Raw genomic sequence first — 72,089 nt, forward strand, 5'->3', positions numbered from 1 at the left:
AGTTAAAGCGTGGGCGGAAGCACGTCAAAAAGAATTCCAAGCTGAGTTGGATGAACGCTTACGTTCACTCCAACAGCCTGAGGAATTCGGAGAGTACTTGGACGATGATTCGGAGGAATCCGATAGTGACGCAAACCCTCGTCATAGGGCGAAAGGGAAGCGTAAGGAAACGGACTCCCAACCGAGAAGCCGTTTTGGAGAAACCTTCAAACCAAAAAACGCGGGTGGAAACCCACGTGACTTCTCCAAAACATTTACACCAACTGCTGCAAAGGCGGGAACGTCCAAATTTGCAAGGGACATTGCGGAAGCAATCGTCCCGAAAAGTGCCAAACAGATGTCCAACATCGGCACTTACGATGGTATATCTGATCCAGACGATCATTTGAACAGGTTCATAGCGGGGGCAACCGTCAGTAGTTGGACGGAACCTACGTGGTGTTACATGTTCCAAATGACGCTTGTTGGGGCAGCTAGAGCGTGGTTCGATCGTCTACCGGTCCACCACATCTACGATTGGGAAGACTTCCAGCAGAAGTTTAGCCAACACTTCAGCCAACAAAGAAAGTATACCGAGGAGCAATGGACAATCCTCAATTGCATTCGAGAAAAAGATGAATCTTTGCCAGACTTCATCACTCGCTTCAACTCAAAGAAGCTAAGTCTGGGTAATATCAGCGAAGATCTTGTTCGCGCTGCTTTCATCCAGGGCGCGAACGACCCAGAGCTCATCCGCACCTTAACGGGTAGAGATGGCATGCCATCCACATGGGATGCCATCATGACAGCAGCCAAACGCTTTGCGGAAACGGAAAAGCAACTGGGTAGAGATCTCCCACAGAGCACAAAACTCTACACCCAGAAAACAAGAGAAGACAACATCCTTACCGCCCGACTAAACAAAAAGCGGAAGCTAGGCATTTGGCAGTCAAGGGTAAACTTTGACACCTCATCCGGCTTGCAACATCGGTTAGGTGGAAGGGATAACGTACAGTCGAACCAGAACTCCAGATGGACGCCACTTACCAAAAGCGTCACCGAGATATTCGCCACTGAGGAGCTCCCATGGCCAAAGGCTCCAATAATCCGACATCGTCACAATGCTAATCGGAGCAAATACTGTGACTTTCACAGGACAAAAGACCACAACACTGAAGAATGCACAGACATGAAGGACATCGTCGAGGCATTTGTCAGAGATGGGACGCTCGCGCACCTCGTGGCGTAACGAACGCTGAGCAGGCCGATGCGTGTAGAACCCCAGCTGGGGAAAACACGAATGAAATTGCAGCTTCAATGTTGGAGACTACATACTGAGTAAACAAAGAGATCCCGAACCAGGTGCATATTGGCTCGATGGCACTCCCATCCCAACAACATTGAAGGGAGCTCAATTACACAGTTTGCATGTAGATCAATTCCAAACTTGTAAAGAAAAGGCCCACAGCCACTCTAATGGAAATGATTCTCCTTAGAACATTGATGCTGATAATCTTACATTTATACTTATGAACTTTCCACACTGATATGCCAGTTTTAACCGCATACATAAGTGGGAAAGAAGTCGTTACTTGTGGAAGGCGGCAAAACCCGCATAAACACAAAAAACGACAAACCTTCACGCAGGTCAGTCATAGGTAAAGTTTGGTGATCCCACTAAGTGAAAGTGCCGGTCCTAACCGCACAAATCATGATAAACTGAACCCATTGATAACCGCGCGTCGAACGGTTAATTTATTCAACACTGATGCCGGCTTTCACCGCATAAATAAGTATAAAGAAATTGTTGCTTGTGGAAGGCGGCAAAACCCGCATAAACACAAAAAACGACAAACCTTCACGCAGGTCAGTCATAGGTAAAGTTTGGTGATCCTACTAAATGAAAGTGCCGGTCCTAACCGCACAAATCATGATAGAAGAAACCGAACTAACCTATTGACAACCACGCGTCGAACGGTTAACTTATTCAAAATACTTAGAAAAATTCTAACAGAACGATGAGGAAAACCTACACGCAGGTCAGATGTAGGTAAAGGTTAGCCATCCTACTAAGTGCAAGTGACGGTCTTACCCGCACAATCACGAACGAGGAAGCAAAACTTCAGCCTATTATCTACCACGTTCAAAGGTTAACTTATTCTAAACACTTAGAAAATTTCAAAGGAAAAGATGAGGAAAACTTCCACGCAGGTCAGATGTAGGTAAAGCTTAGCCATCCTACTAAGTGCAAGTGACGGTCTTATCCGCACAATCACGAAAGAGGACGCAAAACTTTAACTTATTATCTGCCACGTTGAAAAGTTAACTTATCTAAGTACTAAAGAAATTGCTAAGTTAAAACAAAATATGCGTGAAATAAACAAGGCAAGGAATTGGCAAATAATCTTTATTCCATCGAAATTCAAATATTACAGATTGCTGGGTACATACCCGCAAACAAAAGAAGCTATACAAAAATAAAAATCTATAATGGTGGAAAGGGATCTTCAGGATCAAGCTTCAGGACCACTTCCACTTGGACCCGCACCATCAGTAGAACATGGCGGTTCAAGGAAAGCTTTAAGGATAACTAGCCCATCATCAGCAACAGCAACTTCGTTCACCTTCTCTACCACCGGATGCGGGAAGGCGGCATACTCATTCACTGCTTGGTCATATACAGCTTCAGTATCAACGTCATATAAAGGGAAGTTGGAAGGCGGGATGCCTTTCTCAACAAACCCTAGACCAAGCAGGAAGCCGGCCTTTTCCCCATCCTCATGAGAAGCGTTGAGGGCTGCGCTCATAGCATCGTCATAAGACGTATCCGTGAAGACCCGATGCACAACCTACAAAAGGAAAAAATACAAGTATCAAAACCTTTTCTATTTACAAAGAAAAGCGTAAAGATATAATGAAATTAAACATACCTGAGACAACGCTTCTTGAAGAAGCCATTCCTTGGCAACCAGAGCCTCCTGGAGGGCGGCTTGAGCTTGGTTACGGGCGCGTTCGGCTTCACTTTTGTTGAGGTTGGCAAGCAACACTTCTTTAGCCGCAGCCTCTTCAACGCCCTTTAGCTTCCGCTCAGTATGGTCAAGCACCCCCCTCTGGTCCAAGATCTCTTGGAGCTTCTTGGCGTCTTCCATCGCCAAGGCATCATGAGCCTGTTGGAGCGCCTCTAGTCTGGCTTTAAGTTCCACATTCTCGAGGCGTAGAGGCTCAGCAACAGCTTCAGCCTTGGTGGCCCTCTCAGTTGCGTTCCGTGCAGTTTCCTTAGCCAGCCGAAGCTGTTCGTTAACAGCTTGGGTAGCCTTGGAACGGGCCTCGAGCCGGGCCTGAACTTCAACCTCGAGGGCCTTGAAGGCCTTCTCCTTTTCCGCAGCCACTGCGGTAAGCCTCTTGTTCTCCTCCCGAACAGCCCGCGCCTGAGCTACTTCTTGAATACGAGCTGCTTTTAACTTGTCGTTTTCACGACAGAGCAGCTCGACGCGCGGCTGCATCCGGGCCAGGAGAATCCGAAGCTCGTTGGTTAGCCTACCCTCCTGGTAGCTAGCCATTGCTTCCCCCAACGCACCACTGGGAGCTGCGTGACGAGCCCACTCCACGCACTCCACAGGCGTGCGAAGGGTTGTTCCTCGGCGGATGTTCCATCGTGGAACATACACTTCATTGGAATCCGACACTGCAAAAAACAAAAAGCAGTTAGGAAAAGATGATATATATAAAAAAAAAGGCCAAAAGAACCCTACGCACCTGTAGGGTCGACAACAGGCCGATAGCCGCCAAACCCATCATCTGAACCCAAGGGAAATCCATCCAAGAGGTCAGGCAGATGGGAAGGAGGCAGAGGTTGGCGAGAAGCCCCAAGCATACCTGAAGGATCGGCCGTAGCTGCCGACGTCGGAGGAGGCATAGAGGCAGCCGCGGTAGAAACCAACGGAAGTGAACTCACCGGAGGTGAACTCACAACCGTGGTCGCCGCTGCGGAAGTACCCGCAGAAATAGTCACCGCCGGCTCAGTGAAAGATTCAGTAAATATGGCACTGACAGCCGGCGGAGATGTCATCACAGTTGGAACAGTTGGCTCAACTGGGTGAGCAACTGAACCAACTGAAGCAGGCGCAGCCGCCTGGGTCATCGCCTCAGGTAGGTTGACCAAGCCTACCGTCATGGGTCCGGAGGTGCTCCTCCCCGCTCCACCCTGGAATGCTGTAGCATCCACGCCTGCACAAAGAAGATATAAGTATAATGGCGGAAAGATATGAAGTTAAAAAGTAAAGGAAGTTTGTACTTACGGGTTTTCTTGAGCCTAAAAGTACGAACAGGCGGGGACGAACCCGATGGAGCCGGCCTCTTCACGCCGCTCACCGTCGTTGTCTTGGGCTGCTCGGAGGTGACGGTTGTCTCAGCCTCCGGAGCAGTGGTCTTAGCACCACCAGGGTTCCCCGCCACCTCCTCGCTTTCGGTCTCTGAATCAGACCGATGCACCGGATCGGCAGTGGAGGCAACCTTCGCCTTCCCCTTCCCGCCGGCAGCCTTCTTCTTCCGCACCAACGGAGGACCATCTGCGGATTCCTCATCAGAAGATGACAAGATTAGAGGAATTCCAGCAGAGGTTTCAGCATTGAGAGGTCGAGGGTTGAATAACGCCTTACCTGGCCGCGTGGCGCTCAGAATAGGGTGGCCTGGCGGTTAGACCTCCACAAACCGATCCCTCGTTTGCTCCAAGATGGGCAACTCGTTCTCATCGAGAGCACGAGTACCCATCCGAGCGGGACCATCACTCTCCCGCGGCTGCAGGAGAGACTGCAAGTCGTTCCCCTCTGAAATAAAAGAAATAGTTAGAAGACAAACCTATATAAACAAAGAAGACAGAGCATACCGTAAGGGACAGAGTTCAAACCGTATTCGAGGACGATGGGAACCTGTGACGCCTCCTTCCACACCCGGCTCATCCCAAGCATCACCATCCCAGACTCCGCAAAGCGGTACACCGGAGTCTGGATCCGAGAGATCTTGGCGAACCATTCCGCCTCCTGGTAGTTTGGGGGGTGAAGGGCGGGGAGTGCTATCCCATTCTTAAACGTCATCGCTATCGGGACGACGCGAGCGGAGATATAAAAAAACTCCCTCTTCCACGACCGAAGACTGCGCTCGGTTGCGCAGATCTTCAGCCCCTTGATCCGGTTGACCAAGGTGTACCACCCCTGGATGCACCTCCAAGAATAGAAGGTCATCAACCGGTCAACATGGGGCTCCACGCCCAGCATGAGGCACACCCAGTCAAAGTGGCGGATCTTGGCGATCGCCATCGGGTGTACCTCCGTCAAATGCACCCCGTGCCTCTCCAAGACACGGTATACAAACTTCGTTAATGGGAACCTGAGATTCCCATAAACGAAGAATGCAGCGTACACCCCCCTCTTGCCATTGGGGGCATCGTACACCGTCTGGTGTGGCTCCGGAAACTCAGGCTCGAACGGCTCGAGCATGAACTTCCGGACGATGTACTGAAAAAGCTCAGTGGGAAGAGCACACTGGCATTCGCCAGCAGTGCTCTTATCGTCTTTATCAGACGTAGACGTCGGGATCTCGACGTGCACGTCAGATTCCTCGGCAGCAGCTTCGAAATCGTGAGTAGAAGACATGGTTTGGAGGTAAAGGAATGATTTCAGGAGAATGCTTGGCAGAAAGTATTCGCCGGAAATCGTTTACAAGAAGAGTGAAAGTGTGAATTACAAAGGACCCTCTCCCCCTTTATATACTCATCGCAATTAATGCGATGAATTTAATGCGAAAGAGAGAGAAATCACAGGTGCAATGAAACTATGACACGTGGCAAAGTGCAAGCTGGCAACAGCTGTTGAAAGGACGCGTGCCATTAATTTCGCGGCCACGCGCCCGAAAAATGGCGCCCACGCGCCTGAAAAAGCGTCTGGAATGACCATGTACTGTCACGTCGCCATAACTTCCTGCACGTCCTGACACAGTCAGAAGAAACCGTCGGACGACGTTTCAACAGTTTGGACTGTTCTTATCCTTTCACCAACTCTTCGAATTTCAAAATTTCAAAAAGATTCAAAAGTAAGCGAGAAAATACCCCTTACCTTGGCAACCAAGAAATTATAAGACAGGTGCGAGTACAGTGTTAAGGCAAAACCCTTCACATACTTAGCAACCGGCAGGAAGTTGAAGCCAAGAATACCTCGGCGACCAAGTAACTATAAGACGGGTGCGGGTACAGTGTTAAGGCAAAACCCTTCACATAGTTAGCACCCGCAGGGAATTGACGCCAGGAATACCTTGGAAGTAAAGTAACCGTAAGACGAGTGCGGGTACAGTGTCAAGGCAAAACCCTTCACATACCTAGCGCTCCGCAGGGAATTGAAACCAAGAAGGATCTTCTGGGCCATGCTTGCGGAAACGAGAATAACATCCCCGCATAGCGGGAACGTCGAGAACTATATTGTTTGAAGCTCCAAGATGGAATTGGTGGTTTTAACATAATTGATCACTATGTTCAAAACTACCAAAACCTCATGGAGAATCCACACAAGTGGGACTTAACGCTCCTGACTTGCGAGGAGGTTACAGACCTACCCGCATCATACCCAAAGATCAAGCAGGAAAGTCGGGAATTTCTGCAAGTGACATTAGGACTTCCGCGGGAAGAATCCCCATGGAAAACCTTAAAACTAAACCCTTTTCAAAAACCCTTTGCTTAAGTCCAAAAGTTCACCTCACTTATTAAACATTCATGAGAAGAACATTGGACTGGGGGGACTTGAAGAGGTAGGTCCCAGCAGAGCCCAGTTGGACCCACATGACTCACCTTGAAGAGAGACGTCTGCGCAGAAAGATCTGACCAGAGATACGACAGCTCATTGACAACAGTATGGCGAGCAGCGTGCTCTTGTACTGTAGGTCACTATTAGCCGCTGCCTACTCACCAACTCCTGTCATACCACGTGCATAGCCTGCAGTTTGTGGAAAATGAATAGTACACAGCAGGCCTGGTCACTGTCGGCCGCTGCCTACCCACCAACTACCAGCATGGCACGTGCGTAGGCCACAGTTGGTAGAACAGGAATACTATTCAGCCGGCTACACCTTCTTGGAAACCTACCTTCGGCTATAAATACTCCAAATGGTATGATCATCTCATCTTATCTGGTATCTTATATCTTATACCTGATATCTGCTCTAGCAATCTCTTAATATACACTTATATTCAAGAGCAATCTAGTCTGATTCTCACGCTGGAGGTTGGTCACAAGGAGGTACCCCCCCCCCCCCTTCTCAGTGACGAGCTCACGGTGTCTGTTTTGCAGGTTATCAGAAGAACCATCTTTGCCGGGTCTAACCCCTCGTGGGAAACATCTATTTAACCCCCAGATTATCCGTAATCTGCCCGGGGTCATTTAGTGTTTCTTCAGATGTATAACTGTATATATAGATAAAGTTAATCCAATTTGACCAAATTGAAGATTTTAGTTTAAAAAAAACATGTTTTAATTGTCACCGATTAATAAGGATGAACATATAATAAGACGTACTATTAGAATATGTCTAAATCAAAATGTATGGTTAAGACGTAAAATATATCATATGACTATAATTTTGTGGATGAAATCAGTGTTTTAATATCAGTCTTGTAATAAAAAGGTCAGATTGTATTTGGTTGTTTTTTAAGGTGTTGAAATCTCAATGGTTTGAGAGTATTCAATTATGAATTTTTGCATGGTTTGCATTAAACGAGTCAAAAGAATATTGAAGTAGCAGGTCAAGAGGTCTCAGCTCATAAATCATAGCCCCTTTAAGAATTAATGAATTCTGATTGTTGTTGAATGCCAATTGAAGTATGATTAGTGATGAATTTGGTTGAAGGAATCAATATGTTGATTTAATATGAACCCGCCATATCTTTATGATAAAATAAACTTCTTTTTTATTAATGGTATCATTGCACAGAATACCGGGCCTCTCATTTCATACTTGGATAATTTTAAGCACATTATAAAAGATTTGGGTTTACTAAAGAATTTGTAGCATAAACTTTCGGTACGTAAGTAGTTGAAGTTTTTTAAAACCCCACACAAATCAGTTAATGCTTCGATATGAATCCAACTCTCAACTCTGCATTAGAAATCATGTAACTGAAATATGCGCAAGGAGGTCACGAAATATTTATAAACGTTCCTTTTTTCGTAAAGCCTTTTCAAACATATTACAAGTGCAAACTCCATCTTGTAAATATGTTCCAATCTGGACATAAGCAAAAGCTGGAACATTTACTTTACCTTTTTTTATTTACTTTTACCAAAACCATCTTGTAACATTAATTGTTTAAAAATTTCTATCATATTATCAATAAGAGTAAACTGTGATTTTCGTTCATTTGGTTTGTTCAGATATGCGGTTTTAGTTCAATAGTTTCAAATTTGCGATTTTCGTTCTTGTGGTTTCATTTCACTTGCAATTAAACCCGGATTTACTAATCCTATTAAGTATGGTCGTTAAACCCATCAACGTGCCCTCACGTGAGGACAACTTTGTCCCTTTTCTCCCCAAATAAACCCCAATCCTAATTCGAAAGTCCCCTCACGTGAGAGGCAGGGGTGTATTTGGGGGGAAAAAAGACAAAACAGCCCTCACGTGAAGAGCACGCTGATGGGTTTAACGACCAGACTTAACGAGATTAGTAAACCCGGGTTTAATTGCAAGTGAAATAAAACCACAAGGACGAAAACCGCAAATTTGAAACTATTAGACTAAAATCACAGATATTGACAAACCACATGGACGAAAACCGCAGTTCACTCTATCAATAACTATAAGTCTATCTTGCACAACCAAGTAAATAATCTACGCAACACATCAATTATGGAAAAATGATGTCACAAATTGTTTTATGTTTTAAGAGTTAAGTTCCATTTTAGCACCTGTGGTTTGTTCAGTTACGCAACTTTAATACCGTTTTTAAATTTATTGCAAATAGCTACTTCATGTTTCTAAAAGGATAAACTGATAATTTCCTTAAATTATTAGAAATTAATAAGTTATAGAAAGTTAAATGACTAACTTAGTAAATAATAGTTTTAGATACAAATAAAGTTGAAGGACCTTTGTGTAAAATTTATTAAAACTTGAATTTATCAAGTCTTATGTTATTGTCTTCCCAACCAATAAGTATGACCACGCTCAAATTTCCGGCGAGCTTTTAATCGCAACAATAGAGATACATTTCAAAAGGTTGTCACCGTCGGTTACTGTCCAACACCCCTGTCTTCATCCGGCAACACGGAAAGCAATCAGCAACTTGATTTCAGAACTTTTGCATCCGATTTAGATGGTGGTGGCCTGATTTCGTGGCGGAACCCTAGAGTTGCAGATTTTCGAGATGAGGGTTCTTTCCAGCGCTGTTGAAAAAGCTTGTGACTCATTTTTTGGAAGTCGTTTTATACAATCCACAATTCAGCCGTACTTGTGAAGATCGATTGTTAGCCAATGATGAAATTGAGAAGAAATTGTTGGAGATTGAGTTGGCGGGTGGGTGGCGGTTAAGAGAACGGAGGGTGAAGCGACGATGTTTTGGAATAGGTTGGCGAATTTTCCGTTGTGGTATTGGGAGAGGACTAGGGTTTTGAGCGGGGTGTGTTGGGCTTTCCGACGGAGAGACAGTGCTGGGTTATGTAACATCAGGTAAATTTCGGGCCAAAAATGTCAAATTTCCAAAGTATAGGGACCAATTCTGCCATTTTCCAAACTCCATGAACTAAAATGTAAAATATGTCATTTTAACCTATCGCGCTACGCGACAGGGTCAAGATAGACACCCATCGCGTACCGCGATGGGGTATCTGACACAGCGTGACACGTGGCACACGGTGGCAGCGTCTGCTGCCACGTGTCACCACATGTTGACACGTGTGGCGGCGCCTGCCACATGTCGACACGTGACAGGTTTACGCGCTGACTCGGCAACCCTATATCGCGATACGCGATAGGGAACCCAGGGAGCCCATCGCGTACCGCGATGGGGTCCGATTTCAGCCTATAAATAGGCAGCTCCGGGTTTGATCCAAGCACACCTCAAAACACACACATTACTCTCTCTCTAGCTTCTCTCACTACCTCGTAAAGCGTGCCATCGATCCACCTTGATAAACGTGCCCCGAAACCTCGTTTTCCGTACCCGTTACCTCGATTTCCGTGCCATCCCGAACAAGAAAGAAGTGCTGCCCAACGACCCGGTGATTTCCTCGAAATACGTGCCAAGAGTGTCGGTGTCTCTAAAAGCGTGCCAAGTGGAGGGAAGGAGTTTTACAAAGAAAAGAGTATCGATTGAGCGGCGTCGAAGTGCTGCCCAAGTGTCTAGGGTGTTGCCAAGCCAAGCAAGGTAGGCATAATGTTCGATCAAAATAATAATAAAATATTATAACGGCTTAATACCCAAGTCGAAGTTATTCTCGATAAACAAAGAAAGATATAACAAAGAAAATAAAGAAAAGAAAGATAATATATATATATATATATATATATATATATATATAAATATTCTTTGTTATGAAATATATTATTTAAGTATAATGAGTATACTTAAATAATAATAAAGAAAGAATATGTTTCTTAATGAAGAAGAAACGTCGGGTTTTATAAACTAAAGGTTTATCAAATATTACTTTTCAACTAATGGTTTTAAAGTAAAATAATGAACTAAAGGTTCATCGAGATAAATAAGACTAGAGGTCTTAAAGCCGGATCGTGTATCCGACTAATGAATGTTATACTCATACTATAGGTGCGAGATAGCGAAGGAAAGACTAACGGACGGTGTTGGAAGCCGATCCCATTGAAAGGTGAATACGCCCCACTTTTTATAAACTTGTTTTCAAACAAACAAACGTGTTATGTGTAAAACTTTACATGATGCTTCGTGTCTCTAAAACCATTGTAAATAAGAGTATAAACCTAGCCCTCAGGATGTGGTATACGTTTGTCTGGATCCTTACATATGGGGTATGCGGTGGGCACATCGCACCACGCCTGGTCACGACCTCCAGCCACGATGGGCCGGACCAAAGTATGTCCGAGTGAGAATGACCTTGTGTATATTTATGGTACCTAAGTATGTCGAAACGTTGCGGTGTTTTGCTGAGGTGACCTAGTGTAGAGACTAGAGTTTATAATGATTGTTTAAACTTGATTATTCCTAAGCCAAGATGGGCCGAGGCTTACGTGGTCTCAAGGGGTAATTAAGTAAAGAAAATATTTTAGCGTTAGCATATTCACCAGCATTTGTTGCAGACGTATTTTATTAACATTTTGCAGGTAATCAGGAATAGAGCTTGCAAGAAGAAGAAGCTCAAGTATCCGATGGCTCGGATAAATTTGTTTAAATATTAAAATATGTTGGTTTTGTAAAACTTATAAACAAGTAAACTTAAAACGAGACTGTCGTCTCGTTCTTTTGTAATGTAAATATTTATAAATCGATCCTTTGTTTTTATAAAGACTTCCGCATTAACCAGCAACTCTGATTTATTTACAAATATGGTACCAACTATGGTTCACACTCCTAGGCCTAGAATGGGGGTGTGACAGGTTAAGTTGAGAGGAATCTCGCCGGTAGGAGTGAAGTTTTATTCCTTTTTTTAGCTTATATAAAGAGGAATAGTTTAAAAGAAAAAAGGAAATAGATAAAACAATGTAAATTACCAGTTTACCCTGACTTAACGGACAAAAATAGACGAGGTTAGAAAACGGTACTAAAATGGCAAGTTTTAGAAACATGAAGTAGCCATTTGGAATAAATTCAAAAACAGTACTAAAGTTGCGTAATTGAACAAACCACATGTACTAAAATGGTACTTAACTCATGTTTTAATTATGCAATACGGCGGTATTATTCAACGCGTTAACAAACAATAAAGATAAAAGTTTGTTTTCTAATTTGAAAGTTATACGTAAACTAACATTTGGAAATCGGGTAAATCGTATGGGCCGATCAAACATTACAAGTTAAATTCACATTGTTTCCTATATATGTTATCAAATCTAAAAGTAAATCATTTTTAGTCTTTCCACATTTTAAGATAATCACGTCTAAAAATAGTGCGACTTACATGTACATAACGTAGTTGGGTAGTTCTTTGGATGATATGCATAAAGCATGGGTTTTCGAATCGGTCGAATGACAAATCCTCTTGAATAACGAATTTTGTCAATGCATCTCTAACCGCGGTTATAAGTCATAATTCCAATCCTGTCATGCGCCCTGGACCATGAAATTGGGATGCGATAGGTTAGATAAACAAATCCTAGAACATGCTCTGATACCACTTGTCTTGATCAATCAAGATGGTTCTCACACACTCAATTAAATTAATGCGACAGAATTAACCTAATTAGTTACCGTTTAACTAAATACTAAGAAAATGAACGATAAACACGATCAAATAATAATGAAGACACATAATCACTTTAAAACTCCCATTGTATTTCAAAGGTATCATCAATCTTTGAGATGAATATAACAAGATTGTTAGTTATAACTTACAAAACAATGAACTACATATAGAGAAGAAACACACCAATATCTCCTTAGCGGTTTTGCGAGTAATCTCTCCAAAATATTCGTCTTTTCTAGTTATAGTCACAAATCTCATATAGTTAGTTACGAATTTATAGGTACAAATTATCATAATTGTGATTGACCAGATGTTTGTCTTAGAATGGATACTTGACTTCGTTGGGAGCTTCTAAATTCAGTGTGAACATGTTGCTAAGTAACAATAATTTTCACTCGGTATTGATAGGCCCGAGTCTTCTATATCTTCTATATGGTAAATTTGTTCTATGTATCAACTTTTTCTTTCAGTAGCAAGCTCGACCATCGGTTTAAATCAACACTTCTCTTCTTCGGTAGCTGCAATACTTATGTGTTTTGTGAGGACCGGTCCTTATGATCTCAACAGATGGAACTTTCTAATCAAAAACTAAAATGGCAAATTGAGGCTACATAGCTATGACCTCAAAAGCATTCATGTAAACTATGTTAGTAGGGAATCTATGGTGATTTGGGTGAATATGAATGTGTGTTACTATGTTATATTATGCATATTGGGACAATGGTTTAAACTTTAATTATGAATGATTGATCCCTGTTGTTAATAATGACGTTTATGCAACTTGCAATGTTACTTGTTTGTTAAAGATGATTACGATTATATATCTCATACATATCCATAAACTTAATGAATCATTTTAAATCACAATACTCACAAAACTCAAGTAGTGTAATTACATGTTCAGCAAAGTCCACAGAGAAGAAAAAATTGTGTCAACAAGCTTGGGTAAAGGGTTAAACACATAACATAAAAATATTGTGAATATCATATTTCACTTCTTCTTGAAATCCTCATATTTCACTTGCTTTTGATGAAGGGAGATTTCCGGCTGGTGGACCTTGACAATGGGAGGAGAAGCTTCAAGCTAAAAGCAAAGACAAAACGGGAAAATCACAAGTTTGGATTTGAGAAAAAGGGGTAAAAGGAAAACATAGAAGAGACACTAACCTCGTACAACCTTTCTTGAGCCACCTTCAAGGTGGAACATGTAACTTCAAGATCGGCTACTTTTTTGCGAGCAATCGAAAGATCCGCCGTCTACTGTGCAACCTGATCTTTAGAAGCTTTCAAATCTGCCTCCAAGCATGACACCTCAAGATTTTTCTCTTCAGTAAGAACAACTCTCTTCCTCAATTCCAAAATTTCCCTCCCATATTTCTTTAAAGATCGCTTCAAACTGGCAATCTCCTCCTGATTTTCATGAAAGAGACGATTACCATCGATCACCGCTTGACTGGTAGCAGCCCCAGGGCTAGGGCATGGTACAGATAGGTCCCAAACTCACTCACAAGAGAATCAGCATTCAACGATTGAATATGGTCATAATCCACGGGAGGAAGAACCTTAGTTAAAAAAATCATGAGCCTATTGAGGGGTGTTGATAGAGGCCCCCACACTCAACTTCCACTTAGGAACAAAGATATCACTTGAGGAAGATCCCCCAGAGATAGGAACAAAAGAGTCACCTGAGGGGTTACTGATAGTTGGTTAATTTGTATATAATTAAGTTCGTTTATTTATTAGTTTTAACTGTTTATTGTGGGAACTTCGATACTTCATACGTGTTTATTGTATTTTAGATCATAGACGTTAAAGTACCTAATTTGGACCTGTACGAGCACGAGATGAAGACCCGATATGATGTGTGATAGTGTATGATCAAAACTGGAGGATCTGGGTAAAAGTTGGTTTAGCATATCATTTGTTGAAATCAGAGTATCTTATGCTATGTAGAGAAGCAACGCACATCAGGAAGTTTTAAAGTATGGTTTGCTGAATTAGAGTATCATACTCTAAAGTTAGAGTACCATTTGTTGAGCCAGAGTACCATTTGATGAAGCTAGAGTATCATATGCTGGACCAAAGTAAAACTACGGGAGTCGCTATTTTAAAACCCTATATAAGTATAATGTTAGGGTTTCATTAGGGACTTCTGGATGGCAGTTACCAGAGCTACAAGAGGGCGATTCCACCATTCCGATTCATACCGAGATCACATACATGTTCCATATCATCATAATTGAAGATTCCATGATGCCGATGCTCGGCTAACTTCTCCGAATCATACCCGGGATGTAAAGTTTGTATTATTTTCAGTTTTCTCATGTAACTAAGAACGTTTATGTATAATTGTTTATGGTTAATCTATGATTATTGATGTTTAGTATTTCCGTGTGTTCAATCGGTTTAGGTTTACGTTGATCTGAACGATTGGTTAACAGTTGCTATAATAATTGATCATAGGACTGCTTGATTAGGTTGAATACGATAAAACATATGATTGCCCTTAACTGAGTCATACTGGCAGGGACTGTTTGATAACCAGTGCCGTGTGTAAAGCGATTATTGATGTCTAAGGTTTTGTCTAGTTGATCAGTCTGTAGTTAACCGTTAATGATTAATCTGTTCGATTTCATGAGATTACTGTAAGTTACTTACTTGAAGTCCCGGGTGTGATTTGCTTTTATTAATTGATTGAAACTTGTTCACTTGTTCGTTGCTTAATTCTAAACTAAAACTAATTGCTTGTGTGATCAGCACTAAAATCTGCTACTTCATAATATTATAAATCTGTTACACGATTACATTGACCACATACTCCTGGTGGATACGATACCTTATTTACCCTATCTACTTAGGTTATCTAGGTTTTTGCATGACTCGAACGACAGTCATCAGTTACTCGGTACCTCGGGTTTCTTGACTTTAGGGTTGGCTTTCGCGTCCTTGGAAGAAGTAAACCCATGAATCCCTCCTGTAGGGGGAAATTACCGGAAAAGTAAACTCGGAATCGAAATCCACAATCTCTTGAGAAAAATTGGGCGAAGGCGAGGAGGCAGTTGTTTTGCCGAGTTACGGACGTTTTGAATTCCTCATCCTATTCTTCAAAGAAGCATCAAAAATGTCATAATGGGGTTCTTACGTTTGGGAGTATCATCGACATCAACCCGAGTAGAAGAACCAGGAGCCACCAAATCCGAAGAGGCATAAGTCACGGGATCACTCACATCATTACCAACTGTAAAAGAAACGGGAAGCTTGACAAATTCGGCAGTTTTCATAGAGCCTTTCTAAAGGATCTCCATCGAACTCAATTCTGCAAAATATAATTTCAAGCATTAATTCTTGAGAACACACAACCAAATTAAGTAAAAAATTGTTCAATAAAGAACGAACTCGGCCACCCTTGAACATAGCTGGACGAGTTGATGGGTCATGCCATATTTGGCTCAACCCTGCCAAATACAATAAAGGATCAGGGTAGGTAATAGCCTCCGTTTTATTCTCAACAAACAGTTTAACCCATCTTGGCTCGTGGATGGACCAGGTGCAGGATCACTAATTTTAGACGACAGAAGACGGCGGCGAGTGAGGCCGGGAGCAAAAGACGGTGATACAAAAAAGAAGTTGTCTTTCCACTCTTGCAGATAGAAACCAATGGGCATTTTTGAACAACAAGACATATGGTTTTCCCCTAAGCGGCGCTCGAAAGTAAACCAATTTCTATCGGATTTTAAACGGTAAAATCATCTGAATAATGGCACCGTGGCGAAACCCCCCAAAGCCATGTAGGCAACTTCAAAGTGGGTCACCCGTAGAAAGCCTAGTGGGTGAACTTGAGAGAAGCACAATCGATGGTACTTCAACAAAGCTATATGAAAATCGGTCAAAAGATATCGAATGTTGGCACACTCGAGGTGTTTAGTGTACAATGCTATAGAACCCGAACGGTTGATGGCCGTATCATCAGGCCAGAAAGTGTTGGTGACAAAGACAAAGGAATTTGGTATTTTGAACATAAAGATAGCATTTCCCTTGAGTAAGAGTGGAGGTTATGGAAGCTAAACCTTCTCGACTCATGGTTAAGAAGACGAGAGATGATTAACACTAACCTGATGTGAAAGACGGCGAAGAAAAGGATCCGGGAAGGAGGTGAACAATCGCTGCATAATAAAGGAAATGAAGAGAGAAATAAGGGAAGGTGAAAAGTAAATTGAGATAAGATGGGTGGCAGGATATATGATGATGGCGTAGGGGAGCGTGTAAATTCAATTTACACCACAAATTCTTACCACCAAGATAATGGTCCAGCACTTGGGCTTGGGGCCAAACCAGAATGTGAAGGAAGGTATATTGGGCTGACCAGTGAAAAGCGTCATCATCAATTGGGCTAAAATGGAAGCTCATGAATGAATTAAGTCTATTATCCTTGTCATAAATAACAAGGATAATAGACTAAGGGACTTGAAGAGCCTACCTAGGAATTGAGCAATTTGAGGTGGTTCACAGCCCATTAAGTGAAGAGCATGTTATCAGCCCAAGAAAGAAAGCCCAATAGTAAAAAAGCAAGAGGATAATAAGATAAGAGACCAAGTCAAAGGGGATCAGAAGTTATTGTGTATCTGACTTGGGGGAGGGCCTAAGACACGCATGCTCCAGGAGACGAGATAGGATCCAGCGTATAAAATGAGACAAGTTGAAGCTCCGACGGGGAATGGAAGAAACCAAGGGAAAAAGATTTAGTCAAATGTCCAAAGGATTAAAAGGACCCTCCTGGACCCTATATATAGAAATGTAATGTATTTGTACTGGATTCATTCACATTCCTGTTACTAAAACTCTAACAGGAATAATAATATCTAGTTCTTTAAGTTCTTATAAGTACTTGCTTGATCATTGTTCTTCCTAAAGGCACTAATGAAACTCTCTTATAATCACGTCCAATTCACTTAGGGTTCCAATAGAGAGAAAAAAAAACCAGCCTCTAAATAAAGAACAAGACTTATATAACTATAGAATCATGATGCTTCCCAAACGTCTTGGCGTAGTTTTTATTATAAAAAAACATGTCTAACAAAATGTGTTATATAATTAGAATAAGATTGGAACTTTGAACTTGATGTAGGTGAAACCTACCTTGTAAGGATGTCTTCCATGTTTATCATTGAAGATAAAAAAACATCAAATATAGATAAATAACTTGACAACAATAGAAATCATCTCACCTTCACAGTTTATAAAAGTTAATCTTACTACTTCGAAAAAATAAAACTTACATGATCTTTAATAAGGGTTAAGAATGCTTTTGGAAAACTAAATAAATGAGCTTGAGAAAGTGGACAATACAGTTAATAGCGTTCAAAACACAAAGATCAAGTTGAAGTGAACTAGACGTCCACGATCGCTGCAAGCGATGGTGGATCGACCACCGGAGTGGAAGAATTCACTTTGTATTTTACTTCGATCAAAAACTATGGAAACAAGTAAAGTTGTGATATGTCCAAAAGGATACCACCTTGTTTAACATCGATCAAAGATCATAAGATGAATACCGGTGCCAATGTCTGTATCGGTTCAGTCAGCCACTTAATTTATACTAGAACACGGAGAAAAAGAATTAAACACCCTGTATATTTATATTTAAAAAAAAACCAGAATTAAGACATACAACTTTGTGGGCTAAACTTCAATGTGCAAAAATTATGTGGTCAATTTATAAAAGAGTGAAAACTATACTAGTTTAGATATTTTGATAAAAAAATCATTATGGTCAACAATTAAAACACAAAACTTTTATGACATTTATAAGAAGGGTTACTCTATAAAATAGTAACCAACTTTGAAAATTGTTCAAATCAAATTGTTAATAAAAATTTTTGTTTCAATCAAATTATTGAACTTTCAATTTTGTTTTAATACTAGATATTTTACCTGGATAGCAGGTAATCTAGGTTTTTTTTTAATTTTTTTTAATGTTTTTACTTTGCATAATAACATTTAAAGGTTGCGAAAATTAGTAAAAATGCGAAATATAATTTTAAATTCCGAAAATTTGCAAAAAAAAGTTCGGAAAATTATGGTTCGGGTTAGAACAGGTCAAGGTCGGAACGGGTCAAAACGGGTTTCGGGTCAGTTTTTATTTTGAACCAACGAATCAGCGCGTTTTCAACACGTTACAGCTCATTTTAACAACGAAAGCTCGTTTAAGCGATTTTTTTCAGTTCGTTTCAGCACCTAACAGCTCGTTTAAGCTATTTTTAAGTTCGTTTCAGCACCTAACAGCTCGTTTAAGCGGTTTTTTCAGTTCATTTAAGCACTTAACAGCTCGTTTAAACGATTTCTCAGTTCGTTTCAGCACCTAACAGCTCGTTTAAGCGATTTTTAAGTTCGTTTCAGCACCTAACAGCTCGTTTAAGCGGTTTTTCAGTTCGTTTCAGCACCTAACAGCTCGTTTAAGTGATTATTAAGTTCGTTTCAGCACCTAACAGCTCGTTTAAGCGGTTTTTCAGTTCGTTTCAGTACTTAACAGCTCGTTTAAACGATTTTTCAGTTCGTTTCAACACCTAACAGCTCGTTTAAGCGATTTTTAAGTTCGTTTCAGCACCTAACAGCTCGTTTAAGCAGTTTTTCAGTTTCGTTTAAGCACTTAACAACTCGTTTAAGCGGTTTTTCAGTTCGTTTCAGCACCTAACAGCTCGTTTATAAGCGATTTTTAAGTTCATTTCAACGAGCTGTTAGATGCTGTAGCGAACTTAAAAATCGCTTAAACGAGCTATTAAGTGCTGAAACAAACTGAAAAATCACTTAAACGAGCTGTTAGGTGCTAAAACGAACTTAAAAAACGCTTAAACGAGTTGTTAGGGTGCTGAAACGAACTGAAAAATCGCTTAAAACGGGCTGTTAGGTGCTGGAACGAACTGAAAAATCGATTAAACGAGCTGTTAAGTGCTAAAGCGAACTGAAAAAATCGCTTAAACGAGCTTTTGTTGTTAAAACGAGTTGTAACGTGTTGAAAACGCGCTGATTCGTTGGTTCAAAAAAAACTGACCCGAAACCCATTTTGATCTGTTCCGACCTTGACCCATTCTAACCCGAACCTCAATTTTCCGAACTTTTTTTTGCAAATTTTTGAAATTTTAAAATTATATTTCGCATTTTTACTAATTTTCGCAACCTTTAAAAGTTATTATGCAAAGTAAAAACATTGAAAAATTAAAAAAAACCTACATTACCTGCTATCCAGGTAAATTATTTAGGATTGGAACAAAAATGAAAGTTCAATGACCTGATTGAAACAAAAGTTTTTATCAGTGACCTGATTGAAACAACTTTCAAAGTTGGTTACTATTTTATGGAGTAATCCCAAAAAGAAAAAAAGTTTAATATTAGTAGAGAGATAAACTTGTTTCCTAATTTTCTCATGTTTTAAATCCCTATATATTTATTAATTTGAGAATACCATTGTATTTTTCAGTTTCGGATTTCTTCTTATAATTATAAATCTTGACACCAAAAACGCAATTATTTTTTAAAGTCTACACTTTAACGGTTTTTAGTTTTTTTACCAAATAAATGGATTCAAGAACCAGAAAATTTAAAGTTAAGTAAATTACTTTCCATTTACTAACTTTCGAATTAATTTTAAAATATAAATAAAAAAATTAAACAAAAAAAGAGATTGGTTATACTTGTAATTTGAAGCCAAAGAATATAAACTAGGGAACGTAGGCAATGCATCTGCCACACATCTTAGACTTCTTTTCACCCTATGAAAAGAAATCCTTTTCTATGGGTCCTTCCACCAATAAACAATATTCCACGTCATCACAGAAATCTGAAACATCCAATCACTACTCGCCATGTCAGCAGATAAGAGTAATTTGCTTATGCCAATTATTGTACTATGGAGTACAACCCAATCTCAAAAACAGATTAATAAATTTCAGTGTATGTTCTTTGTTCAGGAATTAAATCATCATTCATAATTTATCATTAAATAAAAATTGAAGCTATTTTTAACTTTACTAAAATTTATTGATACATTAGTTTTATAAAAATAAATTTTCTTATTTACAAATACATAAGGATAATTACGAATTTACGATATTGTTCAATATAAGCAACTATGACCATTGTTGTGAACAAGACTGAATATTATCACCTAGTTTGTTTTAAATAATGCAAACAATCAACGTTTATTAGAAAATATAAATTTGTTTGTGTTTGGATAGATGGTTTTATGTTTACTAATTTTGAACTTTTAATTAATGTTGATTCAACGATCAAGATTTTTTACAGCTGATTTTAAAACTCCTCTTAAGGGACCTTTTGTCTTCATACAATCATACTATACTCATATCGATCCTTTTGTCCCCATATTACACTTATATCAATCGACCACAACAATTGTTGAGTTCTACCATATTCTTCACACTAACGGAACACTACTTTTGAATTAAACCCTAGCACTGGGGATGTTAAAAGATGGAGACCGGTCGAGCCTAGATTGAAGATAGTCTAATATTATTTAAATATGAAAAGTCTGGTTTAATATAATAAAACTATATTTAATCATTAATATTATACATACAAATGAAAAAAAACTAATATATATCATGTTATAAATATTAAATTACAATTATATATGTATAGAAATATACTAATAAAATAACTAATGTATTTTTTTTAGAACGGCTCCTTATCTACTCCTATTAACGACATATATATTGATGAGAGGCATATAACCACCAGAATGTCCATTAGAAATAAATAACAAATAAAACGTATGAGATGAGATCGGGCATGAAATTTTTTTTGTGATCCGAGTTTAATCTTGAGCTTCATAAGTTTCCTAAACTCGACCTTAACCTGTTCACACTCCTACCTGACGTTGCCTTAGTGGTATGGGTTCTGGTGGTGTTGGCAAATTTCAAGATTAGGAAACTTGGATTTACAAGTAAATCCTAACTAAGTATATGATGGCATGTAACCCTGAAATAGTAAATAATAATAATAATAATAATAATAATAATAATAATAATAATAATAATAATAATAATTTGTATCTTCATTTGTAACTTAATTCAGTTTTTACATGAAATAAATACTATCACTTAGCCATATTATATGATATAAAGCTAAGTTTGTACTGTATCAAAATTATCTTGCACATCATAAACGTGTAATGACATTAAACACACATATACGATACAATATAACACAAATATTATGATATATTAATTAATGATTTGTAGATAGCTTTACTACCATATATTATAAAATGACACTTTTATCATCTTTATATGTTATTAAAATATTAAATTATTGGACTTAAAAGTGTTGTTGGTTGGTATGGATGACATACTTAGAAATCTATCCAAAAGAGATATATATATATTTTTTTATCATTTTTGCAGATGCCCATGATTGGGATTAGATACCACACTTTGTTGATATAATAGCACCCTTGGAATTTACTTGATTTTTATGGAATGATGAAAGAACAATTTCACTTTGATTTTACTTTCCCAACAAAGTGAGACAAAATTTGAAGTTGCAAATCTCATATCACCAAGTGTCATTTTGATATTTTATTGTGTACAAATATCTACAATAACTTCTTCGAATATTGCAATCGATTTTGTAAATATAAAAGTTGACAATTTAATAATAGATATAAAATAAATATCTATAATCTATAATAGTTATATAAGAACATTGGTAATCTCTTATACAAATGGAATTATTTAGACCACTAATACCATATCTAGTTTATTAAGTGTTTCTCATCTAAGAATATTTATAATTACTTGATACACTAGCAACAATTTAAAAGTTTTCTAAAGCAAATTCATTCATCATTATTATTTTCATTCTTAGATAATATCTGGTCTTTTATATTTATTTTTTCTAATCAAATTATTATTTGTAAAATACGTGTCGATATCCTTTCGACCAAGCATATCACGGCATTATTTTTTTGGTTTCTTTCGATTGTACTTTATATAGCAAGTGTCGGTACTGTAACTAACCAAACCAATACAACAAAATTCTCGTTGCATCATGGTAGGGAATCCCTATAGTTTAGTAATAATTTGAATAAAAACTTCCTTACTCTAGTTTTGAGGTAGAATTCCTTTTATTTTCCAAACGGCTTACTAAGACCATGTTTATGTAGAAATGGCTTTATTAAGATATTCATAATTAACACTATATTACTTGACATTATTGTAGAGATAGGGTCCTATACCAATGTACGACCTAGGGTAATATAAACCCACCTAGCATGAAATTAAATTTATTTGGGATCAATGTGTCAAATTTGAGACATATATTAATAAGCTTAGTCTCATACTTAACTGTAAAATCATGTCTTATACGTGTTACGTACATGATATATCCATTTACATGCTAAAAATTACCGGTTATGTTGTCAAATACATATATATTTATCACCCGATGAAATTATATAATAAAAAAACAACAAATTAGTTCTTCTGAAAAGGATAAAGAAAAAAAAACAAAATTGTTTACTAATATTGATCGGGCAAACATGTGTATTGTATATGTTTAGGGTAATCATACCATGCAATACCTAACATTAACCCGTCAAGTATCCATGAAATATTCTAAAACTAATCACATATCTAAACATATCTGAATACCCGTTCTAAATGTTTCGGATTTCAGATTTATCAGTCAGACCCGGTTCTTTTGGTAGCCTCCAAATTCGTGTAAAACATTGTGTGTGAGAATGATTTAGAGAGAGAAGATGTTTAAAACATTATTCAAGTTACAAAGAGAAAAAGAGAGGTGGGTCTGTCTCCTGCCATAATAAACAACAGATCTCTTCTCTTTTTATCTTTCTTCTTCACACCCCGTGACTCTCCCTATAATCTCTAATCTGTCTTTTTGTATGTGCAGTTTTTGGTCTTTTTTCATTGCAATAGGATAGATATTTTCTTCTTGTAAACCCAACTCAAGATAATCTTGGGATTTGAGCATTCAATCTTCTTTTTCAAATATGTGTGTACATAACACATACTATATATAGTTATATACACTACACCACTCTCTTTGTGCTCTACACTTCCACCACTTTCTTATTTGAGCAAACTCTGTCCTTAATAAATTCAAGGCTCATTTTTGCTGAATTTTGTTGGTCCTAGAAAAAACTAAAGTGTTTCTGGGATTTCTTTCTTTTCTTATTCTATTCCATTTCTTATTTTTATAAAGAATCCAACTTTTGTTCATCCAAAAGCAGACACACACACCTTTAGGGTTTAGGGTTTTTCTTTTCCATCAAATTCAACTCATTTCCCACTCATTTCATCAATTTCTGGACCTGTGTTTTCATTATTATTTGAGATGACACAAACTTAAACCATAAAGTTTCAACCTTTTTCTTTTTTTTTTTTTTGTCAAATTTCAAGAATTTGAAGGTTAATTAAGCTTCTCTTTTTCCATCCAATTCTTCTCATTTCCATCAAGTTCTTTGATTTATGAAATACAATCTTGAACCATAAAGTTCCAATCTTTTTATCAAATTCTACTCAATTTCATCAATTTCTTTGAATCTTGAAATTGGGTTTTCCAAATATCCTTAACACAAACCATAAAATCTCAATCTTGAACCATAAAGTTCATGAACTTAAGAGCTATATCAACTTTCTTGAACTCTCAAAAATGTCATCTTCCATATTAACTGGTGCCACAGGCAGAGCTTATGGATTTGATATTGAAAATATTATCAAATCCACATCAATGACTTCAAGTAGAACCTCCCATTCATCTTCTCCATCTTCCACCATCTCAGAATCAAGCAATTCCCCTATAAACATCTCCAACCGAAAACCGCGAACTCCCCGTAAAAGACCCAACCAAACTTACAATGAAGCAGCTGTGCTTCTTTCCATTGCCTGCCCCAAAGTATTCTCCACCAAAAACCTCACAAACAATAATAATAATAATCTTAATCTTTCCAAATACACCGCGCAAAACGGGTTACCATTTGACGGGTTACAACAAAATGGTAACCCGTTTTGTGACCCACCACCGGAACTGGTGTTTCCATTTCCGGTTCCGGTGGTGGAAAACCTCCGGAACCCGGTGTTCAACAAACCCAACGCGAGGGTTCCGGAGGGTGGAACTGTATTCCGGAGGTGTGACTCCGATTCGAATTCGATGGAATTCGATACGGAGTCAATGTTGGATGAGGAGATTGAAGAGGGGATTGATAGTATCATGGGTATTTCAAATAATAATAATAATAATAACCCATCATCAAATGATAATAATGATTCTTGTTTGGACTCGAATAATACGTGCTACGGGTATCCCATGGGATTGGGATTTGGCGGGAACATTGAGTTTAATTTTGGGTTTGGAATGAGGAATGGAATCAAGGCGTTGAAGAATAGTAATACTAATAATAACTGGTGGAATATTCCGGCAGTGAAGGTGGTGGAAGTGTTGCCGGAGAAGAATAATATTCCGGCGGTGGAAAAGAAGAAGAAGAAGAAGAAGAAGAAGAGAATGGAGGAGTTGATGAGAAGGCCGGAAGTGGAATTGGGTAATAATAATAATCAAGAGAAAGGGTATTTTGGTCAGGAAAATAATAATAATAATAATAATAATAATAATAATAATAATAATAATAATAATAATAATAATAATAATAATAATAATAATAATAATAATAATAATAATAATAAGTTGTTGTTGAAGTTGAATTACGACGACGTATTGAGTGCTTGGTCGGATAAAGGGTCGCCGTTGCCGGAGGAGATTTCCGGGTCGGAGTCTGCCGACGGTGATATTCATGTAAGTGTTTGCTTCAAATTTTAAATATTATTGTCATAAAACAAAAACAATAATAATAATTCAGCATTGTTATTTTTTAATTGTGAAATTTAAAATAAATTTTTTCACCTCTCTTTTCTAAAATTTATTAAGAAAAAAAACCAATGGATTAGTTTGATAATTCATCTATATAAGGAACTGATTTTCACACACCAGTTCAATATTTATGTCAGTTTACTGAACACGTGAATGGCTTGTTTATTTGTTTATTTTTTGTAAATGACAACTTACAGTCGAAAAGTGATGTATGAAATCAGTACACATCCCTCTGTATACAACTTATACATTTATAGATAAACGTCATAAAATATGTGACAAATTAGTTTTGAGTATTTTCTATATATTTGCATATCTAATAATATTATCATTAAAAAAATATGATTTAAACTTGATTTTTTTATTATTTTTTGTTTCAGTAGGTTAGTGTTGTAATGATATTCACCTTATTTTTTCCAATTCTATTGAATGACAAATTAAATTCAAAATATTTACATTTCTTAATTATTAATCAGAAATCATGTACTATAGTACTCGCATAAAGTTATTGTTGTTGATAGTATTATGTTTTCTGTGGACAGACAAGATTAGCTCAAATTGACCTATTCTCAGAAAACGGTGGGTTAAGAGAAGCAAGTGTGATGCGTTACAAGGAGAAAAAACGTACACGTTTATTCTCTAAAAAGATAAGATACCAAGTTCGAAAAGTTAATGCTGATAGACGGCCTAGATCCAAGGTACATTTATTTTTAATTTATAACTTTATGGAAAGTAAACAAAAGTTTATAATAAATGTTGTGTTGCAAAGTGTTTAATAATATATCAAGACATCTAAATTGTGTTAACACAAATTTAAAAAATGAAAATATATATATATATATATATATATATATATATATATATATATATATATATATATATATATAAAAGTAACTGCAGCCTTAAAATGATTTTAGATTAACTATAAATATTACAAACAAGAATACCAAAATGTTATTATATTTAAAATGTTAATTTGTATTGGTTTTGTGATATTTGCAGGGGCGTTTTGTTAGAAGGCCAAGCTCTGAGGACACATAAGTTAACATCTTTTTTACACTCGACCCCCTCAATTTTATATAAATGGCTTAATGTGTCCTTTATCTTTTTCATTTTTTACATTTCTAGACTTATATTTCTTTCTTTTTTGTACAACAATAATTGTGTAGTGTTGTTGAGAAGAGGTGAGACTAGTTAAGAAGAGAAATGGATAGGAAGGAGAGAGGGAATTCAATATTTTTTTTTTGGTTATCTATAATCATAAGTTTTGTTATTTTCACAATAGTTATAGTTTACATCATTTGGTCACAAAATTGTACTCTATAGTAATGCATGTATTTTTGGCTATATGATAATATTCAGTTATAAATAAACTTGTAAGCGATTAAACAATCTTGCAATTATCATGGCTGGCCCAGACCCCATCTTGAGCTTGGCGAGCGTTAATGACACGGTATCAGTGGAGGCACAAATTTTTAACTTTTTTTTTGGTATATAAAACAATTTTATCAAAATATTAACAAATGAATTTGGGTCAAACAAATATGAATAATAAGGTCTAAAAAATTTAATAATTAATCTGCTTATGTTTAATTGGGCAAAAAAAATATGAAAAAAACCCTAGTTATTGAGCAATATGTTTGTTTATATTTAAAAATGTTTGGTAATTTATCAAAAGTCTGTTATGTTTAACTCCGGTCAAAAAATCAGGATTTTTGTTATATATAAGTTGGTTTGAAGCTCGGTTATGGTGTTCCAAACTATGTTATTCCAATCTATGTTATAATCAATTGCGGCATAAATTTAAAAAAACAAATCTAGAAACAGAAGTATAAAAGATAGAAATAGAGGTATATAATCTGTAAAAAATACAAGCATACAAGGTTCAGTTATTAGGTGTGTAAACAAACTGAAAAGTTCAGTAAACTGTTTGTGAAAACAAACAAACATGAACAAAAACTTTTGTTCATTTAGTTAAATGATGAGCAAACATCAGAGCATGACCATGTTTCTTGTTTGTTCATTCAAGTTCATGAACGCACATTTATATTCTTGGTTTACATTCGTTAAATTTAACACAAAAACTTTCATGCACATGCCGGACGACAACGCATGGTCGGAAAACCAGTTTTGGTCAGCAATTCTTGCCACTTATCAATAAAATTTGGTGTAGCCGATCGTAACAAGCATCAAACTTGTTCAAATGATGGATTTGAAAGTCAAGGTTACGAAATTCAACTGATTCTACGTAGCCGCACATGCCGAGTTTCCCGGAGTAGAAGCATTACTAGAGGCATGCACATTGTCGGTACCGAAACCAAGTTATAAAAAATGGTTTAAAATACACAAATCTCGAAAACGGTACTGGCAATCATGTATACACAAATGTGGCGTCAATCAAATCATCATATGCTTTCACTAAACAAAAAAGTTAAATCTAGCATATAATTAAATTCTTAAATGTAATAAGAAGATCTCTTTCGTTATGATAGACAAAACATAAACAATATGGGTATATTATATGGTAACTTTTGTGTCATCGCCCCGACCTTTATATCTTGGGAGGGAAGCCGTGAACGTTTCTTAATTCTTGTGACAAGCCATTTATTTAAGATGGAAGCCCGCATGCATCATTCATTGGTCTCTAACAAGTCACCTGAAACATGTTTAAAATATCTTATCAGCAAAAAATACTGGTGAGTACATTCATTTGTAAATGACACTTTTTACATTTATAGCATTAAGATGTTTTTACATATGTCTGCTTACAAATTACCGAAAGGTACTTGTCACTCGACCGTATCTATGACTATGGTCATATTACTTATTGGCTAACACTTGTCCAATAAGTAACGTGTAATAGCCCAGTAGGCAAGCCTTGTATACAAAACCTCACAATACCAGTAGTAACCATCCTGTAAGTCTACAGAGACTTAATCACTGTAATGTATTTAAAATACTTTTAAAATATATTTGAAAACATTTTAGACCATTTGCTATGAGTTTTATTGGTTTTGAAATGATCATGACAATGTCGGAAAAATAGTTACCTCACGCAAATGTGACTTGTATAAAAACTCAAATGTCTCACCTTGCTAGATTAAAAAATCTTAAATTCATTGCGCCCATCGCACTTCGCCCGTGCGCGTTCTATTTAAGTTAAAATTTTTGTTTTTTTTAATCGTAGTTAGGACCACTGGGTATGATTTGTCTTATAAGAATATTAACATATGAATTTTCTTTATTATAAAGAGCTCACTAGTTTTATAATTTAGCGATGTGGGATAAGAAATTTACACTCCTATGATGGAAGACTCTCCTTTTCTTTCCTCCACCAATATAGAATGAAATTTTCTTCTTCTATTTTCTTTTATTTATTTTGTGGTTTGTTATATTTTGTCTCACCTAGTTAAACAAAAAGGTTCTCTTTTGTTCTAAAAGATGATGAGGCATTGACAGTATGATAATACTACATTTGTAGTCTTTGTCTCATTTGATCTTTGACTATTCTAAGTTCAATGGACACGTCAAGGGTACTGTTGTATATGTGATTTGAGTAAGTCTTTTTAAAATAAGTGCAAAACCCGTAATCATTAAAGCAAGTTTGTCATTCAATGGAACAATGTGTTTTAACCATAGTTATCAAATGCGATAAGCGCTCGAAAGCGTTGAGGCTGGGTCTAGCGCCTAGGCGATAAGCGCAAAAAAAGCGCCCGATTTTGAAAAAAAGTGCACATTAAAAAAACAAAAATTTTAACTTAAATAGAACATCTTATGAAGAATACATACATTCACAGTCCTTGACATAAGGTTTTTAAAGAAAGAAATCCGAATTTAGGTTTTCTAAGAACAAAGCTAACCTGTAAATTCTTAGTTTATTGATGATTTTGTGTGCTATAATATTGATTGTGGAACCCCTTAAATAGTGGAGTGTTAGGGACTCCTAGAGAACATGAACAAATTATTAAAGGGAATTTAATATGCATGGGGAGGTTTCGGAAAATAATACTGCGCCTTAAATATCTGCTGCATGCTAATCGCAATTAATGCGCCTGACGCTTTAAATGCGCTTAAGCGCACGCTTTTAATAACTATGGTTTTAACTTTTTGGTGAATCACTTCCTTATCAACAATGTATGGGCGGTGAAAAGCCTGTTGAAGTAACTAAGTTTCATAGATTTTAAAAATCGTGTCCGAATCTTATCATCGTTATTTAGTAATTGGGATGCTAGAGAATAACAAAACTGAACGAGCTACTTGTTACATAGCAACAACCAAACATATGACTAAAAGATTCGTTATGTTCATACATCAATTAATGACGTAACTAAAATGCCGTTCGTTCTGATTTAGTTATCGTATCATCAATGACTACTTTTATGTTGTCACTAACAGAACTTTTTACCGACCATTTGTTCGTTAGTCACAATGATTATTATTGTGTCACGAAAGGGTTTATGTTAGTAGAGAAGGGGCAAGTTCAAGTTTTATTTAAGAATTTTTGCGTCTCAGTTGGTTCTTGTTTGACTCTTATTTATAGGCTTTTATGAATAGTCACAGCCATTGGAATTAACCATACACCGAACCATGACAGTGGTTCCTTGGTAACTACCATAACGATCATATCCCTTCATTGTAACTGTCACAGAATGGCCTTTTATACCAAACAGCTTAATTAACCCGCTTACTTTACCACTTCCGATATAGCAATACACTAATACTAGTACTCATGTTTATTTGTGTATTGTGATGTTAATTTGTTTGTGCAAACACATACCAAAGAAAGAACAAGACTGCAGTTCTGAGTCAAGTCGATTTTGATCAGAGTCGATTTCCACAATAATCAGCAATACTGTTTTAACAACACTTTCTTCTAAGAAAATACTAATACAACTATATTTTAGTTTAATACATCATTTCTCCCCATCCCAACCCGAGCGCTAAACAAATTAAAGAAACTCTGTAAATTATTACAGCCAAGGGAGACAATGATGGTGGTGTATATGCAGAATTAAGGCTTCTCCTTGAGGTGTGCAACAGGAACAAAGATGGTGTGACTGTGATCAATAGACGGTGCTGGCGTTTTAGCACCCTTTCGGTTGGGTGTTCTTAATTGTATTACCTTTTGTAGTTTTTCTAACTTTGTTTTCAAAAGACAAAGTTTCTCCATTTGAGCTTCAGCTGTTCTTGCTTGTTGATCATCATCACCTTTACTCGTACCACCGATCAGAACGCGGTTTTCCTTTTCCGTTGTTTCTTTTATTATTTTCAAGCTCGAGTTATTCTCTCCAAGATCCACGTCACCATTAACCTTAAAAAAGTTATAGAAAAATGAACGATGCTCTATAATATATAGGCATGTGTGTGTGTGTGTATTACAATGCACCAAACAAGGACGTCTTATAATTTAAAATGTGCAACTTATAATGCTTATTGTGCGATAGTTAATGCAATTATAGTTTAAGGGGGTAAAATAGTATTTTATGCACATTCATCCACGTATATTGCATGTGCGTCTGCTCGTGGTGTGTGTGTTAATTATGAAAATGCCATCGTGTAAGATAACCAGAAGTACCTTGTTAGTTGATGCTGAAAGATGCAACTCTCCAGTCTTGTTTTGTGGTTTTGCAATAACGGTTGCTGACATGGCATTATTTCTCCTACGAAACTTTTTTGTGCGTCTGTCCACTGGTGTATGAATGACATTTACGGGCATATTTTGATCATTAATATTTTTTAACGGAAATTCAACAACAGCTTTGTTCTTAACAGGTTCTGATTCAGATTCTTTTGAAGGAATGTCATTTTGATTTGAAGTATCCTCTCCTGCCTGCATATAATTAGTTATTTACAATGAAATTAAACATGATAATATCTTAAAATTCATAACAGAGGTTGAAGATTATGCAAATAAACTCACCTTTTTAGTTTTAAGAGAGAATTGGCGTGCATTTCTGAACCATGTATTCACCTAAAAAATTTCAAATAAAATGCATCATGCATTTGAATGAAACTTAATATATTAATGAAAAAGCTATATTATTTCAGTAGTGATCTTATATGTTGAATAAGTGATTTTATGGTTAAAAACATTTTGGGCAACTTTTAAACCATTTGACAATTTGACCCGTTTACTTTTAAGATGTAGCTTAGCCCGAATCAAACCAATTAAAAGTAAACAGAACGAAACAGTCACCGGGTTCTAAATCTGAAAATTAACTTTCGTATATGCACCAATTGCCCTTGGAAAAGAAATACCTTCTCGGGGTCGAGACCTAGCTGTTTAGAAATGTCTTCTTTAACAGCTCGCGATGGGAGCTCATTCTTAGCAAAAACAGCGCGAAGCTTCTAATATACAAAAAGAAATAGCATTAAAAAAGTAATACATAGTTAAATACCAGTAGCATGCAGGCATGTAAACAAACTGAACGCTCAGTGAATGGTTCGTGAACCGTTCGACGGAAAGTTCCTTAATTTGATAAAAGAACGAACATGAAATTTTTTTTTTGCTCATTTAGTAAGATGAACGAACATGAACACATGTCTTGTTCGTTTATTCATGTTCGAGTACGTTCGTTCAATTAGATACGTTTATGTCAGTTCGTTACGTTTGTTAATATACTCATTTAAAGTTTTTGACCCATTACAATTTAAGTCTAGTTTTAATAACTTTTTAAATAAGTATATTAACATTACTTTTTAATTATTTTTAGCTCTAGTTTCAATAACTTTCTAAATGAGTATATACCAGTAGAATGTGCCCAACACATTGTTTTTCACATAACTTTTTAACTAGTTTTAGCTCAGTTATGCTCATTCGTCTATGTTCATCCGTTAGCGTTTGCTAATCGTTAGATTATACTGTCAAAAAACAAACATAAACGAACAAAAACATGTTCATGCTCTGTATGTCTTTGTTCAGTTCGTTTACAATCCTAGTTTTGACCTATTACCTTATAAACAGGTATGTTCTTTCTCTAACGAGTCATGCAGAAAAAAATCAAATAAGTAAAACACGTTAAAAGGGGGTCGCAGCGCAGCTTGTTGCCTGCTTACCCACCTCTCTATTGTAACTGGATCCTTTTGTTTAGTATATGAATGTTGATAAAACAAAGTCATCCGAATCGTAGTCAAATGAGTAAAATCTCTCTTATTATGGTATCATTTTTATAACCGTATTTAACAAATTAATTACTTAATAACTTCAAAAAACATCCTTTGACCTGTTGTTGACCCTGCCCAACCCATTAATTATGCGGTTATGCCACCTCAGAAGGAAAGAAAGAAAGTGAAGTACCTCCACAGCTTCAGCTGGAATCCTCAAACACGACCGTTTATTATCATTGCATGATAAGTTCGGGTCAGCCCGGTCAACTTCAGCAGTATCTTTTACATTTGTTTCCTCAGTTTCACAAAGAGCCATTAGAGTACTGGCTGCATCAGACTCTTTTTCTCTTCGTTTTCTGTTAGTGGGCCCCCAATCTTCATCTTTGCTTACTTGTTCATTTGCAAGTGCATCTTTCCCGAACATTTCCTACATAATAATATATAACAAAAGCTAAGTACATATTTTTCCAACTTCAAAGAAAAATAACATATATTTTGTACTCACATCATAGAGTTTCCTATAATCAACTGACCGGCGTTGTCTGCGACCGCTCACAAATTCACAATCGGTACCAGAACCCGAACCAGATGTGCTTTCGAGGCCAGTATTTCTAATTATCTTGCAAGATTCATCACCATCAAGAACTTCATCATCTAGTGACAGTAAACTGTAGTTACTGTTGGCATCATCATTATCATCATCAGAAGATTTGTCAGCAGAGCAAACTCTGCTAACATCATCATTATCAATTCTGTCTGGATCATAATCATCATCGCCTGAATCATCCGAAGGCCATTCTGCTTGATTGAGTATAGCATCCACATCATCAGGTAATGCGGCTTCAACACTAAAGACATCCTGTTCCAAACATCATTAAACTTAAGACCTTTTTTTTTCATAATTGATGAGATTGCTTTGAAAAACATAGAATCATATCTATAAAAGAAAACTCCACAAATGGTCCCTGTGGTTTGACCATTTCGCTGTGTTCCCGAGTTCATGTATTGATGGATGAGAAATGAAATGAATGGAAAGAAAAAAATTGTTGTTTTCCAGAGGTTTTTTTTAAAGAAAGAAAATTAGAGAAAATTGTGTTCCTGGGATTCATTAAACGAAAGAAAATAAAATAGATGGAAAGAAAATAAGGAGAAATAAAGAGTAAGTCGGATGGAAATGTATTCTTTCCAATTTGGAAAGAAATGGAAAGAAAGGAAAGAGAAAAGGGGAAAGAAAATTAAAAGAAAAATTTGCCTTTCTTTTATTTTCTCTTATTTAATTGAACTCGGGAACAGTAATCCTCACTGTTAATCCCAGTTAGTTTTAAGCGGAAAAATGATGTCATGTGCCATTCATGTTTGAGTAATTGTGTTTTTTCAAATAATAAAAAATCTCTCAAACTCCAGAGCTACTGGTGTCGACTTCATCACCTTCGATTTTTAAACCGAATGATTTTATTAGGTGTCAAATAAAATGAGATTAACCATTAAACCCCACGTGAAAGACTATTTAATTAAGGTATCACAAATGTTTGGACTAACCTTGCAATTTTCAAAATATGGAGACCAAACTCGCAATTTGGTCAACCACATAGACCATTTGTGCAACTTTCTCTATATGTAATTTGTGAAATTTAAAATAGAAAGTAAAACCTGCCAATTTGTGTCATGAGGATAACTTGTTCCAAGATGTGCATTCATGGAGTCGATGATTTCAGTCTTGCAAATGCAATATTTACAAAACCAACCTTGGTCTCCTGGTGGGACTGATTAAGAATATAAATAGCATTTCAGTTAAGTTTCAACAAAAAGAATCAAAATTTGATTACTTGCATAAACTGGATATATGATAAGATTCAAAAAGAGCTTACTGTTTTCAGTTAAAAGTGGAGGGTCGATGCACATTTGATGAAACGCGCAATTGCAAGTCCCGTCACACAGTATAATGTCATTATCAACATATGCTTCCCTAAGTTTACACTTAGCACAATGTATCTAAATAGAATAAACAAAAAACCAAATTTTTATTATAGTTGTATTATACAGCAATAGGGACTTGTAATTACCTGTAGTGGAACTGGATACATACATTATCATGATGCACAGATCCATCTGGAGCTATTACAGATTCATCTATGCGTCCATCTGAGCTAAGTAAATCAAGCTGGCGTAAGGCGTCACGAAGTCCAAGTTTACATTTCAGTATCTGCTTCTTGGCTCTTTGAAGTTCTCTTTCTGGCTTAATCTTTTCTCGACTGAATATAGTAACAAAAGTTAGTGCAACAATAAGATAATCCCGAGTTAAAGATATAACATAAAACAATGGCCTTATAACTCAATAAGCTACATTTTCACCAAATGTGTGTACTCTGTACTTGGTCAATGCAAATACAGATAAGTGATAGAGAAATCTAGAACACCATCAACAAAAAATTACTTCTTATTGCACGAAAATAGCAAGACACTAGTTTTGAAAAACATATTTGTTTGTCATATTTAAGATCAAAGTGACAATAGAGTATTTAGAATTCTTGTAAAAGTATCATTAGCAGGTAATTTACATCTTAAGGATGTACAACCCTCATGTTCATGCTGTGTGCAACATTTACTTAACTTGGGAGAATGAAGTAAAGTTGTCCTCACACTTATTTTCATAAGTTAATAAGTATACTGTTTCACTTTTACTCTTAAAGCAAGAAATCTTCATATAATAGTGAAAGAAAGATGTAAAAATGGTGAATACCTTTGACCTTTCCAGCCTTCAGTTGAGTAAGCATCTAGAAGGTTCTGTTCAATTTTCATTCTGATGAGAAGGTTCTTCGTTCGCCTTTGCAACTTGGCAGCTTCATCAACCTCGACTTTTTCGTTTGTTCTTTTTCTCTTTCGACCCCTCTTACACTTCTCAGAAGTGAAATCCCCCTTCTGATTTTGGTAATTCACTAAAGACGGATTACCCGAGAAATGGTCAAAGTCTTTGTTTTTGCTGTTGGTTAAAATGTCCATATACTTTTTCTTAGATATTTGAGAAGTTCGTCTGTTCCCATGAGATTTTAGTTTTCTTGATCTCTTTGTACATGATTTCATTGTGATGCTCGTTGACTGCAGCGATTTACCAATATTATTCTGCGTCTCTTCCATCCCTGATTCAGTCATGTTTGCTTATCTATCTATCAAACTAAGAAACAAGAAAACGGTAAGTTGGCCAAATGCAAAGTAATCATTCTGAAATAAATATACAAACTCAACTCAATCAGCATGACATTAAGAGTTCCATTGATAACAACTAATATTAGATTATTTTCCCAAAATTTTAGAAAAATATTGACTTTCATGAGGCTTATTAAAACATAAATATAAAGATAAATCATATACCATACAAACCTATGTGATGTTGTGCAAAATAAGATGCCATTAACATACAATCTGAATCACAAATCCACATGGTATTACCATAGTTCTCAAAGGGCACAAAGGGTGAGCAGCCTTGGGCCTAAGCGCAAGGCGCTAAAAAGCAAGGGCCCGAGATAAGCAAGACGCATAGCATAAACATACAATTTTTTAGGTTTTCAGCCACGTTTTAGGCTTTTTAAGAATATTTAGGATGTTTCCGTGCTATTTTTGGATGTTTTAGACCAATTTGGAGAAATTACCAGAATTTTCAACAGTTGCCAGGATCTCACCAGAATCTGACCAAAATCTAGCTAAAATCTCGCCCGAAGGTCACCGGATCGCCTAGATATGTGCCTGAAGGGCTTATGAAATCATATTGTATTTACAGAAAAACGAAACCCTAGACAACGATCAAAGCCAGTAAACTAAACTAAACCCTAACTTGAACTTAAAAGTCTTATACTAGAGATGAATCGCAATCAATCATAAGTTACATTCACACATTGTTCTTGCCAAGCAAGAGTGAGCCAATTTTCGGTGTGTTCCATAAGGTAGTAGGAAAACACCACAGCATTACAATCATCCATCCATCCATCAGTTCAATTAATAATAATAATAATAATAATGCATTATTAGAGTAACCTAACCAACAGCAAAATTAGGGATCAACAACTAGAAAACAGAAAAAAAGTAGGTAGCTAGGGCAAATAATAAATAAACTTCAATCAACAAAACCTAATAATAATAATAATAATAATAATAACAATCAATTGGTAAGAAGCACGTGATGATCTAATTCAGTAATCAGAAACATGAATCTGTAATTAACAAGCGATAATTAAATAAAAAGTTGGATAAGCAACCTGATTGATTAATTACAACGGTGATATGGAGTAGGCAAATGCACTCGAATACGAGCACATCGCAAATGGAGTGAATTTGAAACTGGAAGTCAGATTTGTGAGTGATTGTGAATTTAGGTCAGTTAACTTCCACGGTTGAGCTAACGGTCGGGTCGGGTCGGGAAGGTGAGTCAATGGGTGGGTGATAGGTTTTAACACGGAGGAGGTTGACTTCTCATCTCATCTCATCTCTCAACTTACCTTGCTTTTTATAGGAAGGACCACCTCCACTCCACCTCTTGTTAAAATATTATATTTACTTTTATTTTTTATATCTTCAAATGTGACACCCCCTTTCTTTCTTCAACGGTAAACAAAAGCAAATTCGTTAGTCTCAAAATTCTGCACTCGATTTGTAGAGTTTCATTACGGTGCTTATGGAATGTGCAGAATGATATGGTGTTTAACAGGCTGGCGGTAACGTGGAAACTGGAAAGTGTGGTGGGGATGTTAAAACACCTGGTTATTTTTTAGATAGAAATAGATTTGGTGAAGCTTCTTGTCGTGAAAGAATTGGTATAGATTTAATGTGTAACTAGTTCTATTTATTGTGAAACTAAATTACAAAATAAGTCCAAAAGGTTATATATATTTGTTATTGGTTTTTCATAAATTAAGCGTAATCGAAATGTCTTCTCTAACGTAATTTTATACAGAAAATCAATTAGTTTGTATGCTTAAGTTGGAAATGTAACAAGTTAAGTTTTACATCAATCGACTCGTATCCTTCTTATGACCAAAAGCCCAAAAAAATCAGTTTGAAATTCTGAAAAAAAAAAACTTAACACCGTTAAGTTTTTTTTAATGAGTTACCACTGAAAGCCGATTATTTAAATTTAAGACATGCAGCGGGAATAAACTCACTTGAGATTATTATTAGCCAATAGTACTTAGATCGGATTATTAAAATCAATTTTGCCTTTTTTTAGTAAAGATAAGGTATATTTTTTGTAGCTAATATAGAAAATCGAACTCCAAAATCGATTGTTTGTAATAGATGTAAAGCGCGCTTATGTTCTCTTAATCGTATGCAAGCATATATCATCATCAACATCGTACTCAGTATATCTCATCAATAACAAAGCTATGGTAGGGTATGAGGTGGGTAAGATGTAGACAGCCTTACCTCTACCCATGGGGTAGGGAAACTGCTTCCGGTGAGACCCTCGGCTCGAGTATGCAAGTATATATGATTAGCATATAAGTACATGTCGTAATTTTTACTTTTACAACTTAATATGAATCAAATACGGTTAGTCGATGACAATTCCTCCATAGATTGATGGTATTGGTACCACCTTTCACACTACTTGTTTTAAGTTGACCAATGTTAGTCTGTTCAAATAATAATAATAATAATAATAATAATAATAATAATAATAATAAAACTTAGCTCCATTAAGTTTTTCCGAATTTCAAATTGATGTTATAGGGTTTTTAATCAGAGTAATGATACGATTCGATTGATGTAAAACTTATCTCGTAGTATTGCTCCAAACGACTTAATTTTTATTAGTTGAAGTTTAAACTAAAAGCAAACATATTTTCGAATCCCTCAATGCATTCAACAACGCTCATAGTGTTCTTTGTTTAAACCTGAAAGTACTCGGACGAAACACAAGTTTGCATTTTGGGTTAAAAAAACCTCGTCTCGCAACACGTCAAATAAACTAGGAGTGTGCACGGTTGATTCGGTTCGGTTTTGAGATAAACCGAATCAAAATCCAAAGTTTTGGCTTTTGAGTTTTTAAAAATCGTTCGATATCTGTTTTTAAGTTTTTGATATTTGGACTTTATATTTTAAGGGGTGGAATTGATAAAAGATAATGAATAGGTTTTGTTATAATATAACAAGAACACAAGATTGGTGTTAACATTTAAAGATCTTTATAAATGTATACATGAGGTGCATTGTTCATAAGTTTGGCAAATGACTTATCCACTTAGTTGGTAGATATAGATGGTAAATCTTGATATTTAAGAATAAATATTCATAACACATGCCTAAGTTTTTTTGGTTAGCTTATAGTTTATTTGATTATTGTAAACTTAGCTTAAAAAAATGAGTTAAACTATATATTAAGTTATTATAAATTACTTAAAATTCAAAATAAATAATGAAAATCTATAATTATGTTGCGATTTTTTGTTTTAATTGCATGCAAAACCAAAACCAAAAAAAAAAGTTTGGTTATTATAAAAAACATAAAAATAAATCATCAGTTTCTTGTTTCGGTTCAATTATATAGGATTGGACTTTCGGTAATTTTGGATACGAGCCGGTTTTTTCGGTTTCATGAGCTGATGTGCATGTGCGTGTGGTTGTAAAAATAGAAAAGAGGGGTTTTAGCCTTTGCACAAGATCGTGTTTTAAATTTATAAAATTAATTTCTAATAATACCAAATACACACAAAATAGGCAAGTGTACCTATCGTATATGTAGAATAGTATTGGTAAGAACCAAGCATCGATCCGTGTACACAAATGTTTCCAATACTGAATCTTCATTTTAGTTTAATCGGAGAGTTTTAATCATTTTGGAGTTGATTTTTAAACTTTTTATAAAATAGAAATACTTATATATATATAATATATAGGTGACAAGAAGAGAAATTCTAAATGAGTAAATCAATTATATGAAGGTTGCCGTCTAAGATTAAGAATCCACTCTATTCTTCCTTGATGATTATTAAGTAAACATGTGATAAACTTGCCTTAATAATATATTATAGAATAGTCCCTCATTTCTAAGTGAACAGATTCTATTACATAAAAGAAAGTAGCATACGTATTTTCAAGTCCATCCTTGCTTAATCTCATACTACCACTAGAATGTCATTTTAAGTAGACAAGTAGTTTGGTAAAGTACAAAGATTAGGATTAACTTCGATTTATCAAATACTAATCTTAACAACTTCGGGTGATTGTAGCAAACTCACACAACCTGCCTTTAGTTGATTTAATTAGGTTATAGTTACACATTCCATTAACATATGATTTGTTTAACTAGCATGATAACCTAAGCAACAGTGTTAACAATGTTATTTTAGAATTTTTAAAACTAGAGAAATAGATCATAACTTATATCTCATCATTTCTAAGTACAATATAAGGATCCATGTTTTATCTTAAATAAGTTATCAAGGTAAACTTTTTACCATTTCTAGTCTCCAAGAACATGAGTGAACATGAATGATTATTAGTCATCAACCTTGATGTATTGAGTTAAAGTGATAAAACATTTCTTCATCAAAGAATAACTGCAAAATAACCATGTACTTTACCAAACTAAATCACATGTTTAACACAATCATCAAGTAAAATAAAGCTTCTTCATAGATTTTAGATGGTAAATGGAGTGTAGCTCATAATGAGCATGGTTATGAACATCAAAAGAGATGAAAATAACAAACACATGATCAAACTAGAACAATACAACCAAATGTTGGATGAATCTTCCCTCTTCAATGGTGATGGATGATGATGAGGATGATGGTAACCTCCAAGCCTTCAAACTCTTCACAAGATCTTCAATATGAGTGTGTGAGTGTTTTTATAAGAGAAACCTATATGGAACTTTTCTTCAAGCACACTTGATAAATGCAACATGATCCTCTATTTATAGGCAGTTTGAAGAGGCAAACACGGCCCCGTGTTACATGAGGCACGCCCCCGTGTCTACGTGTCCAATCACATTAATGCTTTGTCAGATCGTACATAGTGACTCAGCACGGGGGCGTGCTTCTTGAGGCAGGACCCCGTGCATTTGGTGATCTGTTATATTTCTTTTATCTTTTCTAAAGGTGACCACGGCCTCATGCTTCCTGAGGCACGACCCCGTGCCTAAGTGCCCAGTATTTTTGTCTTTTCTTGCAGATTTTTGTCTTTTCTTGCATAGGGAAGCATGGGGACGTGCCCAGGGGGCAAGGGGGGCATGTTCAGGTGTTTTCTTGGGTTTTCTTTCATTTTTCTTTGGCGTTTCGCTTGTTTCTTCGTTTAAGGCTTGGGTTTACCTGAAAATACTTTTTAATAAGATAAGTAACTATTTGAGCTACATTATTTGATAGAAGTTGCAGTTTTTAGAGATTATTTGATGCTAAAAAGATGTATATTTTTATATACATCAAAAATCTCCACACTTGAACATTGCTTGTCCTCAAGCAAACTATTTATAAATATTCTCTAAATATAGAAAGTTAGGACCATAGCTTAACATCCCCAAAAGTGTTCCAAGATAATGGGAACAAACTAACCAACTTTAAATCATAAGAATGTATGTAGTGATATATAAAAAGATGATTTGTTTTTATGAGTTTCCGTTTATGCAAAACGTCACGTTCTCACAATGTTCACTCACACTCGATTTTATATCTGATCATACCTGTGATGTATGTATGTGAAAACTCTTAGCCAAAATGTAATCTGTGATAAATAAGCTTGTAAAAAGTTCAAATCTCCTCCTTTGTGAAGGGTTGCATAGATCAGAAGGTAATCTCAGATGGTTTTGCGAGCAACGATTTGGTATTTTTTTGGTGGTTCAAGGGTTTAGGTTAATAAGGATGGTAAATGCAACTTCTGCTGATTGTCGGGAGTCTTTAAGATGTCTTCAATGGTTAGTTCCTTTCTCTCGACTGTTTTTTTTAAACAAACCTAGTAACTCTTTTAAGGTCAAAACGTCAAAACCAGTTTTATCGAGGATGTGGATCAGTTCTACCTAAATCCTACTCTGAACATAACTCTCAACTCTAATGGATCGTTCGGCTTTGAGCCTAATAGCCCCCACTCTCATTAGTTCGGTATATTCATGTTGAAACTGAGTTTGACTTTTTCTACATCTTCCTTCGTGGGACCAGTTTTCGCATCCTAAGCATCGTTCGTATCTTTTTGCTCTTCTTTTCATTGCACTTTTGGAAACTCTACAAAATGGTGGCCTTTGTTCGTCTTGGCGCCCCTTTTTACTCACCTCATTGCTAAAGAGAAAGATTCTCTCTCTAAGTTCTAGAGTCAACCTAGGTTTTGCGAAATGTATGTAGCAAAGGAAATTGAAATCGAAAGAATGCTACAAGTTATTTAGGGTCTGCCGGTAAAAGACCAGTGTTGTATTTTACCGGTGAGAGGGATAAAGTGGTTAGGTTTTTGGGTTTTGTAATTTGGAGAATGGTTTGAGGGAATTGTGATAATATTACCTTCTTTCTTATACAACGCTTTGTGCGGTCTTGAAATGGACATTTGCCACAAGTTCTATATCACACGAAACATATGACTCACTCAAAGCTTCCGAAAAAAATATTTATATGGCATGAGGTTTATCTCACAGTAACGGAAGAATTGGGTATAAACGCCATATTTTGCATAAATTTCTTCTCAGTATTACAAAACTTATTTTTACTTTTTCACTTTTAGTTTATAGTAGATTTTTTTTAGTTGGTTATTTGCAAAAACTTTTCTTGGATATGCTTTTGATTTTGTCAAAAATTGGTCTTTGTTTGCTACAAAAAATTTGTTATTAGAGAAGTTTATAGTTGGTTGAGCAAGCAATTGGTCAAGTAATTCCTCTCCCTACACTTGAATCTCACATTGTCCTCAATGTAAAAAGATTCATAAAAAAAATTTATATGAAGTATGGTGGGTAAAGTGGAAAGGAACTTTCCTACGGGCTAACGAAATTTCGACAAAACGTCCCCTATTTTTTGTCCGTTTTCCTATAGTGTACCTAAATAATAAAACTGCAAACAACCAAAGCATAATACTACTGAAAATTGGGTATGAAATCATCTATACCCTGCCCACACGGGCTAATTAAGTTCCTACAAAATGTCTTGGCACCACGGCCATAATAAGTATCAAACAAACCAACAACAAAATAGAAATTGTCTTAAACAAGCATAATAATAATGTCAGATGATACTACTGCCCATACCCATACCTGACCTACCATCGCCGCTGCTCGTCAGTTACTCGTGTAATCCGGGTCAAAGGGTCCCCACTGCCTGTCTATGCGGTCACTCAAACGATTAGTCCCCCGCCTCGTCTCTGCGTATTCTGCGGCTCGCCGTGCGTTCGAGTCAGCATTTGTCCTGATAACCTGTCAAAAGAGGCGGTGGTGTGAGTCTGGAACTGGTCAATGAGCCCATATAGGCCCTTAAAAGAGTATTGGCTATGGTATGACGATATGGGCTCGGCCCCTGATGATGAGGGGTCGCCCTGCTGAGAGTAAATGTGGCGACGGGTCTAACGTGGTGGTGATCCTGTTCTCCTCTCAGGTATGTCCTAGATAGTCATATCAGCAGGGTCCTCATGATCCCAAATCTGGTTGAGGGCATCCTGAAACCTCCATTGTGCTGGGTTTCCGCCAATCTGCTGGACCATTTGCATGCTGATACAGAAGTTGAGATCAAGTGCGATCGGGTTCGAGCTTCATGTACCTTCTATGTCTACACCATAAGCTTTGTAAATCTTGTAAATTCACGCACCACCAAAGATCGGGGTATTTGGGCTTCTTGAATGTGCATTGGTTTCGAATAGTTGACAGAACAGGTTTGTGATGTAAAGTACCTCGTTCTTGATGCAATAAAGGGCCCACAAATCCCTCAAGTTCACGACCCCCTCGCTCTGACCACATGCAGTGACTGTGTGGCTCAGCAATCAGTGAATGTATCTCATCAGTGAGTCACGTAAGGTGGTGCTTTTGGTTCTGCTCGCACAGTAGCTTTCTCCCCTAAAACTCAACTGCTCCCATGCTTCCAATTTGGTGTCACCTGGTTCTCCTGACTCATCAGCATCTTCATCTGCAAAAGTGGTCATGGAATCGTACCAAATGGGCCTGTCGGTTTCATCGCTTGTATAAATACCCCACACCTAAACTCAACAGCGTCTCCATCCCACATATACAAGCCTTTTGTCTTTATAGAGAATGAGGCCAAAAATTCTTTAGTTAATTCAGTCACTGCTTTCCCTTTTGATTTAGAACACGCGTCCACGGCCCTTTGACAAGCCCCTTTTATCTTCCCCATTGGTTTACTTTCTTTAAAGTTTCCTTGCAAGCATAGAAGTTTGGTTCCGGAAGCTGATTGTTAAGGTAGCCCATTATTTGTCGGGCGCGTTCATCTCTTTCTGTATCCTCGTGAAAGATTAAGAAAGCATGCTCATCGCCCACATATTCAGTCATCTGCAATTTTAGAACTAGATTAGTTGAATATTCTCAAAATTTTCTGAAAACGTGGAACAGAGGGCCAAGCACGGCCCCGTGCCTCTAGAGGCACGACCCTATGCTGGTGTTGTTTTGCCAGTTTTGACCATTCTCACTGATTTTGACTTTTTGTTGACCTATGGTTAACCACGGGGCGTGTTTTGCCAAACACAGCCTGTGTTTTTAATCCTAATTATGCAAATGTCAAGATTCGAACTTGCGATTAACCTAGTTCTCTAAGAAATATTATCCGGGTTTGATTGTATTGTATGGATCATCCAAGACCCGAACCCGAATGATTTTTCTTACAAACTCCCACAAACCTAAGTGCAAATCTATTTATCAAAACCCGAGATTTCAACAATTTACCCATCTATTTTCTGGGTTTTAGCCCGATTATCATCAATTGGTAACATTTGGGATTTATTTTAACCCGAAAATGATGAATTTGATCAATAGAATTATCAAATTGACATACCTCTTATTGGAAATCTAAGATTTGAAGTGGAGACTTGGATATTAGGTTAGGGGCGCCGATTTTCGAAAGTAGGCGGAGTGTTTTAGGGTTAAGTTATGAGGAATATGATATTTTAATTAAAATCCCGTAACTGCATTGTAGAGTGGGGCACGGTCTCGTGCTGCATGTAGCAGTCAGGTTCCTTTTTATTTGTTTATTTAATGAGTTGGTTTGATTTAACTGATTCTTTGAGGATTATAAGGTTACAGTAAAATAAAAAGTCCTAATAGATTTCATTAACTCTTAAACATTACAAGGAAAATTAAACGGCATGAACCGAGAAACACGAAACTAGCTTAAACAAGAGTAAATCCTAACAAGACAAGATAAGGCTTATTCCACTGACGACCACCATTCCCGAACAAGTCCTGAATGTGTGGTGGGGCTCTCTTAGCTTCCAAGAGCTTGGAAAGCTTTTTGTCGAGCTTTCCAATTTCTCAGTTAAGGAAGTTGAGCTTGAAATCCACATCTTTGTTGTGGCTATCAACAACATGGAAATTCTCGAACCTTAGCAGTTCAACCTTGTTTGTCAACTCGATCAAGAGAGCTTCAGTTTGGATGTTACTTTCGACTTGGTCTCTTATAATCCTTTGAAGCCTAATGATTTCTCCCTCAAGGTGTGAGGAAGAATCACCATTCTTGCATTTATTCACTGGTTTCCACTCCATTCTTTTTTTTTTCCATTTTAGTAATTTTTAGTTTGGTATAAATGGGATGGTGAGATTTGCATGCATTATATAGAGACTGGAATGTCGAACACGGCCCCGTGCTTGGTGAAGCACATCCTCGTGCCTCTAGGAGAATAAATGTCTCTGATTAAGAGAAATGTATGGAGTCAGCGCGTATCATCCTGAAGATTCTAAGGTGACCACGACCCCGTGTAAGATGAAGCATGGCCCGTGTTTTTTGTCACTGAAATATTTTCTTTGATTTTTCAGCAAAACGCGAGAACATGAATTTTCGGAATGGTGTTTAAGATATTATTTGAGCATTTTGATTGTCCTAAAATTATTTATCATTAATTAAAAGATTCATAAACACAAGTTTGGGATAAGCCTGATTTTCCTAAAACATGAAATTAAATCGGGTTAAGCCCGAAAGTCCTAAACTTTGTGCCTATTGCACTTGGTTACACATGAAAACATAAGGAAAATGTCTCTAAATTCCACCGGAAGGTTCTCCTCCATCGAATGACCCGGGTGGAGGAAAGTACGTGAAACGGAGGACTTGAAATTGAACTTGTTCGTTGATGTCCCGAAGTTCAGTTTCATGCTTTCCATCGACTCGGTGAGTTGTATGAGGCGCATCTATGCAAGGAGATTCATTTCGGTGAGTTTCTTAACGAGCTCTTGAAGTTCATGAGTAGCTCAGTTTTGGAAATGTATTGGGTTTTGTTTCTCGGTTAACGGGGAACGAGAATTTCGTTATTCGTCTCAGTAGGAATTTTGATTTCTCAGGGGAGAGTGTTTGTGTTTGGTTTTGTGCAAGAAATGCATTGGCAAGAGGTGAAATTTATAGCGAAGCAGTTGTCATGCACGACCCCGTGTAGAAGGAAACATGTCTCCGTGCTTTTGGTCTAACAATTCGGTTACAAACCTGTCTGACTGAGATTTTTGCAGCGAAGATTCCGGCCCGCACCTTTTAGAGGCACGCCCCCCGTGTTTGAGACACTAATTTTTTATTGTTATTTTAAGTAAAATAAAGAGAACATATATACAAGGCCTGGTTTAATGAGGGTCTTGGTCACACCCTATTTCCAGTATGTTCATTGGTTTTGTTGGAGGATTATTACCTCCGAGAAATCTTCGAATGGTCCATCGATGTATGGTTTTAATCGCTGTCCATTAACTTTGAACTTGTGGCTGTCAGAATTTGAAATCTCGACCGTCCCATAGTCTAAAACTCTTTCAACTATGTATGGGCTTGTCCAACGAGATTTCAGCTTTCCTGGAAAGAGACGTAAACGTGTGTTATATAATAGTACACGATCACCAACTTGAAACATTTTGTTTCCCTTGAAATGGGCGACGTGCAAACGTTTAGTCTTTTCTGTGTAAGACCAGGAATTTTCGTAGGCCAATGTTCTTAGTTCTTTGAGCTCGTGTATTTGATCTTCCCGATTGTTAACTGTGACAATCGTCAATTTCCGGTTAACTCCGTTAATCCGAACTCCGTTAATTTAAACTTAAGATCACACGAACTGTAACGCATATCTCATTACATTTAAATTAGGGTTTTAAATGACGCATGAAAATCACTACACAAGTAGTCTTTCGGAATTTCACCGAAACACACACGAGTCGACTCAAACCGTTGGTGAACAAATGAAAAATATCATAGCAATAAGTATTTGACAAGTATGTGTTAAGCCTATGTGTTACTTGATATTTATATGTAAAACATTAATTCAAGATGCAAAAGCCTATTTTATGCTAGAAATCAAGTAACTAGAAGTTCAAGGGGTTAAGTGAAACTTAGTAAATAATATAACCAAGTTATTACACAACCCTAACCCCTCCTACGATCGGTCTTCCACCCCCTCCCTCTCTTGGCAGCCGTAACCTACAACACACACACATACAATCTCTTTTTCAAGCTTGTTTTGAAGGATTCAAGGTTCTAGATAGGTAATTAACATCCCCTCTTTCTATTCTATGAGTTTAATTATGATATTGAGCATGTTAATCAAAACCCTAAATCTTGAAAGTGATGATTGAAGATGAGTTTGGGTTTAATTATGTGTTTGTTGATAATTACTAGTGAATTGATAACTAGTTGTGTGGTAATTGATTGTAAATTGCATGTTTCTTGAAATTGAACTTTGAAGTACAACCCTAATTGTGTATGTAAAGTGATATTGAGATGCATGGTTGGTGGATTATGCATCTAAGGGGTTGTATGTATGAGTTATAATGCATAGGTTATTTGTATGTTGAGTTTTGATGAAAACTGATGCTGGATAGATTATTAAATTCGTGTTTAAATGACTGTAACTCTATGTTAATTACATGTTTTGATGTGATTGTTGATTCTATAATATACTAGGTCAAGTCTTGCATTAATTGGATTTGTCATTTAACGGGAATAACAAATAACATTTTGTTGCGCATGATAATGATTGCTGCATGTTTGTTGTGATGTTTTGATCATTGTGATAAAACCGTATACGATAAAAATATAATAAAAGTATTTTTAGAAACCTAACTCACGTGTGCTCTTGGGATGATTTTTGGTGATTTATTTGACATGTTAGGAATTATTTAATAGAGTAATCTTGTCGAGTGAAAATCTGTATGGACAATTTAGCTTCTGAATTATTTGGATTAACATGAAAAGTGTATAACCGATCGATGTTTGCTATGTTTTGACTAAATTGCCCTTGTGGGGGCTAGTTGCTAGTAATGTACAATGTTAATACTTGACACTTAAGTAGTTGTTCACACATGTAACATATCACCAACGTGTTTGTCGAGTCGCACTTATTTCACAAACGAAACACGAAACGCATCTCATGCATAAGTTGTATGTGTTGAGTCTAGGGACTCACTCGTAGTTCAATACTTAGAAAATCTCGTTTTTGTTTTTAGAACACTAGTGAGGATTTTCTGTGACGCACACCTTTCTCGGATCTTTTTGGTTATCTTCGTAAACAGTGAGTTTCAAGTCCCCTTTTTACTCTTTTTAAACGCTTTTATTAGGGGGAGATAACATACTCCAACGCTTTAGATTTTGTTATTCTTTATATATCACTTGTAAGGCTAAGTGGCAAACAAACCAACCAAAGTCCTTCATAACATTGAACCGGTTAATATTTGTATAATAACGAGTCACTGTTGAGTAGTACTACTGGGTTTGACAAACCCCACCCAACTCTAAACTCGACTGTAGGTCGAGTGGGTGTAATCTTGGCTAACACATTACCATGGTCGTAGTTGACATGGTGGCAAGGCAATTGATAAACAGTCAGCTTCGGTGTGGAACACTTAGTAATACATGCTTGATAGGTTAGCTACCTATTTATATATAATTGACTTAACACTATCTGGTAACGCAAAACGCAAAACATAAACGCAAACACAAACACTTTATTTATATAAACTTGTGAACTCACCAAACCTGTGTTGGCACTTTTAGTATGTTATTCTCAGGTAGCCGAGGCGGGCACGCGGTATAGGAACATGCATTTGCTAAACACCATTGCTTTAGAAACTTCTATTAATTAATATCTTGATAACTTGGGTTTTTAAGTCGTCCTGTGTGGCGCAAACATTTTGGTTTACAATTTACGCTTCCGTATTTTATTTAAGACTTAATGTCTTGTTGGTTTGAAAACTTTAAACATGGTGTTTGATTATAACTAATGATTCCGATCCTGTTAGTTCACACCCTCTGACGGTAAAACTCCGGTAGTGGATATTGAGGGTGTGACAGATTGATATCAGAGCCATTGGTTATAGCGAACTAGAATTGCATGCATACTAGACTATAACCGCAACGACCCATTAGTTATAATTATACGCACTGCATATATATATATATATATTATATTTAGTCCCTCTTTATTCTTTATCTCTTTACCTCATTCACTCATACGCGTCTAAACCGTGCACGGCTTATCCTGTAGGTATGTTAAGGCCATCATCATCATTTGACCCGGTGTCCTATGCCCCAGGCAAGGAACCGTAGCATCCCAACACATACCCAACCTGAGTAGTCCCAACATTGATGACCCCCGTACCGAAGAGACACCTCCCATCTGTAGAAGTGTACGAGGAGAACAGCCACTGGAGCTGGTACCAGAGTCTAGTCGAGCGGATCGTTTATCGTGAGCCACCGCTACCCCTTCCAGGTTGCCCCATATCCTTCAAAACGCTACCACCCCTGACACTCCCAATGGAGCGCGCCTTCGCAGCCCTCGCATCATGTGTGGAGCGTGAGGTTGACATTATGCACTCGACTAGAGCAGATGTCAGAGAATTGAAAGAGAAGGGATTTGATGCTCGAGAGAGAATTTCCTACCTAATTGAAGCTATGAAGGAATTTTAGGATGCTCATGTTCAGAAAATGAAGATAATGAAAAGATGCAAGCAAAGATGATAGACTTGCAGGAACAAGTTTGGAGAGCAAGTGGCCTTGCAGTGGTAGCTCTAGCCCGCTGCGACACACTAGGGGCGCAGATTGCTCCAAATGCAGCAGAACCCAAGGAAGAACCTGAGGAAGAACCCGAGGAACACCTTGAGGAGGAACCCGAAGAGGAACCGGAGGAAGAGCCGGCTGAGGAAGAGGCACACGCAGAGGTGTCCTCAGACGATGACATCTAAGAATGATAACACCTAGATGGAGGGGTTGTCTCCATCCAAACTTATATTTTTCTATAATTTTAAGGATTTATTTTAAATACTTTGTAGCGGATACAATGGTTTTAATCATGAATTATTATTTGGATTATTATATGGTTGTGATGCGATGTTTTTATTTCTTTTCTTTTATTTCTTACCTACCTTTTATTACATGTATGTTGTGTTACATATGAAACCGAGAGTTCATGTCTAACATTTATACTGTGATTCTAGGAGATGTCTGGAAGAAACGCTGGTTGTGGTCGCGGTAACATTAACCTAACCGCAGCAGAACTCCAAACCCTACTGAATGACCATGCGGTGGCAGCTCTAGCTGCGCACGTTCAGAATCAAGTTGGAGGTCAAGCTGGAGTCTGTACTTTCAAGAACTACCTAGACTACAAACCTAATTCATTTGACGGCACTGAGGGAGCAATAGGTTTCCTGTGTTGGGCCGAGAAGGTAGAGTCAGCTTTCGAGATGTGTAACTGCCCACCAACCAGCAGAGTCAAGTTTGCTGCTGGAACACTGCAAGATTCCGCCCTCACCTGGTGGAACTCTAATGTGCAAATTCCTGGGTTGGATTTGGCAAACGCTATGAACTGGGAGGAGTTCAAGAATATGATGCGAAAAGAGTATTGTCCTAGAGAGGAAATCGCGAAGTTGGAGTCGGAATTTTGGGCGCTGAAGATGGTGGGTTCTGAGATTGAAGCCTACACCACCCGTTCTCACGAGCTAGCAGTGATGTGCCCGCGGATCGTAGATCCACCAAGTAAGAGAATCGAGATGTATATTGATGGTTTGGTACCCCAGATTCAAAGTATGGTGACGTCTTCTAAATCAACCACTATTCAACAAGCGATCCGAATAGCCCACAAGCTGACGAACCAAGCAGTGGCACAAGGTGTGCTACCACCTGGAGGTTCCACCTCTAAAACCCGTGACAACTCAAGCACTGACAACAACAACTTTGGGAATGGAAAGAGGAAATTCGACAACACCAGGTCCTCATCATCGAACCCCCCACAGCAACAACACCACCGTAAACCCGAACTTGCTCGGAACTTCAATAATCAGGGTTCCAATAATAACAACAACGGTGGCGGACAGGGTTCGAGTGGCTATGCTGGAAAGTACCCGAAGTGCAACAAGTGCAACAATCATCATGCTGGCCCATGCGACCGTATCAAGTGTTTACGATGCGGTAAATTGGGTCATCAGGACAACGACTGTAGAGGAGACCTAGCGGCTAAGGGTGCTCCTAAATAGCCTACAACGACGAAAGGGTGCTTTGAGTGTGGTCAAGAGGGTCACTTCAGGAAGGACTACCCCAAACTGAAGCAGAATGAGAACAATGGAGGCAATAATAGTGGCGGGAGCACTGGTAAAGGTAGAGCTTTCGTCATTGGGTCGGGCCAGGCCCGCAGCGATCCGAATGTGGTTACCGGTAAGTCCCCTGTGAACGACTTTTTTGCTTCTGTTTTGTTTGACACTGGAGCTGATAGGAGTTTTGTATCGAAAGCCTTTAGTAGATTCTTAGACTTAACTCCAACCCTGTTAGATGCTAAGTTTCCTGTTGAATTAACTGACGGTAAGTCTATTGAAACAACCCATGTACTAGCCAGATGTAAGTTGAAACTGTCAGGTCATACCTTCGATATCGACCTCATACCCTTTACGCTTGGTAGTTTCGACGTCGTTGTCGGCACGGACTGGCTATCCGAGAATAGAGCTGAGATTATATGTCACGACAAGGTAGTCCATATCACTACCTCTTCCGGCGAAATCATCTCGATACAGGGCGAGAAGAGCGGCATGACTACAAGCGTCATCACCCTTATGAAGGCGCATAAATATTTACGAAAGGTCATCCGGCGATTTTAGCTCATATTGTCTAGAAACCCGCGGAGGAGAAGCGAATCGAAGACATACCGATTGTGCGAGATTTTCTGGAAGTCTTCCCGAAGGATTTGCTTGGACTCCCACCTATTCGACAAGTCGAGTTCCAAATAGATTTAGCCCCCGGTGCTGCACCCATAGCACGAGCCCCGTATCGGCTCGCACCGGCGGAGCTTCAGGAGTTGTCCACTCAACTACAAGACTTGTTGGATAAAGGTTTCATCCGACCTAGCTCATCACCTTGGGGAGCCCCTGTCTTATTTGTTCTAAAGAAGGACAGGACTTTCCGCATGTGCATTGACTATCGAGAGCTGAACAAGGTGACGGTCAAGAACCGTTATCCCCTACCCCGAATTGATGATCTGTTCGACCAACTTCAAGGATCGAGTTACTACTCGAAGATCTATCTGAGATCTGGTTACCATCAATTAAGAGTGCGCGAAGAAGACATTTCAAAACGCAAACGCAAACACTTTATTTATATAAACTTGTGAACTCACCAACCCTGTGTTGACACTTTTAGTATGTTATTCTCAGGTAGCCAAGGCTGGCGCGCGGTATAAGAACATGCATTTGCTAAACTCCATTGCTTTAGAAACTTCTTTTAATTATTATCTTGATAACTTGGGTTTTTAAGTCGTCCCGTGTGGCGCAAACTTTTTGGTTTACAATTTACGCTTCCGCATTTTATTTAAGACTTAATGTCTTGTTGGTTTGAAAACTTTAAACATGGTGTTTGATTATAACTAATGATTCCGATCCTGTTAGTTCACACCCTCTGACGGTAAAACTCCGTTAGTGGATTTTGAGGGTGTGACATTAACGGCGTACATTAGATCAAAATTTACTGCTCTAAGAGCCCAAGAAGCTTTGTGTTTTAGTTCTACGGGTAGATGACATGTTTTCCCATAAACAAGTTTGAACGGTGTTGTTCCTATGAGGGTTTTATAGGTTGTCCCCATACATCAAAGACTTCACATATTTGTATGCCCTTTTGAGTCATCTCATATTTGGCTGAGATGTTTTCGGCTCATTGACAAGCATCGCATGCTTGGATCAAAGTATGTGTGTCTTTATATATGGTGGGCCAGAAAAATCCTACGTCAAACACTTTTCTGACCGTGGTGGCGGTACTGTGGTGTCCACCAGTTGGTCATTCATGGTAGTGTTTGAGAATATCTAAGACTTCTTTTCCTTATACACACCTACGAACAACCTGGTCAGCACTTATCCTAAACAAGTAAGGATCTTCCCATAAATAGAACTTAAGGTCGGAGAAGAATTTCTTCGTTTGTTGATGATTTAGTTCTTTTCTTAGGATTCTGCAAGTAAGATAGTTTGCGAAATCGGCAAACCAAGGACTTTCATCCTCCTCTTTCGTGAATGCTTGTATATGCATGAGAACTTCATGTGGAAAATTATCATCGATAATTTCCTTATGATGTTTTTCTGAAGCTGGGCATTCTAAGCGTGAGAGATGGTCTGCGATTGCATTCTCTGCTCCTTTCTTGTCCTTGACTTCTATGTCGAATTCTTGGAGTATTAGAATCTATCGGATGAGTCTGGGTTTGACATCTTGCTTGTTGAAGAGGTATCGTATGGCGACATGGTCGGTGTAAACTATGGTTTTGGAGAGAACTAGGTAGGATCTGAATTTTTCAAAGGCAAAAAATACTGCTAACAACTCATCATTAAGAGTTTTACTAGCATAGTAAATTGGGTGAAAAAAATTTTCTTTGCATTGTCCGAGTACGGATCCAACTACAAAGTGACTTGCATCGCACATGATCTCGAATGGAAGGGTCTAATCGGGTGTAGTCATGATTGGTGCGTTGACAACTTTGTCTTTCAATATGTTGAATGATTCAACACATTCTTCAGAGAAGACGAATAGTGCATATTTTTCCAGAATTTTGGTCATAGGTCTATCAATTTTGGAAAAATATTTTATGAATCAGCGATAAAATCCTGCGTGACCTAGAAAACTTTTAATGGCTCTGACTGAAGTTGGTGGAAGAAGTTTGGATATGGTTTTGATTTTTGCCTTATCAACTTCTAGTCCTGCTCGGGATATCTTATGACCGAGAACAATGCCCTCTTTGACCATAAAGTGGCATTTTTCCCAGTTGAGTACTAAGTTCACTTCCTCACACCCAGTCAACATTTTGTTTAGGTTTCTTAAACAACGATTGAAGGAGTCTCCTGTGACAACCGCCAAAAACTATACTAATCTGGTAATTATCTTAACCGTAATCGCGCATTAATTAGTGAGATAAACGTATAGGGATAATATTTTGCCTAAAAGTCTTTGATTTTAGTTAAGTTTTAAAATATGGAGCCCGAAAAAGTTAAATTTTGTAGTGTAGCAAGCACGGTACAGATTGACACCGGGTAACGACTCAAAACAAAAAAAATTCATAAACGTGTCAAGATGACTTCAAAAAAATTAAAATATTATATTAGGATATTAGAGATAGTATATAAACTTAATTTTAGAAGGTTCGAATCACAAAAATTAGAAAATAAGTAACCGAAAGCCAGTAGAGGACACCGTAAGGACCCAACATCAAATATTTTTAGAAAATTATGTTTTTAGGCAGACATTGACTGTAATCTAGTTTCGCTCAAAGTTTGATGAAAATTATTAAAAACGGACTTCATTTAGCTAGATAAATTACGAGATACGTTAAACCTTAACACCTAAACTATACCACCTATATTATTATTAATCACAAAAACCCTTCCACTCCCCCCTTTGTTCCAGCCGACCCACCCTCACACAAACCCCAACCCACTTGAATTATAATATTATTTATATACATACGTACAATGATTACTTGAGGTTACTTGTAAGAACGATAACACTCCAACACAACACCCTAGGATACAATTCATCAATCCTATACCCCTCTCTCTCCCTATAAAACCGTATACCATCATCATCCTCATATTATCACCATTTCAAAAATCACCATACATCCATTGTTGAATACTAAGGGTTTTGGTGGAAGATTAAGCAAGAATAGGAGATCAGGAAGCTAAGGAAGGAGTTATAAGCTAGCAAAAGGCCATACTATATTTCCTTTAGTCACCAATCCGAAAATCCAAGGTAACCTACTTCAAGATTTGATATATTAGTTGTTATATGATGTATAAATTTTGATTTTAGTATGCTTGATAATATGCATGCAAGTATAATATGGATGTATGCGTGCATGTGTGTGACCCGTGAGTTTGTGTGTGAATGTATAAGATGGGTTTAGTTGATTTTAGGACTTGTTATGGTTGCATATTAGCTTGTTTAGATTGTCCATATTGAGTTTACTTGAGTTTGTTTAACAAATGGGTTTAAGTATTGTTTTAATGGTGAAAGTAAGTATGAAAATGGTCAAAAGATTGAAAATGGTTTATGGGTAAAAATACCCACATGGGTCGTGGGTATTGGTATGGGTTATGGTTGGGAGATTGTTAATTATCTACTTAGCTAAATGGTTAAAAATGATTGTTAAATTTGAAACCCACATAGTTGATTTACCAAAGATTACTTGAAAAGTTGTAAGTAATATTAATAATGGTTTTGAAAAGGTAAATGGGATCTTGGAAAAAGGGTTAACAAAAGTGGTGTAGAGATTTGATGATTGATTATTTTGAAAAGTTTACTTACACATGCAATTAATAGAAAAACTTGATTTTGATCATAAAGTTCATACTTGTCTTATATTGATTTTGGTATGTATTGAAAGTGACAAAATAAGTGATTGAATGGGACATATGGAAATTAAGGAATAAAATCAACTAGAAGTACTAGAATGCATGAAACTTGATAACTTAAACAAATAAGAATTAGTGTAAGACTTACTAATAAAAGAAACTTTGTAAGTTGTACAAAATGTTTTGTAAGTTGGTTTGATAAGTGAACATAATCTTTTATAAGTAATTAAAGACTTGTGGTTAGGATTACTTTAGTAAACTCTATTGTAAAGATTGTTGGGATAATAACAAGATTGTTAAAAATTGCTACTTGCTAGTAATAGTAACTTTGTTAATGAGTAAATGGAAAATCTAAGAACAAGTGTTTAATAAATTGTTAAAGTGTTTTCTATCAAACTAGTTGAATGAGATAGATATAAGTTACACCTAATTACATTTGAAAGCTTGAATTGAATGAAGGTTGATAAAATAAATATAGAAACTTTGTTGTTAAAGAATCAAGAATGTTTTCGTTTAAAGGATGATAAAGGGATGGATTAGGACTATATTATGGGTTGTTAAGATCTGGAAAGTTTGGTACATAAACACCTTGTAGAAATTATAGAAACAACATGCTTATTGTATTGTTGAAAACTTAAGCTACGGCTTGAGCATGTGTAGTGAAAGATTTGTTTTGTGTGCATACTTGGTTCTAGATGATCAAACATGAATGTGATGATATATTGCTTGCTATAATATGTATATTTGTTTTACCAAATGGTTTAGTTTTGACATTATGACTTAAATAGCTTGTCGGTAACATTAACGGTCGGAAAGTTGGACATTTAACGTGAACCGACATAAATTTTTGGAATTGATTTAGAACAGCTCTTAAACTCATAATATTCTTATATTTAACATAATTTAAAGTATAAGAAAGTCAAAAATAACAAAACTTGAACTAACACGGTTCGTGTCGCGAAAACCGACACGAAAACGTTAAAAATTAGCATTTTTAAGAAATTGGCAACAAAATGAAAACCATATCATTTTTATTGAAAAACTAATAAAACTTGGTTAAAAACTATATAAAAAGTGTTTTTGATAAATTAAAACTAAAAGTTTTCACGAAATGATAACCAGTTCGTTTTTAAGTTCAAAAACCGTCAAAACCGACAAAACCGACTAAAATAGAGTCAAAATTCTAAACAAAATAAAAACTTAAATTTTTCAGAACACTACATCAACTAAAATAAATAATTTTTATAAATTATAATATTTAATTTAAATTATTAAATAAAACAATATTTGGATGTTTATTACTTGTTTATATTTTAGATGTTAATTTATAGAATTATAAGTTAGTAATATTTGTTGTGTGCTTGTGTGAACTCTTGGATTAAGGTTTTATATATATATATATATATATATATATATATATATATAGTTAACAAGTTTTGGTCAAACCCGGACTTAGAATTAACGAACGTGTACTAATATAGGACACAAGCAGTTGGACGCTTACCAAAATCGAATGTAAGTTCTTCCTCCGAAAAGCATATTGTATATCAATATTCGTATATATATATATATATATATGTATTGAAAGCGCATTATACTTTACAAATTGTCGTTATTGTGAGATGAATCAATTTGGTTAAATAACTGGTAACCGAATTGAGGGCACAGAAATGTTGGTAGATCTATCGGTGTGACGCCCCCCACTTCCATTCGCGTTGGATTAAAAGTGGAAATATTTCGAGTATGGTACGTTTCGAGTTATCAAATTGGTAATACACGTGTTATACTCTTAGCTAGTTTACAACTAATGCTTTTTGTGCTTAAAGGTAAAATGCGGGTTTCGTTATTGTGTTGTACCGTGTACAGATCGGTACTATTGGGAGTATAACGGCCGTACACTATTATATTCATGTGTTGTTTATATATAAATTGTCTATATTTATATAATAAGTTTTACTCGGGAATAACTCACTAACATTCGTGTTGACCCAAAATTATTTAAAAATGTTTTACAGGTAAATGGCGGTTTCGCAAGGAGGCGTGGAGCGAGGCGTAGGTGTTTGAATAAAAGAAATGTATGGGACCGTAATGTAGTTTTTATAATAAAAACTATGTAAACTCTGATATTTAAATAATATATTTAATATTATATATTAAACATTGAGTTATTATGATTGGCTATCGGTTAACAACAACTGTCACCGCCCGAAAATTTGTTTAGTTGTAAAGACTTCCGCTGAGATTATTATTATGAGGTATTCGGGGTGTGACATCTCCAAACACTGAGAAGTCGTCCATGAATACTTCCATAGAGTGTTCGATCATTTCATGAAAAATGGCCACCATGCAACGTTGGAAGGTGGCTAGAGCATTACATAGTCCAAATGGCATTCTTCGATAGGCGAAGGTGCCGTAAGGACATGTAAAAGTGGTCTTCTCCAGATCTTCAGGAGCAATTGGAATTTGAAAGTATACAGAAAATCCATCAAGAAAACAGTAGAACATTTTTCAAGATAGACGTTCAAGCATTTGATCGATAAAATGCAGTGGAAAATGGTCTTTTCTTGTGGCATCATTAAGCTTCTGGTAATCAATGCAAACTCGCTAGCCTGTGATGGTCCTCATTGGTATTAGCTCGCCCTTCTCGGTCATCACAACTGTTATTCCTCCCTTCTTGGGTACTACTTGAACGGGACTAACCCAAGGTGAATATGAGATTGGGTAGATTAATCTGGCATCAAGGAGTTTGATTACTTCCTTCTTCACCACATCTTGCATGTTGTTATTGAGACGTCTTTGATGTTGGACCACAGGTTTGTATTCTTCCTCCATGAGGATTTTATGAGTACAAAACGAGGGAGTGATGCCCTTAATATTCATAATCTTCCATACGATAGCCTTCTTATGGTTTTTAAGAACCTTAAGAAGTTCATCTTTCTCTTCTTTAGAAAGGTGAGATGAAATAATTACTGGGAGTCTTGAGTCTTTTTTCCAGAAAAGTGTATTCGAGATGGTTTGGTAGTTCTTTTAGTTCTAAAGCTGGTGGTTCTTCGATTGATGGTTTTGATTTTTCATTGCATTTGGTGATCTCACATACTACTTCTGATGTTTCTTGATGTTGTTGACAATATTTTCATTTTCTAAAGCGGGTTTAGTGATAATGTCAGTTAAGATTTGTGTTTCTAGTGGGTTATTAATGGAGGATTTTCGCACATAGAAACTCACGATAGAATCGATGATGTCAACACAGTATATAATGTGTCATCGTGATGTTGCGGATGTTACATAGATTTTACTATGTCAAAAGTGATAGCCTCTGTCACACCCTCAAAATCCACTAACGGAGTTTTACCGTCAGAGGGTGTGAACTAACAGGATCGGAATCATTAGTTATAATCAAACCATAAAACAAAGTTTTAAAACCATGAAAACGTTTACGAGTAATTAAATGCGGAAGCGTAAAACCATAGAAACCAATGTTGCGTCACGCAGGACGACTTAAAACCCAATGATAACAGTTTAAAATAAGTTTGCATAATTAAAAGTGTTTCAAGCAATGCATGATCCTAAACCGCGCGCCCGCCTCGGCTACCTGAGAATAACATACTAAAAGTGTCAACACGGGGTTGGCGAGTTCACAAGTTTATATAAAATAAAGCGTTTAGCGTTTGCGTTCAGCGTTTTGCGTTCAGCGTTTTGCGTTACCAGATAGTGTTATATCAATTATATATCTATAGGTAGCTAGCCTATAAAACAAGTATTACTAAGTGTTCGACACCGAAGCTGACTGTTTATCATTTGCCTTGCCACCAGGTCTATCCCGACCATGGTATGTGTTTAGCCAAGATTACACCCACTCGACCTCCAGTCGAGTTTAGCGTTGGGTGGGGTTTGTCAAACCCAGTAGTACTACTCAACAATGACTCGCTATTATCCAATATTAAACGGTTCGATGTGAATGAAGGACTTTAGTTATTGCGTTTGCCACTTAGTCTTTACAAGTGATATATAATTTATATTAACAAAATCTTAAATGTGTTTATCGGAGTATGTTATCTCCCCCAAGTGAAAAGCGTTTGAAAATAGTTTAGAGGGGTAAGTGAACTCACTGTTTGCGAAGTATTCCCAAAATAATTCACCAAGATGCGCGTCACAGAAAAACTCTCTCTAGCGTTCTAAAACAACAAAGAGATTTTTCTAAGTGTCGGAATATTATCGAGTCTCTAGACCCGGCACATAATACCTATGCACACAACATGTTTCGTGTTTCGTTTGTGAATCGTGTGTGACTTTAACAAGTGTATTTGTGATACGTTACATGTGTGAGCAATTATTTACGTGTCATGTATTCATAATGTACATCACTAGCAATTACTCCCCGTAAGGGCAATTTGGTCAACACATAACAATTAACTAGCAATTATTCCCCACGAGGGCAATTTGGTCAAATCATGACAATCAATTAGCAATTATTCCCCGCAAGGGCAATTTGGTCAAAACACGATAATAAATTAGCAATCACGTTGTTTCATGCAACTTTCACAAAATTCAGCAACTAGCTTCTTAACGACAGAATTCTACTTGCAAAACTAGTCTATCCCACCGAACATAGCATCACAATTAATTTACCAAAAATCATCACAAAAGCATATATGTCTTAGGTTTCCAGAACATATTTTATTATATTTTTATTCCATATGGGTTTCTCACAATAATCAAATCATTACATCAAACTCATAACAGTCAAATTCATGCGCAACAGAATGTTATTTGAAATTCCCGTTGAATGAAAAATCCAACTGTAACATCCTAAAATTTATAATGTTGAATAAAGAAAGTTACGTTTAGTGATTTCGCTTTATTAATTAATTAATATCGAGTAAAGAACGGATCATGGACTTAGATTAATTGAGATGGGTTAAATGAGAATGGGCCTTAGGTCCATGGGCTTTAAGGGATATAAATATCCCCTAAACCAAGCTAAAACCCTAAACCCTCATTTCATTTCCATCTTATTCTCTAACACACTCCAAACACACACACACACCATATTTCGGCCGAGAGAGAGAGAGAGAGAGACGTCCAAGACCAAAATCGAGCCAACCATTATTAGATCTTCTATATACGAGATAACCAAGCAAACCGTGACCACACCGAACGTATAAACGGTATGTTCTTGACCTTTAAAGTTTACGTTTTATTGAACGTTTAGCCTTTTGAATGTCCTTAAGCTTAAAGATCCAAGCTTTATAGTATATACGGGATATATATACGACCGAAAACGGTTAGGGAACGTAGTGGGTGATGTCGAACCATAACAAGGGTATTAAAATCGTCAAAATGCTTGATAAAAACCAAACCCGTAGCTGAACTGGGCAACTTCGCCTGCGAACTGGGCAACTTCGCATGCAAAAGCTTAACTTCGCCTTCAAAGCTTAACTTCGCCTTCAAAGTTTAACTTCGCCTACGGCCAAGTTCGCCTAACTGGTAACTTCGCCTAAGGCCAAGTTCGCCTAACTGGTAACTTCGCCTACGGCCAAGTTCGCCTAACTGGTAACTTCGCCTACGGCCAAGTTCGCCTAACTGGTAACTTCGCCTACGGCCAAGTTCGCCTAACTGGTAACTTCGCCTACGGCCAAGTTCGCCTAACTGATAACTTCGCCTAAGGCCAAGTTCGCCTAATTGATAACTTCGCCTACGGCCAAGTTCGCCTAATCGATAACTTCGCCTAAGGCCAAGTTCGCCTAACTGATAACTTCGCCTAAAGCTAAGTTCGCTTAAGGTTTAACTTCGCCTAAAGTTAAGTTCGCTTAGAAAATAAATTAAAAACCTAATGAAAAATGTGTTAAGACAGCTCGACCCCAGCCAGGGGCTCTGCCCCTTGGACCCTGCTAGGGGCTGCCGCCCCTAGACCCCGCTGCCAGGGGCGCTGCCCCCGGACCGCCGTTCGTTGTGGGTCATATAAAGATAGAAATACAACATGAGTAGTAGTAGTTAATTGATACGTGTAAATATTATACAGTTAGCCGTGCACAGCTCAAGAAGGGAATAACTATTAACGGAGAGCGTAACAGGATTCAGGTGAGTTTCTAGCCCCATTTATGTGTTATGTTTTCGGGGCTGTGTGCATACTCAATATGTTTGTTAATACGCTTATCCTAAGAGATAAGTGTATGCCTTATGTGGATAATGTGAAATGTATGAATGATTGCTTGATGGTACGTGAACGATCTTCGGATATTGCACGTACTGTCAGGTTGTAACGCTAAGTATAAGGTAAGTATGATATGTATGCTTATGTGTATGAATGTGATAAAGTTAATAAAAGAAGGAAGGATGGTTGTATGGTTACGAAGAGGGTACCGGGCCTTAATAATACTCGAGGTATGATGTATGGTTGTATGGTAACGAAGAGGGAATCGAACCCTACTAATATTCGAGAACTAGGGAACCGAACCCTACTAATATTCGAGGAAAGAGTGTATTGAGCCCTAATAATACTCGAGGAAAGAGGGTACCGAGCCCTAATAATACTCGAGGAAGGAGGGTACCGAGCCCTAATAATACTCGAGGAAGGAGGGTACCGAGCCCTAATAATACTCGAGGAATGTAGGGCGTAATGCTCTTTATAAAGTAAGATATGAAAGTAAGTTAATACAAAAGAAAGTATGAAAGTATGAAAGTATGAATGAAAGAATATAAGTTTATGTGTATTGTATAGTGTATGATTAACTAGAACTCACTCAGCGTAGCTGACTTTTAGTATGCACGCAGGTGAGTAGGATGAGGCAGCTCGCTTGAGGAGACACGTGGCACTGAATAAGAGGCTGGCATCCGAAGACTCAAGACGTTTAAGTCTAATGTTTGTTTATTTTGAAAGACAAAATGATGTTTTAAGACAAGATGTGTTTTGTTATGAAATGTTTTATGAAAGCTTTTATATTCCGCGAATGTTTTAATTAACTCTGATATTTAGAACTGCGTTTATGAGTAAATCCAACACGAAAGTAGGGCTACCGGTAACGGGGCCTTACACCAACAAATGCAAGAACACTTGGGTTAGATTCCTAACTCAACAAGTCAACTTCCAGAAGTGGAACCAACCCAATTGGTCTCGTAGTTCATGAGATATCGTAATTACAAAACAACCTAACAGCAGGTCTCACAATTCAGATTCGCACTTCAGTTTTGTAAAATCATAAAGATTAACTTTTACTAGTCCAAAAATTACAAACTTGGACTCTATAAAAACTAGACTCAACAAAGTACCCTGTAGTGTTAACAACCTCAACCAATTTCCACATTAACATTTATTTACAGTCGTCTAAACATAACTTACAATCTGTCCAGTACCAGTTTTGACCTTTAATCACAATTAAATCGTTTGACCAACCAAAACACCTCCAAATTTGGCGTGGTTGGACTTTCTGAAAACTAGAATCAGAGTACTACCTTGTAGACTCATAATTTGCTCAGTTTGCTTTTATATTCAACAAGTTACACATCATTCAATCTTAACGATCACTGCTGTCAAAAACTCAGCAAGCCTAAACAATCATCTAACATGCATCCTAAGCATACGACATAACCCAAAACATGTAATACACATAATTAATCATAGAAAATCAGTAGCAACCCTCTAGGGTTTAAAAACAATCAACGATTCATCAATCTTTCACCGTTCAAAATCACATATGATCCTCAATATCAACAACCAATACATAATCAATCATCCTCTAGCAATAATCAATCATAAGAACACTTAATATGATATTCAATAGTTAGGGTTTCATATTTATACCTTAAAACGCAGAAATAAACCAAGGGAAACGTGAGGGGTGCTTAGAAACGAGTGTAGGATGCTCCGATTATGAAGAATCAAGCTTAAACGAGTGTGATATGTGTGTGTGTGAGGCTGCCGTTGCAAGAGGGAGGGGAGAAAGGGGCTGGCCGATCGGGTTTGTGAGGGAGAGAATGAGGTTAGGGTTTTAATATTATTAATAATAATATATTACACTTTGGTCCCTCAACTTCTAACTTGTACTTTTCTAGCCTAAATTAACTAGTTTGCATCTTGAGTTAGCGTTTTATACTATGTTATCACATAACACATAAGTCTAACACATAATTATCACATAATTATTGTTTTGACGTTTTTCGTTTATTCACAAATCGTTGCGTCAACTCGTTTGCGTTTCGGTGCAATTCCCGAAAGACTACACATGTAGTAAGTGTTAAGCGTCATTTAAACCCTAGTTTAAATGTAATGAGGTGTGCGTTATAGATTCAGTGATCTTTAAGTTTGAATTGATGGAGTTGAGTTAACGGAGTTAACCTGAAATTGACGATTGTCACAGCCTCGTCATTGACCCTGAGAGTGAGTTTGCCAATGCAAACATTAATGATAGCCTTTGCAGTGGCTAAAAGGGTCTTCCTAAAATCAGAGGTACACTTTTGTCTTCCTCCATGTCTAGAGTTACAAAATCTATTGGGAAAACAAATTTGTCAATTTTAACAAGCAGGTTTTCAACAATGCCCCGATGATATTTAACGGATCGGTCAACTAAATCTCATGATGGTGGCTTTGGTTCTCCTATCTCTAGTTTTGCAAAAACCGCATAAGGCATTAAGTTAATACTAGCTCCTAGGTCGGCCAGGGAATTGCTAACAGACAAATTTCCTATGAGAAAATGGATAGTAAAGCTCCCTGGATCGGTCATTTTTTGTGGCCGCTTTTTTTGAAGACAGCTGAGCATTCATCACTTAAGGTGGCATGCGAGACCTCCTCCAGCTTCCTTTTGTTGGTTAGCATTTCTTTGAAAAACTTTGCAAATTTCGTCATCTGAGCAATGGCTTCGACGAAAGGGATGTTGATGTGGAGTTGTTTCAGCCGTCCAGGATATGGAATAGGTGGAACATAGGTCCGGACCGGTTCCTTAGGTTGTATGGTGCCTGTTGGAACTAGTATCTCCTGCGATTTTTAGGGGCTTCCTTCTCCATAACTGGTTCTGAAGTTGGCGAGGCAACAGCGGTCGTGCCACTTCTTAATGTATCTACGTTAGCTATGGCATTCGGGTTGGTTACATTGTTGCTTTGAAGAGTGTCAGGTGGTTTTTCAGATAATTTTCGGTCAATTTGTCCGATTGAGTTTCTATATTCTGTAGTGATGCTTGCTGACTTTTCAGGTCAGCTTCATGCTTTACTAATACTCCGCTGATATCAACAACTCTTGAGTCGGCCTTCTTTTCTGCTTCGTTTGTCTTGGTCATGATTTGGATCAACATTTCTTTGATTTTTGAGTAGCTCGGATTTTGATGGCTACTAGAACTTTGTTCTTGGAATTGAGGTTTAGGCTAGAAGGATTGGTTCGTCGGTCTCTTTTCGAACCCGGGAAGAGTTTTGAGTATTACCTCCGTCCTTCCAACTGAAATTCGGGTGGTTTTTCCAACCTGGATTGTAGTTGTTGCTGAAAGCGTTGTTTTGACGGGCAATGAAATCATCTTCTTCCATAGCCATAATGACTTGTTTGCGGTCACTTGTCTTATGAGTTCCTCCACAGGTGTCACATGTGATTTTGGTTTTTGGTAGTTCGGCTTGAAGTTGTTCGAATTGTTTAGAGAGTGCTTCAAGATGTGCGGTGAGAAGAGTGTTGGAATCGACGTGGTGCATTCCTTTATGTGTTGGTGTAGATCTTGGTGGGTTATAAGAGAAACTCTTCTTTGCTGCCTTCTCCATGATTTCAAATGCTTCGTTAGGTGATTTGAATCCCAGGTCTCCACCGGCGACTTGGTCGATGACCAGTTTGTTTTGACTAGATTGTGTGTCAAAGAAAGTTTGTACTTGCAACCATACGCTCAGTCCATGATGTGGGCAACTTCTCAGAAGACTTTTTTTTATCTCTCCCATGTTGCGTGTAACGACTCATCATCATCGGTCTGGAATCCGGTAATGCTGGCTCGGTATTTGGCAGTTTTATCAGTGCGAAAAGTATTTGAGGAGAAACTATTCAACCAAATGGTCCCAGTTGGTTATGGAACCAGAAGGAAGAGATTCTATCCATTCTAAGGCTTGGCCCCTTAAAGAGAAAGGAAAGAGTTTGAGTGTGATCTGTTCTTTTGAACAGTTTTGAATTTTAAAGGTTTCGCAGATTCGTAAGAACTGAGATATATGAATGAGGGTCTTCGTCGAGGAAACCATGAAATTGAACTGAATTTTCCACCATATGAATGGTGCTTGATTTGATTTCTAAATGTTCGGTGATATCGTGTGGAGCCACTCCATTGCCGTAGCCTTCGAGGGTTGGCTTGGCATACTGACTCATGTTCGGCTCATTGTTTTGGGCATCCATCATTTCTTCGGTTTGATTTTCTCCTGATGTCATGGCATCTACTGACTCGTCTTTGATTGTTTCAGCGGTTTCTACAGTCTGTTTACGTGCTCGTCGGTGAAAAAGTCGTTCCAGTTCAGAAATTGGAGAAACAAGCCCAGGTTCGAATGTAGAGAACATACATGAGATTAAATCAGATTTAAACTATTAAACTACAGGTTAGTTAAAGTTAAGCTAAAAGTTAGGCTAAGCTATTTTAAAAACTAAACTAAGTTAATTAAGCTAAAGTAAAGGTTAGGCTAGCCTAAAAAAATATATCTAATCAAATAGTTAGTAATAAGAAAATAAAATAAAGGTTAAAACTTTATACAATTATAAACAATGATTAAATTAAAACTTGGATCATACTTAGAAACGTACCGTGTCCCTGGCAGCGGCACCAAAAACTTGATGTGCATGTACGTGCGGTTGTAAAATATAAAAGAGGGGTTTAAACCTTTGCACAAGATCGTGTTTTAAATTTATAAAAGTGATTTATACTAACACTAAACACACACAAAATAGGCAAGTGTACCTATCGTATATGTAGAATAGTATTGGTAAGAACCAAGCATCGATCCGTGGACACAAATGTTTTCAATAATAAATCTTTGTTTTAGTTTAATCGGAGAGTTTTAATCATTTTGGAGATGATTTTTAAACTTTTTATAAAATAGAAATACTTATATACATAATATATAGGTGACAAGAAGAGAAATTTTAAATGAGTAAATCAATTATATGAAGGTTACCATCTAAGATCAAGAATCCACTCCATTCTTCCTTGATAATTATTAAGTAAACAGGTGATAAACTTGTCTTAATAATATATGATAGAATACTTCCTCATTTCTAAGTGAACATATTCTATTACATAAAAGAAAGTAGCATGCGTATTTCAAGTCCATTCTTGCTTAATCTCACACTACCACGAGAATGTCAATTTAAGTAGAAAAGTAGTTTGGTAAAGTAGAAAGATTAGGATTGACTTCGATTTATCAAATACCAATCCTAACAACTTCAGGTGATTGTAGTTAACTAACACAACCTCCCCTTTGTTGATTTATATAGGTTATAGTTACACATTCCATTAACATATGATTTGCTTAACTAGCATGATAACCTAAGCAACAGTGTTAACAATGTTATTTTAGAATTATCAAAACTAGAGAAATAGATCATAACTTATATCTCATCATTTCTAAGTACAATATAAGGATCCATGTTTTATCGTAAATAAGTTATCAATGTATTCTTTTTACCATTTCTTGTCTCCAAGAACATGAGTGAACATGAATGATTATTAGTCATCAACCTTGATGTATTGAGTTAAAGTGATAAAACATTTCTTCATCAAAGAATAACTGCAAAATAACCATGTACTTTACCAAACTAAATCACATGTTTAACACAATCATCAAGTAAAATAAAGCTTCTTCATAGATTTTAGATGGTAAATGGAGTGTAGCTCATAATGAGCATGGTTATGAACATCAAAAGAGATGAAAATAACAAACACATGATCAAACTAGAACAATACAACCAAATGTTGGATGAATCTTCCCTCTTCAATGGTGATGGATGATGATGAGGATGATGGTAACCTCCAAGCCTTCAAACTCTTCACAAGATCTTCAATATGAGTGTGTGAGTGTTTTTATAAGAGAAACCTATATGGAACTTTTCTTCAAGCACACTTGATAAATGCAATATGATCCTCTATTTATAGGCAGTCTGAAGAGGCAAACACGGCCCCGTGTTACATGAGGCACGCCCCCGTGTCTACGTGTCCAATCACATTAATGCTTTGTCAGATCGTACATAGTGACTCAGCACGGGGGCGTGCTTCTTGAGGCAGGACCCCGTGCATTTGGTGATCTGTTATATTTCTTTTATCTTTTCAAAAGGTGACCACGGCCTCATGCTTCCTGAGGCACGACCCCGTGCCTAAGTGTCCAGTATTTTTGTCTTTTCTTGCAGATTTTTGTCTTTTCTTGCATAGGGAAACATGGGGACGTGCCCAGGGGGCAAGGGGGCATGTTCAGGTGTTTTCTTGGGTTTTCTTTCATTTTTCTTTGGCGTTTCGCTTGTTTCTTCATTTAAGGCTTGGGTTTACCTGAAAATACTTTTTAATAAGATAAGTAACTATTTGAGCTACATTATTTGATAGAAGTTACAGTTTTTAGAGATTATTTGATGCTAAAAAGATGCATATTTTTATATACATCATGAGTACTCACTGACCCCTTAGTTCGGTAAATTGGCTTCCGGATTCAGCTTATAGTACCCGATTTGGGAATGTGTGGGACGCGATAATTGAATTGTGTTGTTTTCTAACAGACTTTTTAATTATTAACATTTAAAAAAAACATATAGAAATCTTTTTAAACTATACATATAAACTCATATTCATTCAATTTTTTATACCCAAAACACTAATTTTATGCTCTCCTTTCTTCTACTCTACAACCCCTTTATGGATTTCCGCGATTCAAGTTTACATTTAAGACTTTGATTTTATCTTGTGAAACAAACTGAAAAATAAAAAAATATTGGATCTATAAATTGACCTAGCTAAGACATTGTTATCAAATATGAAAAGACTTCTATTAAGGAGGCTTAAATCCTATGAGAAATCTGGTTACTAGGGATAAGGATGTACACATACTAAATATATCAACTATCGATAAATGAAGATTAAAGGTTGGATGGTATGATGAAATATCAAGTGCTAGAACAGATTAAATACCTATATGAGATTTTCATACTGAACTTATATGCATAAACACCTACATAAGCATATTCATGAATAGATATCCAAACACATTCAAATTAAACAACCACTCGTAATCATTAAAGTAGCCTCATTAAAATGTTACAGTCATTGAAGAAACACCTGTCGAACCCCGACAGATTACTGGTAACCTGGGGGTTGGAGAGCTGTTTCCCACGAGGGGTTAGACCCTTGGAAGATGGTTCTTCTGATAACCTGCAAAACAGACACCGTGAGCTCGTCACTGAGAAGGGGGGGGGTTCCTCCTTGTGACCACCCTCCGGCGTGAGAATCAGACTAGATTGCTCTTTAAATATAAAAGTATATTAAGAGATTGCTAGAGCAGATATCAGGTATATTATGATGATATAAGATAATGTAATAAGATATGATGTTGTAAGATGATCATACCATTGGGGTATTTATAGCCGAAGGTAGGTTTCCAAGGGGTTTAGCCGGCCCAACACGCTACCAACTGTAACCTATGCACGTGCCCTGCCTGTGAGTGGTGGATAGGTAGCGGCTGACACAGAGCAGGCGTGTCGTGCACTCTTCCTCTTCTGCCAACTACAGGCTAGGCACGTGGTATGGCAGGAGTTGGTGGGTAGGCGGCGGCTATTGGTCACAGTGCTGTGGCGTGCTGTCTGCCATGCTGCTGTCAGTGAGCTGTCGCATTCTTGGTCAGATCTTTTGTCTGTACCTCGTCAGGTATCACACAAAAGATCCTCCATCATACGGACTGGCTCATTTAGGCGGGAGTTTTCCCCCTCCCGCCTTTGCTCATTCCTTCAGGTGACACTGGGGAGAGTTAAGTGCCTTGTGCGTGTAGCCATGCTGCGCGGGTGGCCTTCCCTAATGGCTTGTATCCGAGCCTGCGGGGACAGGCGGAGTCCTTCACCATTGGGAGGCATTTCCTGCGGGACCAGCTTGCGTACTGCGCGTAAGGACGTTACGTCTCTGAGCATGGTTGGTCCTGCGGATCCAGTTGGTCTCTGCGCAGACGTCCCTGTTTAGGGTGAGTCTTGCGGGTCCAACTGGGCTCTGCTGGGACCTACCTCTTCAAGTCCCCCCAGTCCAATGTTCTTCTCATGAGTGTTTAATAAAATGAGGTGAACTTTTGGACTTGAGCAAAGGGTTTTGAAAAGGGTTTTGTAAGGTTTTCCATGGGGATTCTTTCCGCGGAAGTCCTTGTCACTTGCAGAAATGCCCGAGTTTCCTGCTTGGTCTTTGGGTATGATGCGGGTAGGTCTGTAACCTCCTCGCAAGTCAGGAGCATTGAGTCCCAGTTGTATGTATTTTCCATGAGGTTTTGGTAGTTTTGAACATAGTGATCGATTATGTTAAGACCACCAATTCCATCTTGGAGCTTCAAACAACGTAGTTCTCGACGTTCCCGCTATGCGGGGATGTTATTTCCATTTCCGCAAGCATTGCCCAGAAGATCCTTCTTGGTTTCAATTCCCAGCGGAGCGCTAGGTATGTGAAGGGTTTTGCCTTAACACTGTACCTGTGCTCGTCTTACGGTTACTTTACTTCCAAGGTATTCCTGGCGTCAATTCCCTGCGGGTGTTAGGTATGTGAAGGGTTTTGCCTTTACACTGTACCCGCACCCGTCTTATAGTTACTTGGTTGCCGAGGTACTTGGCTTCAATTCCCTGCGGGTGCTAGGTATGTGAAGGGTTTTGCCTTAACACTGTACCCGCATCCGTCTTACGGTTACTTGTTCACCAAGGTTTTCTTGGCTTCAATTCCCTGCGGGTGTTAGGTATGTGAAGGGTTTTGCCATTACACTGTACCCGCATCCGTCTTACGGTTACTTGCTTGCCAAGGAGTAAGGGGTATTTTCCCGCTTACTTTTTAATATTTTCGAATTTTGAATTTTGAAATTCGAAGAGTTGGTGAAAAGATAAGTCCAAACCTCTGAAACGTCGTGCGACGGTTTCTTCTGACTGTGTCAGGACGTGCAGGGAGTTATGGTGACGTGACAGAACATGGTCATTCCAGTTGCTTTTTCAGGCGCGTGGGCACGGGATTTCGGGCGCGTAGCCGCGAAATCTCTGGCATACGTCCTTGTGACAGATGTTGCCAGCTTGCTTTTGCCACGCGTCATAGTTTCATTGCACCTTTGATTTCTCTCTCTTCCGTATTAAATTCATCGCATTAATTGCGATTACTATATAAAGGGGGAGAGGGTTATTTGCAATTCACACTTTTCACTTTCATCTCTTCTTCTCAAGTAATTTCCGGCGAATTTTTCTGTTCAGTAAAGCATTACCCTGAAATCTCTTTTCATCTTTCTTCCACCATGTCTTCTCATGATGCTGATGACCAGAAGACTGCTGGCGAATGCCAGTGCTCTCTTCCTGTCGATCTGTACCAGTATATCGTCAGGAAGTTCATGCTCGAGTCTCTCGAGCCTGAGTTTCCTGAACCCCACCATACTGTGTACGATGCCCCTAGTGGCAAGATCGGGGTTTATGCTGCATTCTTTGTCTACGGAAACCTTAGGTTTCCGTTGACAAAGTTTGTGTACCGTGTCCTGGAGAGGCACGGTGTGCACCTGACAGAGGTGCACCCCATGGCCATTGCCAAGGTCCGGCACTTTGAGTGGGTGTGCCGGATACTGGGCCTTGAGCCCCTCGTTGACCGTCTGATGACCTTCTACACTTGGAGGTGCATCCAGGGGTGGTACACTCTTACAACCCGTATCAAGGGTTTAAAGATTTGTACCACCGAGCGGAGTCTTCGCTCATGGAGAAGAGAGTTCTTCTTCATATCCGCTCGCGCCATCCCCATCGCCATGAAGTTCAAGAATGGCCAGGCGCTTCCGAACCTTCCCGCCCTCAACTACGAGGAGGCGGAATGGTTCTCGAAGATATCCCGGGTCCAGTCCCCGGTTTTCCGTTTTCCGGAGTCGGCGATGGTGATGCTGGGGATGAGCCGGGTGTGGAAGGCGGCGAATGCGGATAAGGTTCCGATCGTCCTTGAATATGGTTCGAACTCTGTCCCTTATGGTACGTCTTGTTTCATTTTGCTGACTTTGATTTTTTCTAACTTTCTTGTTGATTTCAGAGGGGAACGATCTTCAGTCGCTCCTGAACCCGCGGGAGGAAGATGGTCCCGCGCGGATGGGTACTCGTGCTCTGGACGAGAACGAGATTCCCATCTTAGAGCAGACCGCGGGTCGGTTCGTGGAGGTTTACCCGCCAGGCCAAGAGATCCTGAGCCACCGACGGCCAGGTAAGCCTATCTTCTACCCTGAACCTCTCAATGCTGTGCCTGCTGCTGGAGTTGACATTTCTTCTTCTGAGGAATCCGCAGAAGGTCCTCCACTGGTGCGGAAGAAAAAGGCTGCCGTCGGGAAAGGCAAGGAGAAGGTGGCCTCTACGGCCGACCCGGTAGTCCTATCTGACTCGGAGTCAGATAGTGCAGAGGTGGCGGGGAAGCCCGGTGGTGAGGAGACCACCGCTCCGGAGGCTGTAGCTGTTACCTCCGGGGAGGCAGCGACGACGACGGTTACCGGTGTCAAGAGGCCGGCTCCATCGGGTTCGCCCCCGCTCGTCCGTATGTTCAAGCTCAAGAAACCCCGTAAGTACCCCCATAATTCTT

General features: G+C 37.7%; 2 protein-coding genes across 3 annotated transcripts; one reads left to right on the forward strand and one right to left on the reverse strand.

The window, feature by feature from the left end:
• Window positions 1-23,902: 23,902 nt before the first annotated feature.
• Window positions 23,903-26,727, forward strand: LOC143578839 (protein CHLOROPLAST IMPORT APPARATUS 2-like). Its single transcript, XM_077062307.1, has 4 exons — window positions 23,903-25,004; window positions 25,089-25,214; window positions 25,832-25,987; window positions 26,292-26,727. The coding sequence occupies exons 1-4, from the start codon at window positions 24,078-24,080 to the stop codon at window positions 26,328-26,330; spliced, it is 1,248 nt and encodes a 415-aa protein (XP_076918422.1). The 5' UTR covers window positions 23,903-24,077; the 3' UTR covers window positions 26,331-26,727.
• A 3,526-nt stretch (window positions 26,728-30,253) lies between these two features.
• LOC143578837 (pathogenesis-related homeodomain protein-like) lies at window positions 30,254-36,687 on the reverse strand. Of its 2 annotated transcripts, XM_077062305.1 has the most exons (11): window positions 36,647-36,687; window positions 35,137-35,568; window positions 34,483-34,648; window positions 34,265-34,388; window positions 34,047-34,159; window positions 32,902-33,255; window positions 32,587-32,823; window positions 31,548-31,637; window positions 31,210-31,260; window positions 30,865-31,119; window positions 30,254-30,600 (listed from the first exon to the last, which is right to left on the reverse strand). In XM_077062305.1, the coding sequence occupies exons 2-11, from the start codon at window positions 35,544-35,546 to the stop codon at window positions 30,301-30,303; spliced, it is 2,100 nt and encodes a 699-aa protein (XP_076918420.1). In that variant the 5' UTR covers window positions 35,547-35,568; window positions 36,647-36,687; the 3' UTR covers window positions 30,254-30,300. The 2 variants fall into 2 exon arrangements, with proteins under 2 accessions (XP_076918420.1, XP_076918419.1); XM_077062304.1 differs by lacking the exon at window positions 36,647-36,687 and having other exon boundaries at window positions 35,137-35,898.
• Window positions 36,688-72,089: the final 35,402 nt, after the last annotated feature.

Source organism: Bidens hawaiensis, unplaced genomic scaffold (genome assembly GCF_021521415.1).
Source record: "Bidens hawaiensis isolate Kalapana, Puna unplaced genomic scaffold, B.hawaiensis_p1.1 tig00029360_1, whole genome shotgun sequence".
NCBI lineage: Eukaryota > Viridiplantae > Streptophyta > Magnoliopsida > Asterales > Asteraceae > Bidens > Bidens hawaiensis.

What these genes read in the sequence shown, in the direction of transcription:
- LOC143578839 (XM_077062307.1), top strand. Translation starts at nt 24,078, where the DNA reads ATGTCATCTTCCATATTAACTGGTGCCACAGGCAGAGCTTATGGATTT. An exon ending in CTGCCGACGGTGATATTCAT is followed by an intron (nt 25,215 to 25,831) that starts GTAAGTGTTTGC and finishes TTCTGTGGACAG; the next exon opens with ACAAGATTAGCTCAAATTGA. An exon ending in ATAGACGGCCTAGATCCAAG is followed by an intron (nt 25,988 to 26,291) that starts GTACATTTATTT and finishes TGATATTTGCAG; the next exon opens with GGGCGTTTTGTTAGAAGGCC.
- LOC143578837 (XM_077062305.1), bottom strand. Translation starts at nt 35,546, where the DNA reads ATGACTGAATCAGGGATGGAAGAGACGCAGAATAATATTGGTAAATCG. An exon ending in TCCACTTTTAACTGAAAACA is followed by an intron (nt 34,160 to 34,264) that starts GTAAGCTCTTTT and finishes ATTCTTAATCAG; the next exon opens with TCCCACCAGGAGACCAAGGT. An exon ending in TCTCTCTTAAAACTAAAAAG is followed by an intron (nt 31,120 to 31,209) that starts GTGAGTTTATTT and finishes AATTATATGCAG; the next exon opens with GCAGGAGAGGATACTTCAAA.